The sequence below is a fragment of the Hemiscyllium ocellatum genome, chromosome 20 (assembly GCF_020745735.1).
Source record: "Hemiscyllium ocellatum isolate sHemOce1 chromosome 20, sHemOce1.pat.X.cur, whole genome shotgun sequence".
Lineage (NCBI taxonomy): Eukaryota > Metazoa > Chordata > Chondrichthyes > Orectolobiformes > Hemiscylliidae > Hemiscyllium > Hemiscyllium ocellatum.
Genome location: NC_083420.1, coordinates 71,161,686 through 71,233,774, shown reverse-complemented (window position 1 = coordinate 71,233,774; position 72,089 = coordinate 71,161,686).

The following is a 72,089-nucleotide window of genomic DNA, read 5'->3' as shown; positions in this document are numbered from 1 at the left end:
CTAGAGGTCACGAATTCAAGTTGAGAGGATATCATTTTAGGGGAGGTATGCAAACGATCTTTGTGCAGACGATGCTGGGTGCCGAGAACACATTGCCAACGGGGGTGGTGGAAACGAATATGATAGCATCGTTTAATATGCATATAGGCAGATATATGAATAAGCACACAGCAGAGTGATACAGATTGTATAAAAATAGGCAACAAATTTAGATAGAGGACCTGGATCCTCTCAAGCTTGGAAGGCCGAAGGGCCCATTCCTTGCTGTAATTTTCTTCGTCCTTTTTTCTTTGTTGACACACACTGTGAAATTTCTTTATGTCTGGAGTCATTATCAAAGAATTCACCTCACACATTTTCTTTTCGTTTTTATAATGTCCACTAGACCATGCTTTTTAGGATTCACTGATCACTTGAAGTAACACGAATTATGACTTGTTTTTGAAATTGCATGTTTTTGATCTTTTGTCTACTTCCAATCTTTCCAAGCTAGGACTATCAAATGGACACTTCCACTCAGGCACTGGCATGGGTTTGCCAGTAATAATTTCATGCGGTGCCAAGTTTATCATGGGGTTAGTCTGCACATGGTAGCCCATTAATTACAGTGGTAGCACATCAACCCAGCTACGACAGGAACTTGCACAAATTATCGTCAATTCAGCTTGCAAAGAACTAACAATCCGTTCAAACATATCCTGCGACTGGGGATAATATGCACCACCAAAACTTTGCTTAATCCTCAATGTCTGCAGAACCAACTAAACCATCTTCTGGATAAAGGCAGAGCTATTATCCAGACTGATTGCAGATGGTATGCTGAACCACTGAATAATTTCAGTTGGTAAAATCTTTACCACAGCGCCAGAAGCTTCTAACGATGTACTTCACCACTCAATGCTGCTTTCTCACCGTCCTTCCCATGTCCACACAAACAACCACCAAAAATCCATCCTTCAATATCTTCTTCAGCACTTCGTCTCGAGCACAGTGATCCAACACATGTGACTTGAGATAAGAATGGTCATCAAAGAAGTAGTTGCCACACACAAACCTTCTTCTGTGCACCACATGGTTTCCTGGTTATGCCTGGACCTCTTTTGTCCCCACAACAGCTATTCAGTTTATATCGCCTTATCTTGTATCACAATGATGTCGGCAATGGATAGATCTGGAATTAAACGCACCTGGGGCACAATGACACTTGAAGCGCACCTGGAAGAAAACCCAGCCAATTCATCTGCTGCCTGATTGTCCTTTACCACCAAATGGCCACTTACCTCGTGTGCCTGACATTTTATAATTGCTAACGCTTAAGGCATCACTAATGCGGCCATCAGCTCAACAATCTGCTGACAATCAACTAGGCAAAAGCGAGGTCTGCAGATGCTGGAGATTAGAGTCAAGATTAGAGAGCCGCTGGAGAAGCACAGCAGGTCAGGCAGCATTAGATGAGCAGGAAAATCGAAATTTAGACAGGAATGAGGTCGGATGTCTTGGGGTTGGAGAGATAAATGGGATGGGCCGGGGCTGGGGAGAAGGTAGTTGAGAGTACAATAGGTAGATGAGAAACGGGTAAAGGTGATAGGTCGGAGAGGAGGGTAGAGTGGATCAGTGGGAAAGAAGATTGACATATGGGAATGGTCATGAGTGTGGTGCTGAGCAGTAAGTTTGGAACTGAATTAAGGTGGGGGGAGGGGAATGGAGGAAACTGGTGAAGTCTGAAATAGTGCTGTGGGGGTTGAATTGTCCCGAGGAAGAATGTGAGGCATTCTTTCTCCAGGTTTTGGATGGTGAGGGAGTGACGTTGGAGGAGGCCCAGGACCCGTATGTCCTCGGCAGAATGGGAAGGGTGTTGACATGCTCGGCCACGGAGCAGTGGGGATGATGTTTGCTGGTTTTCTGGAGAAGTTCATTGAAGCGCTCTGCGAGAAGGAGTCCGGTTTCCCTAATGTAAAGGAGACCGCATGGGGATCAATGGATGCAATGAGTGATATTTGTGGAGTGCAGGTAAAACTTTGATGGATGTGGAAGTGTCGCATGGGATCACCATTGCTCTTCCGGAAGCCCCTTTGCTTTCAGACCGAACCAAACAAATGGCAGACTCCATGGATATAGACAGAATCAGGATCTGTTTCTACTTTTTCGTCTTCCAACAATGCACAGGCTGCAGTGAGGGCCTTAAGCTCTGCGAGTTGTGTCGAACAGGTCTCCAATATAATCGTCACATACTGTGACCCCTCCTGCCAGACAAATGCAAACCCCCATGATTCCCATCTTAGTATATGTAACATGCACCATCTACAAATATGTCATCATCATTCCAACTGTCGCAGGCCTGAGAGATCGAGTTATAGCCTCAATCTGATCAGATGCTATCCACGCGTAGCCCTAAGATATCAGCCTACCCAAATACTTAATCTGCTGATCAGAGCTTTACAGCTTCTGCCCAACACGTTATGACCACGATATGCTAAGAGAAAAGGGAGAGATATCGAGTCACGCTCAGATTGTTCTTGACAGTCAGAGCAAAGTAACAGATCATCAGCATACTGGGTTAGTGTACTATCAAACGGAAAACTGCCAGATCCAACTTCAACACTCGATTAAACACATGCAGTGAATACTTAAACACCTGCAGTGTTCGGTTACATGTATACTGCCTTCCCCTGCACATAAAAGCAAACATATATTGACAGATCTTCATCAAAGGAACACTGAAGAAGGCAGAACACAAGTCAATCACTGAAAACCAATCTGTTACCAACAGTACATTAGTCAGGAGTGTATGCATATTTGGAACCACTGCTGGATAATCCTCCACCATCCCATTCACTGCCCTCAAATCGTGTGCAAGTCTTCATTTTGACTTATCTGCGTTTAAAATAGGCATCAATGGTGTCTTACAGGCGCTACATGTCTCCCTAAACACCCCGGCTGCCAGCTGTCCATGCAATTTTGCAGCTATTCCCTCCTCTGCTTCTCACTTCAAAGGATCTGGTGATCTCCTGTCTAAATACTCCCCCAGCTGTAATCTTAATACAACTGAATTTGCTGACTACATTCTCCCCACATCTGTGTGACGTAGTGGCCATAAGTTAACTGGCAATGCATCCAACCAATCGATCACTGGCATACTTCATCTAGAAACTATACATATGTATACCGCAATTTGAACTGAGTTACAATTGCCAGATTTCTAGACCCTGGTGTCATCATGTGCCAATAACTAATTATTTCTACATGCTTCATCATAAGTCCCATATCCTTGGACAGATGACGTTCATTTACTAACTGCGTCAAAAACGGCAAAGCCTCTAGCACACTGTAGCATTTCCGCAGAAAATCATCTTTTCTTATCTGCAATGCTGCTCCCTGCTTCCCTATCACAACACTTAAATGCTGTAAATACAGCGGGGTGACAACGTCACAGTGCCACGGCTCCTCCAATACTTTACTCAGATTCTCTGCAAACATCACTGTACAATGGAGCTCAGGCTTCGGTGGTGCAGCCAACGGCAGTACAACAAAATCACCTGTCCTCCATTTCTCCCAAGTTACTCAAATATAACCACTTATAATTCCTATCCAACATGCATTATCAATCCTGGCTCCCTGCAACGCCAAACGACAGCTCACTCTTTCTACACTCAACTGGTTTGAGTACATTCAATAATAATTCTAATTTCAAAGTTTGTGCGAAGATTTGTAGCTCGGGTGCTTGTTGTAGTGGTTCTGTTCGCCGAGGTGGAAGTTTTTGTTGCAAACGTTTCGTCCCCTGGCTAGGAGACATCATCAGTGCTGTGGAGCCTCCTGCGAAGCGCTTCTTTGATGTTTCTTCCGGCATTTATAGTGGTCTGTCCTTGCCGCTTCCACGTGTCAGTTTCAGCTGTACGCTGTAGTGGCGGAAGCGGCAAGGACAGACCACTATAAATGCCGGAAGAAACATCAAAGAAGCGCTTTGCAGGAGGCTCCACAGCACTGATGATGTCTCCTAGCCAGGGGACGAAACGTTTGTAACAAAAACTTCCAGCTCGGCGAACAGAACCACTACAATAATTCTAATTTCAAGAACACATCCCTGCCGAGCAAATTAACTGGTGTCCGCTCAGCGACTAGAAAGGCAAAACGGCTGTTTTAATGCTTATTCGTAAACTTACTAGAGCTGTAAATCTTCTCAACTGCTGTTCATTGGAGATCCGTAAAGTTCTAATAAATTTACCTGGCATGGGAAGGTGAGTGGCACTTTGCGGTAGGTGTCAAATGTCCTCCTACACTAACCTGTAAAATAGGTTACTGCTCGGCCTCCTTTGTCATCAAAGGGCATAGTCACTTCCTGCTTTGGTTCTCCAAGCACCCCTAACGCATCCTAAATGGATTGTCACCTCCGTCGGCCAGTAGGAAGTTGATGTGGGACAGCCGGACATTTCTGACACATAGGTCATTGCTGGGACCAGGAAGGCTGAGGCCTGTATGCATAATCTCTCTTCACAGGGCTTAGTCGATTATACACCGACACACTGCCCAGGAATTTGACTCCCCACCATACACGTTGCCCCCAACCTCTCTATCCCTATCTTTGGTGACCCCAGTTCTGTCTCGGATGTTAGTTAAGTTCATATGGTCCTTGGTATGGTATCTGCAGAAAACGTATCCAAACACTGTTATCTTTGGCATGGGGTTGTCTGGCCCTTGCTAATTGATGGTAGAGCGTTCTTCCAGTACTGACAGGTCAGTCATTTCATTAGTGCCAATCAATCCAATAATCACTGGCAGCATTAACTTGGTTTTCGCTTCTTCTGACGCTTTAATTGTCCTGATCTGCACTTGTGTCATCTGTCTTTGTACCTGCTCCTGCTGTTCAGCATCTTTTGTTCTTTCTGCTATATTACAACTGCATGGACTACAAACCTCTGAATGCCTGCAGGGCCACGGATGTTAAACACACTACCTCCTCTAGTTTACATTTGACTTCAGGGACATTGTCTCGACAGCAGCAGTGCAGAACATTGCGGTTAACAGTTGAATACCTTCCACAACGTGTTTTATTTCAAGTCTCCACCCTTTTAAATGGTTTCCCAAATAGTCTGCTGGCATTTCAATGCCTCGCACAGCACCCCTTCCCAAGGTTTGTGGTTCGATCTTCGGCGGGTAACAGTCGAGAGCCTTCCATACACTTTGCCTTATTCAGTCAAGCCCAACTGTATCAATCATTGGATTGTCGACAAAAAAAAACAGACTGTCTCAGTCTCTTAATTTCTGAGTGTTACTACCTGTATTAGTAATTTTTAAAAAGCCCTCATAGTCAACAACTCTCCGGTGGCTTCGTATTCAAAGGGTCTAATCCACTTTGCTGCTTCATCATGTAAACTCGGCAACACATTTCTCAGCCTTTCCTGATACTTGGTTCCCCAAATAATGTACAGAGGCTGTCTCCCCCTACTGAAAACAATGGTAGCATCTTCGCTTGTGGGAGCTTCTTTCCTTTTATAAAACTGCTACGTTGAGATTCCTCATCAGATTCCAATTCTAACGTCTCTTATATTTCCTCCTTGCCTGTGTTACTGACTCCTGTGCCACCCCCCACCACCACCACAACTCTCTCTACCTTAATCTGCCCAACATTCCAGGATTAACCTAGATGTGCCACAAAGTTTCTTCATTCTCTTAACATACGCAATGTCTGAATATCACCTCACAATCACTCATTTCTCCAGTTGTAAAGCTTTTGATTCTGTTTACTACCTCACCTGTCCTGCCTCTCGTTTTATTTTTATCACTTTCCCTTCTGTTTGAGTTTCATCTAAAGCTAATTCCCCACCTATCTCCATTGTCCCCCTTATTATATGACAATGGGTTATGTGCTCTTCACCCAAATTGGTGGGGTTGGAGTTTGCCCCCAGCGTTCTACCGCAGGAAATAGATGTAGACCTCTGTTGGGTCCAGAAACTGGAGGGGTCTTTGTTCTGCATCGAGCACATGGAGATTTTCCATTACAAAGTCATTGTATCCAAAACCTGCTCGTTCTGTTCTCTGACACACAAACGCCCCACTCCCGACTTAACTGGTGCCATACATGTCTTTCTCAATCCTCTCCTACGATTCCAAACAGCCATAACATACATAACTTCTATTCAATCTTCAATATTCTCTTTTATGATTCATCCTTAGGTCTGTAATCTTTAAATAATCCTCTAATTTGATCATACATATCTGTATCAAACGAACCCGCTTTCAATGATTTATTCAATAAATCCTTAGTTCATCTTTCACAATTTTCAGAAATTTTAATAAAATCGTATGCTACTGAAATACCCAATATTTCAATTGAGTCCCTTCACCCATCCTGACATGTACTTCAGTTCAACTAATGTATATTATCTTCTCTCGCGAATCATTCCCTGCTGCCATGCAAGTCTACTAGCGCCAATGGTAAATATGCCCGAACTCTAGGACTCGCATTGATCCCCTACCAATCTACCAGTCCCTAAACTTCCTTACTTTCGAATAATTAACAAAAACTCACCCGTTGTTCTCAAAACATTGGAAGACAGCATTTGCAGAATACATAATCACTTATCGATCGTTGAAAAACCGGTTGAAAAAACTATCTTAAATTCTTACAGTGCAAAATAAAATCAAAGCAACCCCGCGTCTCGAGCTCTGGAGAAACGAGGCACAATCATTTCAACACCAATAAGCAATTTTGCATCCAAACCAGACCACAATGATTATGTGATGAAGTCTCTTATGAAATAGACACATACAACTTTTCTGCAAGACGCCAGGATCTCAGAACTGAGCCAAAGTTTCTATTTCTCGCTCTCTGAGCCTTGCCTAAACAGACCCTTTGTTCATTTCTGAAAATACAAACTAATTATCATGTAGGTCTTGTCTTAAACATTTAATGGTCATGTAATACTTTAACACCGTGACTATTCTCTATTACTTTACATTTAATCATCAACTACCAATTCTCTATTATTTTTATTTTAATCGTCAACTACCAATCTGCTGGTTTTCAATTTCATATCCACATAAAACTTAATAAATCCATATAGAGCTGGCAGGATACGTGGTCATGCAGTGAAACCCACACATGACTCGTGAGGTGATAACCACAGGCATTACTACCACTACGTGGAATTTTTACTAATATCGTTATTCTATACAATTCACCCCTGCTCAGTTTTCCTGAACAATCCTCTGCCTCTCCTCTAATTTTAATTGACCATCCATCTTCTGGCTGTTTGAATCAGAGAGACCTGCAAGCGACTTTCTTTGCACTTCTGCATTCCTGAGATCCTGCCGTATTAGACAGGATATCGCCCAAATTTGCAGCAAAACGCTTAACCTTTCTTTTGTGTGTGGCCACTGCTTTTATTCTGTGTATCCCAGGAGAGCCCTCGACTCACCTGGGAAGTACACTGCAGCTGCAGCCTCTTTCCAGAGGAAAATGTTTCTTTCCAGTCTCATCTGAATGTCAAATTTGTTGTGGAAGAATCACTCAACGTTCTATAAAAAATTACCAGGAGACGCAGAAAATCCTACACGGAATTAAACTTTAATGTTGCAAAATCAAAGCTGTGAGTCCCCATCCAGTTTTCTTTACTGGCACCCCACAATTTCTTTGTTCTCCTCCAGTTTATACAATATGTTGATCCCACGCTTCTCGTATGACATGAACATCGCAAATCATGCTGGATTGCTTTGTCTTTCTGAACTACTCATCCACTGCAATATTGGTTCCTTCAATCATGCTTAACCTTTTACATTACAGCACCAACATTTTAGTATAAGCTCATCTCCAAGTGATTTTGCTACCTATCACAATGCACTCGCATTATCTGTTACTGGAGCCCTGTAACATGATCCCGGGAATGCATTGCAACACCAAGTTAACTACATGACTGACAAATAACATACACAATCCCAGATTAGTGTTCCATGTTTTAGACAGTTTAGGAAATATAGTAAGACAGAGGAAGAGAGGAAGCGAAATGGCGCTTTTTCATGAAGGAAAACATTATTGCTATAACTAGAGAAGTCTTTCTGAATTAAAACCGGTTGGATGTACATGAATTGAAATTACAAATGTACAATGAATGATCACCTTGATGGGTGTGTCCTATTTGATGCTGATAGGCCGAGAGAGATTTGAGGAACAAACATGTCGAAAATTCACATAAATTTAAGAATAGTAATGTTGCAGGAGAAGCGCATTTTAATTTTCTAAATATTGGAAAAGTTCCTACCGGAAAAGGGGCATCAGTTGACATTGTCTTGAATAATTAAGCATGGAAAGTGATTGAAAGGGAACATTATGAGGTCCACTGATCATAATTCTATTCGGTTTGAAATAGTTATGCAAGATGATAGGCCTTCCAAAAAGTTAGATTGTAACTGAAGTAGGGAAATATTAATTTATGAAACGAGATCTTTGAAAAGTTGACTGGAGTACACTGTTCACAGGTAAGGGGACGTCTGGGAAGTGTGAGTCTTTCAATAGTGTGATAACGAGAGTTCAGAAATATCATGTTGCTGCCAGATTTAAATTTAAGGCTGTTAGGACTAGAGAACATTGCATGAATAAAGATATTCATAGTCGAGTCAAGAATTGGAATAAACAAACATATAACAGACGACTGGGTTCAAATGAATCTCTTCAACGGAATAACGAGCGCAGAGGTTGTATTAAGAGGGATAGGAGGAAGGCAAAGAGGGGACATGAAATATCCTTGACAGATAAAGGAAAGGATAATCCAAATAGGTTCTACAAGTGTATGAAGAAAAAGAGAGCAACGTGAGAGATTAGGTCCCCTTAAGGATCAGAGAGGTCATGTTTATATTAAATCCAAGAAGATGGAGAAATTTTGAATGAATACTTCACGTTAGCATTCACTGTGAATTAAAAGATTAGAGATCACAGGGAAACAAACATTGATGGTTTACAAGCAGGGGACGTCACGGTCACTCATTAATTATCACTTTCGCCTCATAGCATCAGGGACCAAGGTTCGATTCCAGCATTGGGCTACTGTCTGCATTGAGATTGCACATTCGCCTGTGTTTGCGTGAATTTCCTCCGGTTCCTCCAGATTTCTCCCACAATCCAAGAATGTGCAGGTCAGGTGAACTGGTCATGCTAAATTGCCCATAGTGTTATTTGCATTAGTCAGAGCGAAATAGCTCTGCGTGAGTTAGTCTTCAGAGGGTCAGTGAGACTTGTTGGGCCAAATGGCGTGTTTCCACCATGTAAGGAATCTAATCGACTCAGTGCACATTACAAAAGAGGAGGATCTACAAAATATAAATGTAGATAAATTCCCAGAATCTGATCTAATCTAAGCTAGGACGTTGTGGCGAGTTATGCAGGTGATTGCCAGCCCCGTGCAGACATATTTGTGATATTTTCAACTACAGCTGAGGTACTGGATGACTGGAGAGAGGCTCATGTTACGCCTTCGCTTAAAAATGTATGTCAAGAGAATCCAGGGAATGATAGATCTCTGAATGTGCCTTCCGTGTTAGGCAATTTGTTAGAGGTATTTCTAAAGGGTAGGATTTATTTGCATTTGGAAAGGTCATGATTAGGAACTGTAAACATGGTTTTATGTGAGGGAAATCGTGTGTCACGAGCTTGATTACAGTTTTCTGAGCACATAACTAAAGATATTGATGAGAGGAGAGCGGTAGATGTTGTTTAGAACATGAGCAATTATAGCACTCGGCCCTCGAAATGCTGTGGCCGACCTTTCTACCCTACTCAAAGAACAGACTAACCAATATACATGTGCCTATCCAAGAGTCATTTAAAAGTCGAGAATGTATCTGACAATACGACAACAGCTGCAGTGCTTTCCACGCACCCAACTCTCTTTGTGTAATGAAACTACCTGTGAAATTTCGTTAGAGCTTGCATAATCTTAAAACTACACTCCCTCGTAATAGCCATTTCCACCAAAGAAAGTTTCTCTGGCCATCCACTCTGTCTATGCCTCTCATAATCGTGTACAATTCCAACATGTTATCTCTCAAATTTCTTCGTTCCAATGAGAAAATCCCGAGCTCCCCCAAGCTTTCTTCAAAAGGCATGACCTCCTATCATAGAGTCATCGAGATGTTACAGCACAGAAAGAGACCATTCCGTCCAACTCGTCCATGCTGACTAGATAGTCTAATCCAATCCGGACCCACTTGCCAGCACCCGCCCCATATCCTCCAAACCCTTCATATTCATATACTTATCCAGATACCTTTCTAATTATTGCAATTGTACCAGCCTCCACGACTTCCTCTGGCAGCCCATTCCATGCACGTACCACCCATTGCGGGAAAAGCTTTACCTTTCATCTGTTTGATATCCTTCCCCTCTCATCGTAAACCCATGCATTCTTTTTCTGGAGTCCCCCTCCCCACGGAAGAGACTTTGTCTGTTTATCCTATCCATGCCGATCATGATCTTATAAACCTCTATGAGGTCATCCCTCAGCTCCCGATGCTCCAGGGCTATTCAATCACTCCCAATAGCTCAAATCCTGCAATCCTGGCATCTTCCTTGTAAATCTTTTGGAAACCATTTCAAGTTTCACAACATCCTTCCGATAGTAATGAGACCAGAATAGCACGTAATATTCCAACATTGGCCGAATCAATGTTCTGAGCATCCGCAATATGACATCTCAACTTCTGTATTCAATACTTTGACGAAAGAAGAAAAGCATATCAAACGCCTTCTTCACTGTCTTCTCTGTCTGCAACTCAACTTTCAAGGAGCTATGAACCTTCATACCAAGGTCTCTTTGTTCAACTTCACTCCACTGGATCTCAACATTAAGTGTATAAGTCCTGCTAAGATTTGATTTCCCAAAATGCAGCACCTCGCATTTATCTAAATTAAACTTTATCTGCCAGTTCGCAGGCCATTGGCCCATCTTGTCAATATCCCGTTTCAATATGATATAATCATCTTCTCTGTAAAGTAATCCTCGAATAATGTAGTCATTCGTAAAATTAGTTACTATACCTCTTATGCTCACAACAGCATCTGGCATATCTGCTCTGCACCCTCTTGAAAGCTTCTGTATCCTTCATATAATGAGACGATCAGAACTGAACACAATTTTCCAAGTGTGGCCTAACCAGAGCTGCAGCATAACCTTGTGGTTTATAAACTTATTCCCATTGCTCATGAAAACCAACACACCATAAGCCTTCTTGACACACGATCAATTTGGATGGCAATTTTGAAGGATCTATATGATTGGACCCCCAAGATCCCTCTGTTAGTCCAATCTGCCACGAATATTGCCTTTAACCCTGTATGCTGCATTCAAATTCGACAGTGAAAAGTTAGTCATTTCATAATTTTCCAGGTTGAATACCATCTGCCACTTATGAGCCCAGTTCTGCATTCTGTCAATGTCCCGCTCTAACTTACAACAGGCTTCCACACTATTCACAATTCCACCAATCTTTGTGTCAGTGGCAAACTTACTAACCTCTCTTCCACTTCTTTTTTCAAGTCATTGACAGAAATCAATAACAGCAAAGGTCCCAGAAACAATCCCTATGGAACATCATGATCACCCAGCTTCAGGATGAATACTTTTCATCTACAAACATCCTATGGCTTTTTATTTGACAGCCGATTGTGTATCCGGATAACCACGTTTCCCTGTATGCCATGCCTCCCTACTTGCTCAATGGACTGACCATGGGTAACGTTATCAGCGCTTTGTTAAAATCAATGTACAAATTTCGTCAATGTAGTTTGTCACATTTTCAATGAATTCAATCAGGATGTTGAATTTCAACCTCACCCACACAACGCCATACTGACTATTTCTAATCAATCTATGGTTTTTCAAGTAATCATCGATCTTGCCTCTCAGAAAGCTGTCCAATATCTTACCCATGAACGACGTGAGACTGACTGGATGGGACTTCCCAGGTTTATTCCTATGCCTTTACTTGAAGTATGGAATAATATTTTCCATCATCCAATCATCGAGAATTTAACTTTAGTAAAGCCTTTGACAAGGTTACACATGGTAGACTGGTTAGTAAAGTTTGATTAAATGGATGAACTTGCCAGTTGAATAAAAATAAAATATGTAACTGTAGGAGACAGAGATTGATGGGGGAAGGTTGATTTTTCTGACTGTTACCAAAGGTGCTCCACAGGAGTCCACACTCGATCCACATTTGTTTCTCATTTATATGAATGATTCAGTTGAGGATATTGAAGCCATGGTTTGTACCCGTGTGGATGGCAATGAAACTGCTTATATAATGGACAATGGAAAACTCCATTTAAGAATTAAAAGAGTTCTTGATCAAATGGGCCAATGAACTGAGGAGTGGCAGATGCAGTTCAATTGGCGGGATATGAAGGGCTGCCTTTTGGTCAAACAAATGAGGGAAGGGCTTGTTCAATTAATAATATCCCCTTAGGTAGTATTGTAGAACAGTGGGACCTAGTGTTTCAGGTATGTAATCCTTTGATGTTTGAGTCACATGTATACAGAATGGTTTACAAGACCTTTAACGCTCTTGCCATCAGACATTTGAGAATATAAGCTGGGACGTCACATTGATTCTGAACTGGACGTTGGCGAATCCTCTTCTGGGGAATTATGTCCTGTTTTGGTAGCTCTGTTAAAGGGAGGATATGATTTAGCCGGAGAGGGTTCAGGAAGGATTTGCCAGGATGCTTTTGAGACTTGCAAAGTTACCTTATAAGGAGAGTTTGGAAGAGCTGGAATGTTTTTCATTGGAATTGAGAGATGACCGTTTAGAGGTCGATAAAGTCATGAGAGGTAAAGGTAATGTGAATGGCACATACCTTTACTTGTGGATTGGGGATTTCTGGACTAATTGGTTATATTTTTAAGGGGAGCGGAGAGACTTTTAAAAAGGACGTGAGGAACACATTTTTTAACATAGGTTAACATGGATTGACCTTTCCAAAGGAAGTGACTATTGTGGCAACAGGAACAATATTTAAACGAGGTTTGGATAACATAAATTGAAAGGTTTGAGGGATCTTGGCAGGTAGAGAAAGGTTGAATGAGTTTTTTGTTAAACACTCAAAGCCATCTTCTATTGCCCAATTATGCCTCAACCACATTGCTGTAGGTCTGCAGCCACATTTAATCCAGACAAGGTAAGGATATTTGCTTCCTTCTCTCAAGAACATGTGTAGTCCAGTTGGGTTTTGTCACCACAATTGACAAAGGACTCAAAGCCATACTTGGCTTATAATTCCAGATAATTGTTGAAGTTAAATTCCGCCATTATGATCAGCATATGTCTGTTACAATTCCTGCTTCTTTTGTCAGGGTCGAATTACTTAAATTTACTTTCAAGCAGGAACAAATCCGCTAAACTAGTTGTTTCTGTATCTTTGGTAACGGATCATTTCCATGATACCACTGGAGAGATAAGGACCTGGGAACACACACAACAATAAATTCTATTCCAAAAAAAGATATAACTAGCAGCTCACTGTGTAAACTTTACGTGAGTTTTGCTTTGTTTTAAGTAAGCTAATGCAGATTGTCTAAATCAAGTCCTTCTTATTTTCAGGATGCCTTGAAGCATTTTACCGAATATCATCTTCATGGCAGGAAAGGATACTCACATCCGAACTGAAATGAAAAAGAACATAAGCATGGTATTTGGTCTGCCTAGTTTCATGTTGTCTGAATGAGAGACTGTGTGTAAATTAAAGATTCTTTCCACACTATGGTCAATTTTGATAAGAGGTGGTTCGGTTGTGGTTCATGATGGCGATGCAGAAAGATGTCTGACCCAGTAAGATGGGACATAAAACCAACCAAGGGGCCAAATTGTGGGAAACACACACCATTATTCAGTTTATTGGACAGCCATCATTTTGATTCAATATTCACTGACGTCTAACAGGAACAGAAATCTGCAGTTTGAAAAATGATGTCTTCCGAAGCATAAAGTCCAGAGAGTACAAGTGGCAGTGCGATTGGATGGCGTGTTATTGGAACGTCAGAAGAGGCTGAAGCAAGGGAATGTAACTATGTTAATTGATTTGGAACAGTGTCTAGAAGAATTAGTGGAGTGGCAAGCGAGAGGGGATTGACATTGGAATAAGGACGCAGAGGAAAATTAAAGTGGAACAACCAAAGGGAGCGATAGCAGGAGGCAAGTGGAGAGTCAGGGAAGAATTGGCATGAAAGGAAGAAGTGAAATGGGAAATACAAAAGTAGAAAATAGGAATGTTAGAGCATGGCGGAGTAGAAGACATGCACATGTTACAGGCAAGTTCTAATTTTAACTTGACGTGGCCTTCCTGGGAATGTCTGTATTCGTAGCCCATCTGGAAGTGCTCTTGAAAAAAAAGTCTTCCTGGTGCTTTTTCAGAGGACAACTAGAAATATCCCTCAAGTGGCTTCGAAGGGATCTAAACACAAATCTCTGGAATATAAACATGTACATCTACTTTACTCGGCAGGCAGATTATCACTAGAAAAGAGAGGGGAATGTTGGAGTTGATTATCACGATTAAGGAAAGTGATCATGTGATTAATATTCTTAAATTCGAGAACATTTCTTCAATCTCCTAACATGTGTTTTGTGTTCACTTTGGACAGAAAAACAAGAAAAAAGAAATGTTATATCGGACATGAAATTTTAAGTCTGTTTTCCTCTCAACCAATGCTGCAAGACTGGCTAAGTTCAGCGACGAATAGGGGAAATAATTGGGCGAGCTATGTATTTTCATGTACTCTCTCACTTCTCCTAACGTCATTAATTTCTGGGCTAGAAGGTGCATATCTGTCACTTTGGCAGGCACCAACTCAGGCACTAAATATCAATTAATGGCCATTGCAGGACACGAGCAGTCAAGTACTCACTCACTTTCCTTCCTAGTGAGGGAGGAAGGAGTGTTGTTTCGTGACTGTTAAATCAGGATTATCTGCATAAAGGAACTGGGTATGTGTGCGGTTCCTATATGACATAATCATCCGCAAAAAGATTGATATATCATCAGCAATAATCAGAAAAGTACCATGATGTTCACGTGTCGGGCTCCTTGAACTCATGTAAATATTTTGATGACCATAGACTTTTGCACTTGATAGCAAAACAGTGAGTTATCTCTAGGAACTGTCGCCTTGGCTCATTTTTCCCCACCGCTAAACAATAGGCATTGTAAGTAAGTGGAGTTCATCAGCCCAATGCAAACTCGGGATATAGAGCTAGAGGATTATCCGGTGTTTTATCAAACTCACACCACATCATGTGCACCAAAAATACCTTTTTAGAGTAAGTGCAATTAGCACAGGCAAAGGATGGGCATCCATTCACTCCAGATAATATGTTCATTGTTATTCCATCATTATTTAAAAGAAAGTAAATGACTCATGCGTCAGGACGTGTATAAAGTGGACAATATTTCTGCCAATTCAGTGCAGACCAATCTCCGAATGTTCAGGCTTGAAAAGGTTTGTATCTGCTGAGGAACGCATTCCCGTTTGACTTTCCAAATTGAAATAAAGAAGTCAGCCCTTCCGATTTCAACCAGGAACTGGGTGAACATTTCTCACTTCTCCACCTTCAATGTCGAAAACTATTACTGAAGGTAGTGCTGTAACCAAGAGGCATTCCTCATATACATTTCAATCAGCATTATTAATCTGGACTTCAAATCAATCATCCAGTCACCTTGAAAATGCTGGCTCTTTATACATGATTAGAAGAGTAACATTCTCTTCAGATCACTGAATGATACTCGGCGATTTTGGACTACACAATTCGAGACCTGACAAATCCATTTCCCACAAGCAGCCTTTCAAGTTTGTGTACAGCCACTGTATATCTTGGTGGTGAGACAGGACATATCAAGGAATGTAATAGTGGTGCCTTGGACATTTCAAACCATTATTCCCCATATCATTACGTCACTCTGCTACTTAACAAGTCTGCGAGGCTCTGAACTGTTTGTGCCTGCCTCAAAAGGACTGCTTTAAATATAACATTAATGCTTTCTCAAGCTGGGCAAAATGAAACTCGGCACCATCGGTTCAAAAGACAGTGTCCTCTAATTGGACCAGAAGCAGTTCTTATAAATAAAGTTTCTATTTACGCTGCTCAAGCTTTATGGGAACACCTTATGTTCACTTTATTATTTCACCTCATGAGGTTATTGCTGGTAAGCAGCATTTATTGCCCATTCTGCATTAAGAGTCAACCATACTGTTGAGGGCTTGGAGTCACATTTAGGCAAAACAAAGTAAGGATGGTAGTTCATTCGCTAACAGGCATTAGTTAATCAAATGTGTTTTCTTGCCCAATCATCAACTCATGATCATCATGATTGGACGGCACGGTGGCACACAGGTAGCACTGCTGCCTCACAATTCAGAGACCCGAGTTCAATTCCCGCCTCAGGCAACTGTTTGTGTGGAGTTTGCACATTCTCTCTGCGTCTGCGTGCGTTTCATCCGGGTGCACTGGTTTCTTCCCACACTCCCAAAAAAAATGTGCAGGTTAGGTGAATTGGCCATGCTAAATTGCCCGTAGTGTGAGGTGAAGGGGTACGTCAAGGGAAATGAGCCTGTGTGGGTTGCTGTTCAGAGGTTCGGTGTAGACTTGTTGGGCCGAAGGGCCTCTTTCCACACTGTAAGTAATCTAATCTCATAACGCTGAATTGGTATTAAATTAAGATTGCACCATTTAGCATGGCAAGATTCGTATCTGGCTTCTAAAGGTAGTATTGGGTTAGTGCTGAACAATAATATCAAAGGCGACCTGCATCTCCTACACAATGACAGCAAGCCATTTTGATCTCTATATGTATTGGATAACAATAATAATAACAGATTATGTCAATGTGCACTGTTTATGAAAAGTGCCATCTATGGCATGAGAGCACAGTCACAGTTCGAGGAAACCAGCTATGTACATTTTTTTTGTCGAAACTGAGGGTGATGCCCATTCCAATAAGGAATAGAAAAATACTCAGAATGGAGAAAGCTCAGTTTTATCTAATTATTCCTGACCAAATGCAGTCATTACTTATGATGTTTGCTAATTTAACAGAGAAGAAAATATAAAATGATACTAATGCAGGAAATTTAATGAGTTAAAACATTCAATGATTGTTCGTATTTCCATAGGTGTACGGAAGTTTTAACGAGACAGCTTTGAGGCATGTAACCTGAAGTCGACCGGAAAATTTTGGAATTAGAGATCATTTCCACAGATTTAAGAAATGATAGGTAAGCATAGAGCTACAAATGGAAATGTAATGAAAATCGCGAATGTTGAACAACAAGGAAGAGATAGAGATAGCATAGCTTTTCTGCGAACTAGAGAAGTTCAGAAAAATATGTTTACCAGATGTTTTAAAGAAACGGGGCACTGGAATCCTGTTCATCGACATTGAAGACATTGAGCAAGTAATGATAGACTTCCCTTTCTACTATAACATCACGTTTAAAACAACAATTTTATTTGTTGAGTGCATGTCGAGTCACAGAATCATGGAGTCCCCCAGCATTGAGTCAGATCCTTCAAGCCAAGCTGATCCATGACGAACAAAATGTCCGTCCAAGCTACAACCCCCTCCCACTCCCGCCGCCACATACATGTGGCCCATATGCTATTAAACATGTTCTATAAATGCATTTGTTAAATGCCTTTTAAATACTCTCAACGTACCGACATCAATGAATTCTGTTGACAGCTAATTCCATATGTTAAACACACTTTGTGTAAAAAAACAAATCTGCCCCTCAGGTTATTTTTCTATTCTTTCCCCTCAAACCTTAAACTGACAACCTCTTTTCCTCGATTCCCCAATCCTCAGAAAGTGACAGTGCACTCACCTTAACCATGCCTCTCATAATCTTAACCATTTCTAGAAGACTTCCCCACACTTCAGTCCCCATATTTCAAATGAAAAAAGTCTTAGGTTTTACAACCTCTCCTTAGAACTCAGTTCCTTGAGTCCTAAAAACATTCGTGTAAATTTCTTCAGCACTCTTTCCACTTTGGTAAACTCCTTCCCATAGCTGGGTGACCAAAACTGCACCTCCTGCCTCAACAACGTCTTCTGCAACTGCAGCATAACTTCCAAATTTCTATAATTAATGCCCTGTCTGATCAAGGTCAGTGTGCCATTGCCCTGTTTACCTTTGATTCCACTTTCAAAGACATTTTTGCCTGAATGCCAAGGCGCCTCTGTTACACTACATTCCCTAAGCAACAACCAAACACCATGAAGCTCCTAGATGTATTTGACATTCCAAAATGCAAGACCTCACATTTATCTATGTTAAACGTCTTTGGCCATTTCCCAGTCCACTTCCCTGCTGCAATTTCGGGTAACCATCCTAACTGTTCCCGAAACGGTCAATTTTAATGTAATCTGCAAACTGAAAAATAATATCTTACTCGTCTATCGTTCCCAGAATTTTCATTGCAGATCTTCTTGAACAAAGACACAACATTTGCTACCCTCTACTTTTTTCGGATCTCACCATTGGCTAATAATGATGCAAAAATATCACCTCGGGCCTCCACAGTTATTTCTCTAACATGTTGTCAGATTTTTCGATATGTCTGGTCGCGACCAAGCGATTCATCCACATTAATGCTTTCTAATATGCCTAAACGCTCGCTTTACCTTGATATTGACTGTCCCCAAGATATCAGAACTATCATCCTCAAGTTCACAAGTCTTCATGTCGGCCATCTTTTACGTTTTAACACATGCATTTTCAGTTTGGACTTTGAAGGGTACTATTATGTTTGATTACTTTTAGTGCAGATGAATTCGAATTGATTTCCTGGATGTTTATTCCATAATCAAACAGATCTTCCTTTCTGTTGGCTGAACAGTGTGCCCGTTAGTTTTAAAGTTAGCTTCTCTCAGAGCAAGTGGGCATTTCTGCTAAGCTGCTGTCGAGAAAGATTTATGACGCAATTCTCCCAGTTGCTGCTCCTCCATCTGAGTCAATGTAAACAAAGCTCTTTATAATACAACAAGGAGTTACAGAAAATAATTAAGCAAGGTTATGGAATGTTGGCCTATATATTGAGTAGACTGGAGTATGAGGAGATCGAAGTTATGCTGCAGTTATATAAAAAGAAATCCTGGCTCATTCCTACTTGGAATATTGCGAACAGAGCTGGGTGTTACAAATTAGAAATATTTATTTGCCTGGTAGGGATGTCAATGTAGTTTTAGAAGAATGACGCTTCTTCTCAGGAGTTATGTTGGAGGAGATGCTTAACAAACTAAAACTATCTTCTCTAGAATTTAGAAGGTTAAGTGGTGATCGGCTCGAAGTTAAATCTGTACACTGCAGGTTTTGGAGGAGAAACTAAGGACTGCAGATGCTGGAGATAAAAGTCGAGAGTGCAGTGCTGCAAAAGCACAGCAGGTCAGACATCTTCTAATGAGCAGAAGAATCGATGTTTCGGGTATCAGCACTTCATGAGAGTTTTGGTAAAGATAAACTATTTCCACTTCTGGGGTATTATAAAACAAGAGGGAATAGTTTGAGAGTTGGGCTCAGATTATTTAGAAGAGATGTGTGGAAGCACAGCGAAGCACAAGCTTGGCAGATTTTTGAAACTCTCTGCAACAAATGGTAATGGGTGCTGGCTAAGTGTAACGTTTAAATCTGCACTTTTTTTGTTGAGCAAAGATATTAAGAGATATGATTCATAGAACATAGAACATAGAACATAGAAAGATACAGCGCAGTACAGGCCCTTCGGCCCTCGATGTTGCGCCGACCGAATCCTACCTAACCTACACTAGCCCAATAACTTCCAAATGCCTATCCAATGCCCGCTTAAATGACCATAAAGAAGGAGAGTTCACCACTGCTACTGGCAGGGCATTCCATGAACTCACAACCCGCTGTGTAAAGAATCTACACCTAACATCTGTCCTATACCTACCACCCCTTAATTTAAAGCTGTGTCCCCTAGTAACACCTGACTCCATTAGCGGTAAAAGGTTCTCAGTCTCGACCCTATCTAAACCCCTAATCATCTTATACACCTCTATCAAATCTGCCCTAAACCTTCTCTTCTCCAATGAGAACAGCCCCAAGTGCCTCAGCCTTTCCTCATAAGATTTTCCTACCATTCCAGGCAACATCCTGGTAAACCTCCTCTGCACTCGTTCCAATGCCTCCACATCCTTCCTATAGTATGGCGACCAAAACTGCACACAATACTCCAGATGAGGCCGCACCAGAGTCTTATACAGTTGCAACATGACCTCAGGACTCCAGAACTCAATTCCTCTACCAATAAAGCCCAGTACACCATATGCCTTCCTCACAGCACTATTTACCTGGGTGGCAACTTTCAGAGATCTGTGTACATGGACACCAAGATCCCTCTGCTCATCCACACTACCAAGTAGCCTACCATTAGCCCAGTAATCCATCTTCTTGTTACTCCTACCAAAGTGAATGACTTCACACTTAGCTACATTGAATTCCATTTGCCACATTTCTGCCCAGCTCTGCAACTTATCTATATCCCGCTGTAACCTACCACTTCCTTCCTCACTACCCACAACTCCACCGACTTTTGTGTCATCCGCAAACTTGCTTACCCAGCTTTCAAGCCCTTCCTCTAGATCATTTATAAAGATAACAAAAAGCAATGGTCCCAAAACAGATCCTTGTGGTACACCGCTAGTAACTGCACTCCACGATGAACATAGTCCATCAACTACTACCCTCTGTCTCCTTCCAGCCAGCCAATTCCTAATCCAAACCTCTAATGTATCCTCAATGCCATACCTCCGTAGTTTTAGCACTAGCCTACCATGGGGAACCTTATCGAACGCCTTACTAAAATCCATATACACAACACCTACTGCTTTACCCTCGTCCACTTCCTTAGTCACCTTCTCAAAGAACTCAATAAGGTTTGTGAGGCACGACCTGCCCTTCACAAAACCATGTTGGCTATCCTTGATCACGTTATTCCTATCCAGATGTTCATAAATCTTATCCCTTACCATTCTCTCTAAGACTTTGCCCACCACTGAAGTCAGACTCACTGGCCTATAGTTACTAGGGCTATCCCTACTCCCTTTCTTGAACAAGGGGACCACATTCGCTATCCTCCAGTCATGGGAAGTTTGTGCAGTTTGGACAAAAGTTAAGCTAAGTTGAATAAGTGAACAAGGTTGAGGAAAACATTGGCTACTTTTGTTCTTAAATTCCACAGTAAAGATTCACTTCAGTGTCCGCAAGAAATTGCATCACACAAATCAGCCTTCCACTCACTGACTCTATTCGGCGCATAGGAAAAGCAGCCAACATAACGAAACACTCTTCCTACTCTCTTACAAGATTTTCTAGTGGGTGGAAAATATAAATACTTGCATACAAGAACCAAGAGGTTCAAGAACAACTTCTTCACTGCTGTTGGCACACTTCCGAATGGATCTCTCAAATTTCAAAGTTGGCCTCTCTCTGCACATTTTCTGCATCTTTACAACTGCATTCAGCAGTCTGTTATTTACTCTGGCGCATTTTGCACGGTTGCGTTTGGCCGTGTGGTACGAAAAGCAACGTTTTTCACTGTATCTCCATACATGTGACAAAATCATAATCCAACTTCTGTTTAATCTTCATTTTCCTGTCTGTCGATTTTAGCCAGACTCTGTCTGTCTTTCTCTACCCTCCAACTCTCACCTCTCTCTCTCTCTCTGTTTGCCTCCCTGCTGCTCTCAGTGTTGCCCATGTTACTAATTCCGGCAGTATGCCAACTCCATATTACAACATTATCAAGAAAGAGTCTCTGCAGAGTCTTTCAGGGTGGAGGTTTGCCTCTGGACTGAAATTATGATCGTTACAAGCTTCGTGAACTGGTACTGATGTGGTGCAAGAAGAGTCACTTCTAAAGTCGAAATAATTCACAGCCAATATCAATGATGTAGTTGAAGAGAACAAGTGTAATGTCTTCATGTTCGCTGACAATAGTACCGTAGATGGTTGAGAAAAACTGGGGACATCCAAAGAAGTCATGGAGAGTCATGGACATATCCAACGTGTGGGCCAGAAGTTAGCAATTGGAATGGAATGTGAAGAAATGTCCCTTTGGAATTAAGATTTATCTGGTCGGTATGGACGGGTTGAACCGAAGGGTCTGTTTCCATGCGGTACATCTCCATCGCTCGATGATTCTATGACAGGAATACAGACATGTAGACAGGAATGTAGCTATAGATTTTAAAAAGTGTCATTCAATCACACAAGCATGGTCTCACCTAGCCACTGTGATCACAGACATGCGTGAGCACTCTAACGAACTCACCATTGCTTGCAGTAACACTATCTTACATAGATCCTCTCACGCACTCTCTCAATACGCACTTAAGTGAACACAACCATTATCTCACTCTGTCTGTCTCTCTCTGTCTCTCTTTCTCTCACCCACAGCACACACACGCACACATACGCACACACACACTGTCCCCACCATTCCAAGTAAGGTGAGGCATTCCACAGAGGACCTTTTTCTTTTGCAGATTGCTTTTTGATTTGAACAACTCACAACTTGAAACAATGGTGGGGCAGTGGGGTACTTCAGGAACTCTTAGATTCGGAATGAATCACGTTTAATACTCTGTGACAGATTCTTCACAAAACCTTAAACTGATAATCCCGTGGCGAATCTGATATCTCATTTTTATACATTCTTATTCATCGATGCGCATGAAGTTTGCAAAGTTAGCCAGGCACTGCTGAAACATTTAATTAACTCAGGACAGTGACTTTAATCCGAATTTGGAATTTACATCTTTACACGAATCTTAAAACAGATTTCATCATATCTGAATGCAGCAAATATTTCTATAATGCAGGAATATTTAACAAAATATTCCCCTCTTGTTCTGGTAGAAATCCAGACCAAAACTGAAGCATTCTCAATTTCTGCACCAATTTTAATTTGTGCCACCATCAGTTTTTTTTTGTTGCACAAATATAAAAAAGGAGTATTATTGATTCCATGCACGTTTGGTATAGAAGCATGCAATCAGTCCTTGGCAAACGTTCAGGTGCAACAGGTGGTAAAGATTACAGCCAGCATGTTCGCGTTCATAGTGAGAGAATTTGCGTACAGGAGCAGGGACATCTTTTGGTGATAGGAAAGGGCAAATATGAGGCCACACATGGGCTAGTTTATGCGGTTTGAAGAAAGGATGTTATGTTTAGCGAGGGAGTGCGGCAAAGATTTTATCAAAATGATTCCTAGGTATATAGGACTGATATATGAGGAGAGATTGAATCAGTCAGGACTATATACACTGGTGCTTAGAAAAATGACTAGGACCTTATAGAAATCAATGAAATTCAAACAAGATGAGACAGGTTAGATGCAGGAGGGACATTCCCGCCGTTATGGGACTCTAGGAATAGGAATCATAAATTAACAATAAGGCATAAACAATTTAAGCCCAAAATAATTTTAAATTCTTTCATACTGTTAGGGGAGCCGGTGAAATTCAGTTACACAAACATGCGTAAAGGCAAAACAGTTCATTTTGGAGGACGATGTGGATATAGTTTGGATAAGGGCTGGATTAAGATAATGAAGTCATTAATAAGCCATCATCACAATTAATGTTGGAACAAGCTCAGTATTCGAATAGCCAAGGATAATGAGGCCTGTAATCATCCATCATCACAATGAATGTTAGAGCGAGCTTAAGTGTTCTAATAACCTACTCCTGTTTTATCTTCTCTGTTTCAGAGACAAACACAGTAATCCTGTCTGTTAAAGGCCCTTATCTTGCAAGAAAACGTCCCCTAACTGGTCTGTCAAAGCCTTACATCTAGCTAGCAAGATTACATCTGGATCACCAAATGCCTCTTGTCTGTTTGCAAAAGTCTAGGTCCATCCGACCAATGTCTCCTATCTGATTCGCCAAAAGTTATTATTCTGTCTGTAAGAGTGTGTAAAAGGCTTCTGTTCGACTCAACTGTGGAATAGTATATCCCATTGTTCACTATGTATAGTCAGGGTGGGGGGTTGTAGGGTATAACTGTCTGAGCCATTTCTTCAGGCAGATGAAATTCAAGGCAGGAGCCTGCTCCTCTGGAAGTACACAATCGAGTTGGCAGAGTTCTATTCAAAACACACAGGACTGAGGGAGAGAGAGGGGAAGCACGAGGATGAGTGATTGATAGGGACATAAAGAGAGATAAGAAATAGAAAAAAAAGAAAGTGAGTATTGATAGAAGGGATAGAAGAGTAGAGAGAAAAACTGAGATCAGGGCATAGGGAAGGGCGAGAGCTTGAGAGAAATGACGTCTGTGAGAAAACGTTAAAAATGGGAATTTAAAGAAGAGAGGAGGGCGAGGTTTGGAGAAGTGAGTTGAGAGAGTTTGAGGAAATCAGATGAGAGAGAGTGGTATGTTATACAGAGTGAGCAGGTAGTGAGAGTGCAACAGGTAGTGAGAGTGAAGAAGAACGGGACTGCAAGAGAGAATGAAAGATAGTACGAAATTTAAAAGGACATCGCAGCAGGAGAGGGAAAGAAAAAAGAGTAAGATCATCAGAGTAGGAAGCGGAATAGGTGGTAGCGAGAGATGCTGGGAGAGCTTGGCAGTTATGTCACAGAGGCTAAAGTGAGAAAATAATTATTACTCTCAACCCTAGAACTCAGCTGCAGTGTCCTCTATCCTGAGAAACAGAACTTGGGCTGAGTCTGTTATGGTCTAGCTCAGCTTATTCAACAAGAAGGCGAACAAAAACAGCTACTTTTCACTTTAAAATGAATATTTTCGGTGTTTACATGTTAGATTAAAAAATAGAGTTTTCGGAATGATACGTATTGTCACTTGCCACTGAGTCAAACAAACAAAAACATGCGTACTGTAACCAGTGTGATAAGCTTGGCAAGCCAGCATTTTACCCAGTCTTTTACCAAAGCAAGAGGCGGCATTATTGTTCAAAATATGAGTAACTATGAGATATTCCTGAGTTGATTGATAAATTCGTGAATTTGATTCATTGATGAATTTGGCTAAAGGGATATTTGAGAACATCCTTCAACTGCTGTCATAAATTAGACTGGGTCACAGTATAAATCACAGTATTTTATGCAGCAACAGAGAAGTTGCACCACGAAGTTCAATTCTTGCGCAAATTAAGCTAGTTACACGGACTGATAGCCAAAGCGATATATCCAGTTCCATACAGAATAAGCTATTAAGATAGTCCAGTAATGGATTTTGTTCGACTCTGCATTCCGTGTCACTGTGTTCTTCCCCATCTGTTGTGACCCCGAAGTCTCCTGCGTGTTCTGCTCGTCATTAAAATGTATCTGATGATGAAATCATTGAGCAGTAGAATCAGGAGAAATATGAGTATTGGTGTTAGAATGTTATGGAACAAATCAAATGCAGTCCAAACGCTTGAGGAATAGAACAAAGAACAAAAAATATATAACCTGTGAACTAATGTAAGCCCATCGCCGACTGACTCACATCATTATCATCCATGTGTTTATCCAAGGATTGTTTAAATCTCCCTAATGTGGCTGGGTAAAATACATTCTCTTCCTCCCTCTATTCCTGATGAAGGGCTTATGCTCGAAACGTCGAATTCTCTATTCCTGAGATGCTGCCTGGCCTGCTGTGCTTTGACCAGCAACACATCTGCAGCTGTGATCTCCAGCATCTGCAGACTTCATTTTTTACTCGAAGATTTTAACCTATTGCGAATCCTCTTACAAGGATGCCTTCCTTGAAGAAGCTCTCTTCCTCCCTCTATTCCTGATGAAGGGCTTATGCTCGAAACGTCGAATTCTCTATTCCTGAGATGCTGCCTGGCCTGCTGTGCTTTGACCAGCAACACATTTGCAGCTGTGATCTCCAGCATCTGCAGACCTCATTTTTTACTCGAAGATGTTAACCTACTGCGAATCCTCTTACAAGGATGCCTTCCTTGAAGAAGCTCTCTTCCTCCCTCTATTCCTGATGAAGTGCTTATGCTCGAAACGTCGAATTCTCTATTCCTGAGATGCTGCCTGGCCTGCTGTGCTTTGACCAGCAACACATTTGCGGCTGTGATCTCCACCATCTGCAGACCTCATTTTTTACTCGAAGATTTTAACCTACTGCGAATCCTCTTACAAGGATGCCTTCCTTGAAGAAGCTCTCTTCCTCCCTCTATTCCTGATGAAGGGCTTATGCTCGAAACGTCGAATTCTCTATTCCTGAGATGCTGCCTGGCCTGCTGTGCTTTGACCAGCAACACATTTGCAGGGGTAAAATACATTAGCAAGCAGGGCATTCCAATGCCCTTACCACTCTGAATAAAGAAACTGCTTCTGACAACTTTTCTAAACCTATTTGTAGCCAAGCTCCTCGTACCAGCTGTCGTCATCATTCTAGGAAAAAAGACTTCGACTGTCTCACATATCTAATCCTTTTATCATCTTGGTTGTCTATATCAAATCCCTTCTTAGCCTTCTTGTTTCAAATTAGAACAGGCCCAAGTCTGTCTGCCTTTCCTCAGAAGAAGTTCCCTCCAGACCAGGCAGCATCCTGGTAAATATCCTCAGCACCTTTTCCAATGCTTCTACATCCTTCCTGTAATTTGGCGACCAGAACTGTACAAAATATTCGAAGTGCAACAGCGTTAGCTTTTTGTATATTATCAGAATGACATTACGACTCCGAAACACAATTCCCCTACAATAAAATCGAACAGCAGCGTATATCTTCTTAACAGAACTGTCAACCTGGATGGCAACTTTCGGTATAAACACTAGTTTCTACAAAACAAAACGATGGGAAATATGAAATCAAATGGCGACCTGAGAACACAAAATAGCAGAAAATGTTCTTCAAACAGCTCAGCAAAGTCACTGTTCCCAGAACCACAGTAGCCATTTTGTCACTGCAATATTTACTTCTCAGCAACTGGCGACAAATCACCACAAATCAATCAAAGGTGAAAGTGGCGCTGAACCATACAGAGCAGTCATGGACTGCATAAAGCAGGACAGCGTGTATATGTACATGCAAAGACGATCTTCAGGAAATCAAACTGCTCGCAGTCAACTTTCGGAATGTATCTCAATATCAGGTCGAGGATAATGACCAGTAGTCTCGCCGCTGCCATGGCCACCGGGTATCGACTGATATATGGAGACAATCCATAATCTTTGTAAAGCAGGACGTAGATCGTCACTACCTTAAGAGTGAGGAAAACAAACACATAAATTTTACATCAGTCTGGAGGCAAAGTTACCAGTTTGATTGTGGACAGCGTGAAATGTTCATGTGTCCCTGTATTCAGAAATGTATTGAAATAGCTGAGGCTTAACTACAAAAGGGCAATATCTAAAGTGTTTCAGAAAATGTGAAAGAGGACAGAATATATGTCCCCTTCATAATCAAACCGACACCCAGTCATTAGAACAGATGATATCCAGAACATTCCCAGTCACACACTTGATCACTGGAGTGCAAATGAAATTCCCTTCTATTTGTCTTGTAATACGAAGCGAAAACATTGCTGAGCAGAAGGAGTTTCTCCTAGCTCCTTTAAAGTAAAAAAGGTGGCATTTGGATTTTCTGGATTTTGATTGAAATTGTGTTTGATCTTCTGTCATGAAGATAAGTAAATGCAGGGAAAAATATGTGTGACTTTAACTGCATAAGCGGACTTTGAAGACAGTTTCTCCTTCTGCCCGGATTTAAATCCCTTCCCACGAGATCTCATCTTCTGTTCAATGAATTTACGTCTGACTAATCAAACGTATTAATATCAAACGTATAAATAAAATATTCCAGGAAATGTCAGTTAGACAATGATCCCGGGAATACTGATTCTCGAACGACCATGGCAATATCAGCCATAGAATGTTCCTGGTGATGTCAGTTATTGAATGTTCCAGCGAATGTATCTTTTCAAATAACTGGGGAATGTTGTGCATTGAATATCGTCGAGTCACAGAGAACGACATGACAGGGAAAATCTGTTCTGCTCATCAAGTTGCATCTCTCCAAAACAAGTAACTATCCATTTTCTAAACATAATCCAGCATCAAATAAATCGCTCAGCAGGTAGCATGTGGGGGGGGAGTAGACTCGGTTTTTTCGATAAAAGGTAACATACGATTCATGTGCATCTGGATTTCATTTAACCCTTTAAACTGTCCCATTGTTGAACATAGTTATGGCTGATCTCCTTGTGCCCTGAAATCCACATTCCCACTTACACACCTACAGCCATTGACTCAATTATTATCCATGGATCTACCTATTTGTACCACAGAGTAATTCAATGACTCTGCCTCCTCTGCTCTTTTGGCAAAATACTTCCAACGATTCACAATACTCTGAGAAAAGCGACAGATCTTCATTTCTGTGTAACAAAGAGAAAATAGTTGAGCCCTGTAGTCTCACTAATTTTTGAGCTTCGTTTATGATTGGGTACATTCTTTAATCGTCTTGCTGGTTGATTCCCCTTTTGAGTGATACATTCATTTGGATCACAGTAGAGATTTGCTGAGAACAATGAAACGTAAACGTCTGTTCATAAAATCATAAGATACGGGAGCATAATTAGTCATATCGGCCAATCAATTCAGTTCTGTGAATCAATCATCTGTGACATGTATGTCAACTACATTCTCCTGCCTTCTCTCTGGTTATCGATTGATCTTTCTCCATTGTGATTCACATCCTGCTTGAGGCAAGATATTAATCAATAGATGGTGTTTAGTTGACGGCTACTTTCAATCCTCTTTGAAAATATGATCATGAGAAAATGAGGACAGTCAATGCTGGAGGTAGCAGTAAAAAACTATGGTGCTGGAAAAGCATTCGAGCAGCAGCAGACTCTAACTTACAGGCAAAGGAACTGCAAGACGAATGTGATGAAAACGTGCTCAGTTTAGAGTGACAGCATTCTTCCAATTTCTACAGAATGATGCCTCTAACATGATGTCATTTTACCACAAAAGAGAAGTCCTCCCCCAACCAACATATCGATCTACTACCCCCTCGTCCCCCAACGCAAAACCCACCACTCTGGGGGGAAGGGCCTTCACCTGTGAAGACAAAATCTCCTGCACGTCTACCCTTGCTGTTCCTCCTCCTTTGTGGTACAAGATGTTCATTAGTTCTGCAGGATGAGTCGTGCTTGTTCATCTGAATTAAGGCCAGTCAATTTGTATACAAGGCAACAGAAAGAAAATCTGTTCTGATGAACGGTTAACAATCTTGGCTTACTGCTATTTCTTCCCACTGATGCTACTAGATCTGCAGCGTTTCACAAGCTATTTCACTCTTTGAATGTCTAATTTCCTATTTGTAACATGGGCCTTTACGCCAAGCTTTGACTTTGATATATAGCTCTCACCAACATTTGATTCTTGTTGTTGTTTCTAAGCACCATCCAACGAAATTCAGTGCAATCGTAGTCCTGTGGACAGTAGCGAATTAATGTTAGATTCAGCAAGATATTTCATGAGGCTGATTTTGATTTAAAGATCATCTCGTTGTCTTTTGTTCGTTCTTTGCAGGACGTTGGTGAGATTCGCAATCGGTATCTCTTTTGCTGGTGGAGTGGAAAAGGATAATTATTTCCTGAATATGTTATGCATTCCCCCAGATGGTTAAGGTTGCGCTAACCTGGGAGCGTTATCTGTCGGACCGGGTAGGTGTGGTGAGTTGTCGGGGCCAGCAAGTCTAGCCTTGTGGCAAGAAGAAGTCTTAAATGTGCACATACCCATTGAAAACGTAGTCCATGACCATGCCCACACCGCGAGTTGAAGGTTGCAAGGGACCGGGTAAGAATTTCCCTTTGTCTGCCACACACAGTATAAATATGAAGAAATATATGAAGGGTGACTCCATACTACTAGTGTTTTAGTAGGCGTTCAATGGACTTTCAAAAACGGCATTAGTCGAGATTCCAGTTAATTCCAGGAGCTTCCATCAAGTGGCAATTTGTTCTGGAAATGGTGTGCAATAACAAACGGTGGAAACCCAGCGTGATTCTGGTAGCGACGATGGGAGAGCCTATCAATGTGTTTGTTGAAATCCAGCCAGACCCATGGTGAAAATCACTCTCCAAATTTGACTCAAATGACACTATGTATACAAATAAAGTTAGACAATACCTCATGACGATATTGTCACTTCAGCAATGTTATTTTCTCCTTGTTCTTTTTAAATAAGTGTTGTCCAGTCGAAGTCATGTTGCTTGTCAGCTGCGTGTGGGGTTCCAAGGATAGCTGGTTGTGTCGTTTTGTGGCTAGTTTGTGTTCATGGATACGGATCGGTAATTGTCTTCTTATTTGTCCAAACAGTGATTTGTGCTGTCGTTGCATGGGACTTTGTACACTACGTTGGTTTTGCTTATGCTGGTTATCGGGTCCTTTGTCCTGGTGAGTTGTTGTCGGAGAGTGGCTGTTGGTTTGTGTGCTGTTTTGAGTCTTAGTGGTCGTAGTTGTCTGTCAGTTCAGAAATGTCTTGATGTATGGTAACGTGGCTAGTCCTTTGGGTTGTGGCACGTCCTCATTCCGTTATCTTTCCCTTAGGCATCTGTTGATGAAATTGCTGGAGTATCCGTTTTTGGCGAATACATTTTCGAGGAGTTCTTCTTCCTCTTTTTGCAGTTTTGGTGTGCTGCATTGTGTTGTGGCCATCATGAAAAGTGTCTTGATGCAACTCTTTTGCGTGTGTAGGGGTGGTTGCTTTCGTAGTTCAGGACTTGGTCTCTGTGCGTGGCTTTCCTGTACACCTTTGTGGTGAATTCTCCATTCGGTGTACCTTGTACCATTATGCCTAGGACTGGGAGTTGGTTGACCTTTTCTTCCTCTCTCGTGAATCTGATTCCTGTGAGTGTGGCATTGACGGTCCGTTGTGTGTTTTCTATTTCTGTGTTTTTAATGATTACAAAGGTGTCATCTACATATCTGACCCAGAGTTTGGGTTGAAACAGAGAACATTCAGGGATTTTCTAGAGGCATGGCACTCGTCCACAGATTCTATCTACATAAACATCAAACTGGACCCAATATATCGGCCACTGCAGTGGACAGCTGGAACTGACAACCGGAAGCGGCAGAGACAAATCACTATAAATGCTGAGAAAACATCACAGAAGCTCTTCATAGGAGGCTCCCAAGCACTGAGGATGTCACTTAGATAGGGGATAAAACGTCAGCAACACAAATTCCTAGCTCAGCGAGCCGAACCACAACATTGAAAGATGAGGAGATATGTAATTTAGAAGGAATATTGCCAGAATATAAAAGTGATTATATGTGGAATTTTTGACGAGACACGACGTGCTTCATTATAGACACTGAGTGTCCAGTCAAAAGTGTAGAAGAAGTGGTAGCAGCACCGGAAATATTCTCAGCACCAGGAATATAAGTGTTTGTTAAAATTGGTATAGCTGGGTCACAGATAAAAGTGGTTGAAATGCGTGTGGAAAATCTGAGGTATTAGAGGAAATATAGTCTGATTTTCTTTTACTGACTGCTTGATTGCATGTCACCACGCCACCCGTTGCAACAGGAGGGGTAGATAAAATTACAGAAAAGGAAGTTGTAGCAAAATTACCAGAAACGATGTTTGATCGAGTGGTTGAGTGAAAACATGAACAGGTGAAGTGCAAAGTAGATGATCACAACTCAGAACAATTAACAGAGTCACAAACAGAAACATGGAAAACAGGAGCGATTGCTCAAAAAAGTATACGCAGAAGGAGAAACTTCTTGTAACTTGATTACTACTATTTTAAAAGTGATGTCTTGGTGAGGACTTGGACACCATCACATTTTCAGGCAGATGAGAAATGGGCAGAAGTTCATCAAGTTGTATTTCCAGCGATTTACAGAAAGGAGATATTGTCATTCACGCATGAATGACCACTATGTCGTCATTGAGAGGAAAGAAACATTTCAGCACAATGCAAAATCTGGACAACAAAAGGATGCAGTTGTATTTTCCAAGCGATGTCATCCATTCAAGAATTTGGAAAACTGCAGGAAGTAATAAAACCCAGCACTGCAATGCCAAATGTTGCATTTGAGCAACCTTTTACAAGTCTTAATTGGTTGCATAGGATACCCTATTTAAAATCAAAAAAGTGTGAATCTGTATTTGCTCACAATAATCGATGTATCCACTTGATTTCCAGAGGCAATTCCATTATGAAATATCATAAAGAAAAGCATTGCTTAATAGTGATTCAATTTTTTTCACGAGATACGGGCTACTGACAGAGATACAATTAGATCAATGATCATTTTTTGCATCAAAGTTATTTAGCAAAGTTGTGGACAGCTTAGGAAGAAATCAAATCAAATCCATTAGATCCCATCCAGAATGGCACTGAGCGTTAGAAATGTGATATCAGACTTTAAAGAGAAGGTTAGAGGCTTACAGTCAAGATTATCCAAATTATTTGGGTTTTGTCATTGCAGATGCGTCAAATGAATCAACTCCTACTATTTGAGTTAATTTTTGGACGTGCAGTGACAGGACCACTAACATTAATTAAGGAGAAATGAATGAGATAGAAATCAATGACAACATATTTAGATGCCATTGTCAAATTTTAGGCAACGGTTAAAAAGAGCAGGGGAGATGGCGAGACAACATTTAAAAATATCACAGTATTTCATGAAAGAGGAAGCGCACGAAAAACAAAAACTCGCAATTTTGCTAACAGAGATAAAGTGTTCATGTCACTTCCACTGATAGGTGAACCTTTAAAATCAGGTTTCGTGCACCTAATCAAGTGCAAAAGAGTTTGAGTGAAGTGAAGTATTTGGTACAGACTTCAGATCGAAAGCAGTCTCACAGTGCATGGCAACTGAATATGATCAAATGGTATTGTGATAGAGAAGGAGGAGCAAAAGGAGGATGTGCTACTGGTTACAACTCTTATGGAACGGGCCAGAAACCAACAAAACATTTCAGGAAAGCAGCCCAGGCCCTAACTTTGCTAGATTTTGTTTTCTGAGCAGGTGCAACGCAGCTATTGCAGGAGGTATGCAATTGGTCATCCCACTTAATTCTAAACAAAACATTATCTATTCACATGATTAACGAAATAAACACACACGAAAAAGTGCAGAATACCAAATAATGTAACTGATCCGAAAACTCAACAGATCATACCAAATTAATGATGCTATATCCAATACTTATGAATTGTCGCAAATACACACCTTGGCACAATAGCTGAAATCAAATACTGGTTCTTACAGGAGAGAAGTCAGCCAGAGAGTAACAACTAGGAAATGTTTTTCTTGGTCGAGCAGCTTTTCGCCTTCTACTGTTAAAAAACAAACCAAACAAAAGAGGTGCTGATCTGGACTGACTGCTCACTCCTCTTTCATTGTAGAAGTGTTCCTGTTTAGAACTTGAAATGAATACTGCCTGAGAAAGCACCTGTTAGCTATTATCAAATTGGGCCTAACATCCGTCACCGCACACATTGCAGAGACTGTATAATTTACGAACTCTCTGAAAACAAAAAAAACAAGGATAGCATAACCTTCTTAATGGAGCAGCGTCGTGACACCTCTCCCCGAAAAAAATGATGACCAATATCAGAAAATGTCTTAATTGTAAAACTCCTTAAACCTAAATTGTGAGGTCTCGAAAACGCTCTTTGTCATTGCATTGACTATGCACGTACAAACATGGAAAATTGCATTTCGTTTCAGTCAGATATTCGTGCAATTGAACGTCACATTTTCTCATTCGAGGCTCAACAGTGTGTCCGCAGTCCATTTTTTGTCCTGCCACATACACAATTGTCAAATTCAATGGCTGCGACAAAAGCTCCACCTAAACAGTATGACATTTTTGTTCTTAGATTAATCCACAAACTTCAGTGCTGATATGCATATGTTAGTCTCAGACACTTTACTGGTAACATAAACACTGAAATGTTCTCACGCTAACACTAAGGTTAAAATCTCCTTCTCATTCGTCGAATATTTCTGCTTGTTAATATTCAACTGGTAGGCCTTTCGATCTTTTCATCGTCTTCTTGCAAGAACACAGCACCGAAATTCACATCACTTGCAGTGACAGCCACCGTAAATGGCTTTGCAAAATTAGGCGTGGCTACTGCCAGGGCAGCGGTTAACACAGATTTCAGGCTATCAAATGCCTTCGTACAATTCAGCATTCAAATAAACTTCTTGCCTTTCTTCTGCATATCAGAGTGTAGAGCAGCCACGCTTCTAAACTTTGGTAAGAAGTTTCAATAAAATTCATTCAATCCGAGGAACCATAGTACTGCTTTTTCGTCGATGGTATGGGGAAACTCTCCAATTATATTTATTTCTGCAACCATTGGGGCCATTTTTCCGTGTCTAATAACATGGTCCAGGATGGTGATTTGAGCTTTGCCAAATTCACTTTGAGCCATGTTTATCAACAAGCCTGCCTTCCTAAGTCCATTGATTTACTCTGATAATTGTTGGAAATGTCATGCGCATGTATCACTAAAAATTACTGGGTCAGGAATATATGTGACACGGTTGGATACTCCAGCAGTGACGTCATTAATTCGTCTCTGAAATGTGACTGGCTCATATTTTCATACCAAATGGAGTGACTTTAAACCGATACAATTCTTTCACGCTTACAAATGCCGAAATGTCCTTTGCTCATTCTGACAAAACTACCTGCTAGCATCCTCTGAGCAGTTCGAACTTTAGAAATTCAAGTTGCTTGCTCCAACTCCTCAACAGTCTTCCAAACGGTTAATGAGATCTGCATAAGTCTTGGTAACCGCATTGATTTTGTGGTCGTCCACATCCGTTGGGTGCCATCTAATTTTGGCCATATTACTATGGGTAAGTTGTAGTCCTGCAGCTAACTTGAATAATGTTGCCTTGGAGCATGCCTTCAATCTCCTTTTGAACCTGTGCCAACTTCGAGTGTTATGTCTAGAAGGATATTGCACTATCGGCACAATATCTACATCATGCATAGTTAGGTGAGTACTTACCAATGTACTTCCATTTATCTCGACATTTGATAATATTAACTGTTTCAGGTCACTTCTATTTTCCTCCAGAAGGTAACTCGATAATTTATCCCCATTTTGGACAACTTACTCATGGACTATTTCATTTGACTAATGTCCATTTCAGAATCTGCCGAACTTAGTCCTTCCCCCTGTTTTGTAATCTCCCACCCTCCTGCCTTGAGCAGCACGGTAGCACAGTGGTTAGCACTGCTACCTCACAGTGCTGGAGACCCGGGTTCAATACCCGACTCAGGTGACTGACTGTGTGGAGTTTGCACGTCCTCCCACAGTCCAACGATGTATGGGTCAGGTGCATTGGCCATGCTAAATTGCCCGTTGTGTTGGTGGCGGGTCGGTGTGGACTTGTTGGGCCGAAGGGCCTGTTTCCACACTGTAAGTAATCTAATCTAACACATTGCCCTTTTGTTTTCCTTGCCAGCCAAAATAACATTTGAGCTTATTCGCATGACACACTGTGCGATTTCTTTCTGTCTAGAATCCCTATCAAACAGTTCGCCTCACTCATTTTCATTTTGACTTAATGAGGTTCGCTTTTAAAGGTTCACCTATCACTGGAATTAACATCAATACCTTCTGCCTGAGAGTAAAACTGTGAAAATTTGATTTTTTTTGTCTGTTTACTGTTTCATTTTATGCAGTACTTTTAAATGCTTTTATTGTCTGTGGTTGTCCAATTACCTGACATGTATGACACATCTGGCAAAATCCTGGTGTTTCCAGGCCAAAAAAAATGTTATTATATTTTAGCTTGTGTTTTTCCCACTCGTAAATGTCCCCCGCGAGTTAGCTCTTGCAAAACTTGCAACACCTCCTTTCTATAACCAACTTACATGACGATTTGGCAAACCTCCCCCCCCCATTTCTCATCTCCCTGAACATGGGATGTTCTTCCTCACCTCATTAAATAATCATGTTGAAGAAATTAATATTCAGGATTACATTCGGATTTTTTTCCTATGTATGCTTTTCGATACAATTGCTTTAAAAGTATATCTTTCTGCTGTAACTCAGTTAATGTTTCTGAGCTAAAGATATCTGCTTTGTCATTTATCTCCGCCTGATTTGTGTCAAAAAGCTGATCAAACAGAGTATCTGCTACTTCTTCATCTTTCTTATCTGTACTGTTTTATCTCTCCTGATTCATCTGCCGGTTTCATGATCTCATTAGGAAATATCCTTGTATATGTGTCCTGCAATAGTTCATTTGCCTAAGATTGCACTGCCTTTTCAACCACAGTAGACATCACTCCTACCGGTGAATCAGGTATATTGATAGCAAGGAGAAATTGTATTCCTTGAATTGAGGGTTTTCTCGGTACTCCTACCACAACTTCTGCACTCTTTACTAGACACACAAACAGCACTTTACATAACAGTGCTTTTTGTATCACCAGGAATTGCCGTTTCTTGGATCTTTCCTGGCAATAGTCCTTCAGATGCCTACATCTCCTCAAATCTAAGCATCACTAGTTGAGAGGAATCCGTGTCTCTAAATATTGTAACCACTTTACGTGCTGTTTCAGGTCGATGTGAGTAAATTTTACCCTCACGGGTATATGGTTCCAAAAGCATCTGACAGTTCCTCCTTAAGAAATCTAGGACCTGCTTGTCTATTTTGGGACAGCTTTCTAACTTTCATTATGCTTTTTGTTACCACTCCAGCAACATTTTCTACATCTGGCTTCTCGGTGCTTTTCTGAACCCACCAGCACAGTGATTTCATGTGACCTACTTTGCCACAGTGAAAACACCAGATCTTTATTAACTTATTTGTCCCCTTCAAGGCTTTCCATTTTACCCTGTGACAAGTTATCCTTATAATCTTTACAGAATTATATATTTCCATTTCCACGCGAGGATTTCCTTTTCCCAAATTTGTAACTCTCTTGGATTATAATTGATTTTGGAATCCAAACTTTTCTTTACGGACGATCATCCACCTTTTCAGCTCCTAATCTTGCTATTCCTACTTTCTGTTGGACTCGAGTCCTCACTCTGTCAGGCAGTGAATGTTTGAACTTCTCCGAAATACATGTGAGTCTAAGATTCTTGTGGGTTTGCTCGATTTTTAATGCCGATCTCCACCTTTCGTGATTACTTTTTTGATCCTTTTAAACCAAATGTAGGTTTGACCAAGGTCCCTCTTTAAATTGGTGAAACATTTTCTGCAGTCTTCGGACACAAGCTCAATTGCACGTACGATGGCTTTTCTTCACTTTCTCTTCCTCCCCAAATAGTTAATTTGATACTGATGAGAATTCACTCACCAGCTCAACGTGCAGATTTTGTTTAGATCAACAAAATTAATCTGGTCACTGCTCACCGCATTTGTTTACTCACTTTTTTCAATTGTAATGAAAACCGATTCTAATTCCTTCTCATACAATATTGGAAGTGCTTGAACGAACATTAGACTTTCTCACCAGCCTGTTGAGTACCATGGTTTTGCTCATGCTCGCTCTCTTCGTTGGTAAGCTTACCTTCCGTCTTCATCCTTTTTTTTACGTGGACTTTGCTGTCTTAATGCCACTTTTTCAATTCAACATTCTCTTTCTTTCTTACACTCCTCTCTCTCCATTTCTCTCTCTTCACTCACTCTTTCTCTCTCTTCTCTTTTTTTCTCTCTTGTCTCTCTTTCATTTTCTCTTTTCTCTGCTTTTTTTTGTAATTCCTTATCTTTTGTCTCTAATGGAAGTTGCTTCATTTTGAATGCAGTTTTAGCCACGTCCAAAGCTTCTGATGGCCTTTACAGCAATTTAAATGGGGAGTTGCTTCTCTTATTATATCTCCTTTCCTGACAGAAGAAAGCAACTCCAGCTCCAGTGTGTGCTTACTTCCCACAGCATGGTCTTCATCACTTTCTGCAAAATCCCAGGGCAATTTCTTCCACCCCAACAAAAGTCTTGGCAACATAAAGAACGATTGCTATCTTAAGTGTTATTAACTGAAACCAAATTCAACACCCCGCAAAAAAGGCAATAACACCTACCACTCGCTACCTTCGAGTCCAAAAACGCCAGTTCCCATTTGGAACTACGGAACAAATATCCCGAAAAGATCCCCCCGCCCCACCAACAATCTGTTATGGACAGGACCCTCTCAAAACATTTCAACAAACTCGGCTGAACCCTAAAGTCACCAGTTGTTTTATGCAGGATATTTCAGGAGGAGTGAAGTTGGTCAAACAGGAACAACATCGGGGGGGGGGGTGACTTTGACTTGAACATTATTCAAATTAGATTCGGCAATGACGAAATTCACAAAAGTTGGGATAAATTATGGAGTATGTCGCAAAGCTTATCTTTTTTTAATCCAAAAGCTGTTAGTTGTCTCAAGGATAATCAGTCCTTGTTTGTGTTTCTATTAAGGGTAATAAACCAAGCAGGATTCCAATCAGAATGGTTTGGTACAAAGGTGTTAAAGATTTTGAGAGGCCTTTTGTTTATATGAAAACAGATGAGAATTCAGGCCAAACTGGTCACGTTTTAGAAGTGACCTGTAGAATGAAAGCGGAGTTTAGTTCAGGCAGAACTCGTTGTCTGTTCAAAAGTGAGCTGTGTGGAAACTCTCTCTTCTGCGCTTCTAACTTCAAACTGGAAGCATTTGACCCTTTTTTGTATTGTGTTTTAAAGGAGGTTTGCTTATTATGACTATTGTGTATATTCGGAACAGCATACTTAAGGAGACTTGGAAAAGTCTGAGTTCTTCAGGGGTTCTTTCGTCCGTTCTTCGTGCTTTATTGTGTAATTTTGTGTGTACATTTTTCATCTGTTTTAAATCTGTTAGTCAACCACGCTAATAAAATCTGAGTAAATTTCACTCCACTCGTACTCGAAACAAATTCTAAATGTATGACCTGAACGGCCTGATTAGGAATGGTTTGAGTTATCTGGTCCAGTCCATAATAGTTACCTTCCAGAGATAAAATAACTGAGTAGTGATGCCACATAGGGAGACATTCGGAAATCAGCCTTGAATTACTGAGGTAATTATACATGATGTAAACATACAAAGTAGTGTACCGATTAAGCAAATCCCTTATGGAATTTCCCCTCTAACGTTGGCACAAGTTCGAAAAGGGATTGAACGCTCCATGACAACATAATGAAAGTGAGTTTTAGTGATTCGAGCTCACGCATAGTAATGCTGCGATAACTAGATTTTTCCCAGCGGTGATGTGTAGATTATCACAAAGTCAATGTCGTTACAAAGTCTGATTCATATCAGATTCAATGCTCGAAAGGCTGCATTGAGAAGGTGAGAAGGTGGGTCAGACAACGTACTTTTCCAAGTTGGAGTTACCCAGAGGATACTTCAAAACAGTGAAGCAAGTTTCGCCTTACTGGAACAATTTAACATCAAGCAATTTGGTATGAAAAATGTGCCTGCCACATTTTAAATCCTAACCAATAAGCAAATTTCTGGTTCACCGTGATTTTTAGCCACGCATGAGAAAAGCATTTGCAACATTTACCAGAATGATTCGATCGGCTTCAGGAGGCAGGTCTAGTGATAAAACTTGCTAACAGTGAATTTGCCAAAAGCCAAGTTACCTTCCTGGGTCATGTTATCAGACTCGGACAAATGGACTCGGGGAATGTGAAAAATAGGTTGCTGGGGAGTGTTCCACAACATCAATGAAGAAAGCAGTCCAACGGATCCGGGCATTGATTGGCTTTTCAGCAAAATTAAATCCGAATTTTTGCAATGAATTACTGAATTTTCTCATTGAATTACTGAAGGAATGTGAGAGGTTTCATTGGATGACAAATTGCCAGAAGGAGTCTAACTGCTTAAAAGCTGTATTAACCACTGCTACAGCATTAGCCGCACCTAATTGAGCAAAATCGTTAAAAGTGGCTTTCGAAGCGAATGATGCGCGTGCCAGTGCAGCATTCTTCCAAAAAGACAACGAGAATATCGAAAGACATATCGCATTTTTCTCCAGGAATTTGAACATTCATCAGCAGGAATATTCGACAGTTGAGAAGGAGGCTTTAAGCTTGGTGTTAGCGTTGCAATATTTTAAATTTAATGGTCACAGTAATGTGTCTGAGACGGTCATCTATACTCATCGTAACTCAATAAAGATTTTCGAGAATTTTAAGGACAAACAATTCAGTCTGTTTAGGTGTAGCTTATTACTACAAATATTCAATGCGACGATTATACATGTGACAGAACGTGAAAACATGATTGCTGATATATGTGGAGACATGGATGCAAAAGATGGAGACACTCAACAAACAGATGAAAGCATAATGTAGTAAGGCAGGTTTACATGGTTATTATCAATGTATTATCTGTGTGTTTTGTGTACTGCAGAGTAGGACGAATGGTTTTTAAATGAAGTCATCTTTGTATGTTAATGCTTCATATTTTTCGTGAGGAGGTTGACAATGCTGTCACTTTTACAAGTCGATTAGATTAAATTCCCTGTAGATTGGAAAGGGGCCCTTCGCCCCAACTGAACCTCTGAAGTGTAACCCACCTGGACCCATTTTCCTCTGACTAATTGCACCTAACATTACGGGCAATTTAGCATGACCAATTAATCAGACCTGCCCATCTTTGGACTGTGGAAAGAAACCGGAGGATACGCATGCAGATACAGGGAGAATATGCAAACTCCATACAGACAGTCCTGAGGCTGGAATCGAACCCGAGTCTCTGGCGCTGTGAGACCGCAGTGCGAAACAAAAAGTCACTGTGCCGCCCCAAATTTACTTTATCCTTGTGTTTTTCTATTGGGGTAGCAATGACAGAGAAGCCAAAGTGTCTAGTTAACAATGGCGGCCCAGTGATCAGTTTTGTTTTCTCGTTTGGTTTAGCTGGACGAGTCAGTCCAGGAGAGATTCCAAGCTTCAGCAAATGATTTCTGGCTGTTTTTTTTCTCTCATCAGGATTCCTCTGTCTGATGGTACCTGCATTTCAATTCATCTTTTTCACAAGAGCAGTGTTTCGGGAATGCTACAGGATTGGATTGTTGCATCGAGTCGGTTAAGTGTTCCAATTGTTAAGTTATTCCAAATTCTGTTGTCTTTCCCTAAGATTTTAACTTTGGTGTTGAATTAAGATCTAGTTTGCTTAAAGTGGGTGGTTTAATCAGCTGTACTCCACCTCAAATATCCACTTCACATCTGCCAATACAATAAGAAAAAGTTAGTATCGAGGCTACGTTCTTATTTCTGAAGAAGGGCTCATGCCCGAAACGTCGATTCTCATGTTCCTTGGATGCTGCCTGACCTGCTGCGCTTTTCCAGCAACACATTTTCAGCTATGTTCTTAAAATGTTCTGACATGGTTTGGCCTGGTTCCTAACTACATTGATCAACTGATTGAAGATCGTCTATTATGAATTTACCACTTTCTTCCCTTTTTCGGAGAAACAAACCACCTCATTTTTATTTTAGTCAAAACCTTCCAAATGCAAAATGTTCCGTGGATTCAGTTGCAACTATTAGTCAAACCATCGCCATGCCTCTTTCATGCCATTGTACAATATCCATTTGCTTCAATGTATACATGCAAAACCCCAATTTCACTTTTATTTGAGAATACAAACCATATTTAGATCGATTACCGTTCTTCCGAGTTTAAAACCATTATTCAATTCCCCAGAGTAATCTTTATTCCTCATTTTGACTGGTCAAGAAACATTCGGACGTTGTCATTTTGATATGAACCATATCCGATCAATGATGCCCCTGCAACTTCCATCAGCACGGTTGGGTATATTCTGTCATTCTGGCAGGTCAAACTCAGCACCAGTGGAAAGGATTTTCCCTGGACTTCCTCAAAATTGTCTCCAGAGCACAGGAATTATCATGCTAACAGGGCAAGCATGCTCATGGAAATATCCTGCTGTCAGGCATCTACTGCCCTGCTCACCACCCCTCGTTGGTAAATCAGTTTTTTCTCGATTTTCAAAGGAATTGAGGAAGAACTGAGGGTTAAAACGACAGAGACTATCTTCGATATAGTACTTCAATGTCGAACACAATGACTGCCTCCATAGGATCAAAATAAACTGCGTTGGCCAAGGAATAAAAAGGAAAGCATCAAGAAAGTGGAAAGTGAGGATTGAAGGACAAACAGGGAAACATCCTAAATGACCAAGCTATCCGCAATGTATTCATCACAAATGCATAAATACTTCACAGTGTCCAGCTGTAAGTTTGCATGCTGAGCTGGAAGGTTCGTTTTTAGCCATGTTATCACCATACTAGGCAACATTATAAATGAGTCTCGGGTTCAACACTAGTGTTATGGCCTGCTTTCCATTTATGTGTTTAGGTTTCCTTGTGTTGGTGACGTCATTTCATATGGTGATGTAATGTCCTCTGTTGATGTCATTTCGTGTTCTTTTTCTCAGAGGATGGTAGATACAATCCAAATTGATGTTTTTGTTGATTACAGAAGTCTCGCTGAGATTTTACGTTACATGGTGACAAAACATCTGAAAATGAACCTTCCAGCTCAGCGAGCAAAATTTGCATCCAGAACCTCAACCTGGGCAGCAAATCTTCCCCAAACGTACCAACAGGACAATCTTTTAAAAATGGGAAAATCACTATCCAGATTGAAGGCGATTTGCGAATTGGTTTAAACATTAGCAACCGGAGCAGATTTGGGTTACAATCAGGGAGACAGAGAGGAGAGAGAGAGAGAGAGAGAGACTTAGGATAATCTCCTGGATAGATGTAACAATGAGTTGGAGAATGGTATGATGTATAATTGACAGTGTGGTCAACAGATTCTTGGCATTACAAAACTGGATGTTACACATCATAGTCTAAATAGCAGGTGGGTTTCCTTGCTGAATTATAACCTAGAGGTGAATTCAGATATTGGTCGGGAGTATGCAGGGGATACAGTCGGATTCAGCTCATGGCCAAAGGTTTCAGCACTAACTGCTTCGGCAGATATTTGTCAGGGATGAGATGGAGTCATGGAGCCATCACGTCACATGGGATGGACACTATCTCCCCTCTCAGCTTAACCGTACGTCCTTTATATTTGGACTCCAGTACTCTGAGAAAGAAACTTGGCAATTTACTCTGTTGATGTCCATAAACAAATTATAAACCTCCATAAGCTCACCTCTGCATCTCCACATTCGAGGGGGAAAAGTTCCAAAATATTCAGCCTGTCAAGTCAGAGGAAGAGGATGGAGTTTCTGACGTTAATTGACGACGATGACCTCCATTTCTCAATATTTAAACAACAATGGCAATAATACAATAAACCGTGATTTACAGCTGACATCGAGCAACTTGATATGGAGATCCAAGAGAGACACTGCCAGAAGCAGAGGGAGAGAATGAATGTACAAGTTCACTAATACAGTTACATAGTCTTTGGTACATGACTAAATGGATTCAGCGTCTGAGCAATAAAAGTAACAGCACCAAGGAGAGCAGAGTACCTGAAAACAACATTCTGAAAGAAACAAATATGTATAATATAAACAATAGCAGGACAGTGAAACTTACCAGGAACTGTAACAATAGTCTGGTCGGATAATTAAAAAAAAGAACAATGTAGAGCGATTATGTCATCCGTGTTGGTAATGACCACCATTTCAAAAATGCAAAAATGTAGAAAGCATAGAATGACAAACATCTGTCCATTGTTGTAGCATTCCAGTCTATTGCTCTCAGATTCTGATTCTTCTCTGCCTCTGTCTGGCTCCGTTAATCTCTCTTCATGCTGGAGGTAATGTTCCCCAAATACTTTGGGATAACACTTTGAAATGAGATTTTCATTCATAGTAGAGGGACAAGCTCCATTAAAACAGTTTAGAGCCACAGAGACTTACATTAAACACGGTCACTGAACAAACAGATTCAGTTAAATCCTTTCAATCCAAGGCATGATAAATATGATTCACAGCTGACATCGAAATGATAATAAATAAAAAAAAATGAAGTGCAGAGAGGTCCATCGAAGAAATGCAGGAAATAGCTGAATGTTTGAACATGATGTTTGAACCTTTTTTATGTGAGGGTCGTGTCACAGAACTGCAGGATTGCATGCGTTCCAACTTGTTTCCAAAAGAAGACAGTGATAAGGCCCGGTAAAATAGCCTTGATGCATGAAGTTCCTAGTGGGTAAATATGCGTAAATACTAGAATGTGACTAGACCCAATTTTCAACTCCTTTCAGATCCTTAATCCATCATTCAAAACATTAAGAGTGTTCCCAAGAACAGAGTAAGCCATTCTATCCCCAAATGCCGGTTCGAGTATACTAAAGTGACGCCATTCAGTTCGCACAAATCTACAACGACCGGAAGAGCTGGAGACTTGGAATGTTAGCACATTCTGTAAAGGGAATCATTGATAAACATAGGGATTTGTGGCTGCAACCTAACAGGATATAAGGGTAAATTTTGTTTCTTTATCATTACACAATTAATTTTGCATGAATAAGCTATGATCATTCCGAAACATTCATAATCCTCACGTGTTTCAATAAGGTGCGTGATGAGATAAATTAATATTTAGATTTAGACTTAAAATTAGTATTTGTTTCCATGCATAGCTAAGCACAGGAATACTGTAATGGAGTGAAAAGTGCACAATGTCGCCATTTCCAGTGTCATTTCAGTTCGAAAGGCAACGAGGTACAAAAAGATAAAGAAACAAACTTGTAAGTTAAGCACGTACTTTTTAGCACGTAGTAGAGAAATAAAGAAATAACGTTTGTGGTTCAGCAGTCTTCCTTACGTGTTTATCCATCTCTGGGACATGTGGGGTTGCATTGTGAGCGTTATGTTAGAAAATGTAATCTCTGGTCTCAGAGTAGATTGGACATGTCTGGTTTCAATGTAAGTATGTTTGGCCAAGACTGGGGCAGTCTACGTAATATTTATATGTGTTTGCAAGCTTGATATCTGTGTTTTGCAGGCCAGCGTTTGTATCTTTTTTCACGTGGCAATGCTGTGGGGGCGGAGTGGCAGATCTTTTTACAACGCTACACTCTCTTCTTTAATAGAGGTTTTAAAAGCGGGCAATGTAGCGAGATTGTCAGGTGATTGGGGTCGAAGTCAGAGAGGTCTTCATCACTGTCTGAATCAGACAGAGCATAATCTGTGTCGGGATGGGGATGACACTCCAGTGGACTTCTACTAGCTGGGCGGTGAGGGCTGCAGGGCATAACAATGCTGGACCTAACCAGGAGCAGCACATGTGGAAGGCCATGTCCAGTACTACGAAACCGCCTTGAATGGCAATAAGGGATATCAGACTCTGCAGCAGTTCTGTGCCTCATGAGCTCCAGGAAGTTGCCCAGCCTCAAAATTCCCAGTAGGACTATTGTCCATATAGGATAATAGCAGCCTGTCAGACGTGGTGCACAAGGTCTATCACGTTTTTGCTGAGTTCAGGGATGTATGTGCACAAGCACGCACAAATGAGTGTTCAAGTGTTCTGTTCTTCTGACAGCAAGTAGTCCAGGGCAATTCTGTTTTTTCGGGCGTCAGGACGAATAGTGACAGCCTCACTATTTGTTGGGCAAGCGCTTCAGCCGTGACATTCGCCATCTGCTTTAGCCTTGTGGCCAGTTGATGTGCTATTATGTCAGGTGCAAGGTTGCGTAAGTGAGCACAAAAACGTAGAGTAACTCGTCTAGGGCAGTGATGGTGTGTTTGCTGTAGGTGGTCAGCCTCTAGAATTGAGAGGAATGGGAGTGGCAAATGAGTAGTGTCGCGTACACGATGAAACAGCTCCCAGTCCATGATATAGGGAGCGGATATGCTTTGTGGCTGCAGACACAATAAGAGTCGTTGTATGTTTTCAGGTGGAGGGTTTGGTCTCCTGTCTAAATGGTAGTTAAACTGTAGACAGATTTGTTAGGGGCAAGTAAATTTAGTATGTGGCCGTCTGCTGCAGACTGGGTGCGATGCGGGTGCCAGTGGCATTGAATTGGTGCACCATCTCCAGCCAGCCAAACATGCAGATGGCTGACTTCTTGTCTGGTAGTGTCAGTGATTGTCAAGGCTAGTGGTTTGTGTGAGTGGTTATAGTCTGATTAGAAACATCCTGTGAATGTATCGAAGATATACCGTGCAGATTTCCAGTGGTCTGAACTATTGCCAATCTGGTTGACAGGCTGAACGTGGTGACCTCAGGGGACCTGATTGTGTGAAGCCACCATTCTGCCATATCACTGATTTTAAAAGGGACGTTGGCCAAGGGAATGCCCGTGAGAGTGGGCAGGGACATAGGCACAGACATAGAAGTGGTCTGCTTCACTCTCTGTGCATATTTTGCGTCATGTTAATGAAAGTGTTTGCCGAAGCTCAATGCAGATTAGGTGCACTTTCCTTTGTGTCTGTTATCAATCCGCGGTGATGTGAAGGCCAGACCAAGGATGATAATTCGATGGCTGTGGCGAGCTGCTGGATCCCTCTCTGGTGTACGGAGCTGTTCGTATCCTGCTTGGTCGTCCTTCTGTGGAGGTGGAGCCTTTTTGTACTGGGTCACGTGTGTCCATTCTGGTCTCCTTTAAACCTTGACAGCTGTCCTCGTCGTGAGAAAGATCAGGAATGGTTCTTTCCACGTATGGATGAGCGAATCCTTCGGAAGTTACTATACCATTACATATTCCCGAGTTTAAAAGGGTGAAGTGGTTCCTGCTGTGGTGTGGGCAGGGCAGCATTTACTAAGTCATGGTTTAAAGTGTTCCTGTTACTAAGAGCTTGAATATAATCTAAGAGAGAGGGGGTAGTTTTGCGGGTCAACTGGCAGTGGTCATGGGCCAGCACATTAAAACTTCAAAGGGTGTAATTCCCATCTTGCGGTTTACCTGTCCTCTTAGTGTGTACAGTACCAGTGGCAGAGCGGCTGGCCCAGTCGGTCCGGTGACTGGTGTGATTGGGGTGAGTGTGGTTTTGGCAGTGCTATTCATTCTTTCCACCATTCCTGACGACTGGGCTAGTAGTGGATGTGTTGTCTCCAAGGAATCTCAAGGGCTTCACTGACTGCAGCGACAAGCTTCTCTGTGAAATTGGTTCCCTGTCCGTTTCAATGTTGTTTGGGACCCCAGATTTTCGAATAACGTTCCGAATGAGGCACTTACCACTTTTCGGGCATGAACTTTTAATCGTTGTGAATGACTCTACTCATTTCTAAATCATGTTGACGATAACCAGGACGTATTTATATCCATGTTTCTGAGGCATGCGGGCAAAATCAATCTCTAGGTGGGTGAATGGCCCGTCAGAACCTGGTAATTGGCCATGTGTGTCCACAGGCTTCCCTGTATTGATCTGTAGAGTGCTGAAGCACTGTGACATCAGGGCTTGGGCAGCTGTAACGAATCCCAGTGCATACCAGAAACAGCTGAATGTAAGTATCATTCCTCTCTTGCCTGTGTGTCGCATGGAACAACAGCGCTATTGACTGCCTGCTGGTCTTGAACAAATCTCCATTCCTCCGACTCACCGGGAATGTTTGCCTTTTTAACTGCAAAAATGGGCGTTCTCACTGGTGAGTTTTCACATGGGATTATCACCCCAGCCTTTAGGAGCGATTCAAAGAATGGAATACTTCCTTCTGTGGCTTCGGGTTGTAATGGGTATTGTGGTACGCAAGGACGGTACTCAGACTTTGGGGTTATCCTTATAAGCTCACAACCCCGTATGAACCCCACGTCACGTTGGCCCTTTGCCCACAATTCAGTAAGGATCATTTCTATCTTAGGGAAACGCCAGGTTATCCCTCTAGACTTTTCAGGGCTAGCGGGGATTACCTGGACTGTCCTATCTGTCTGAGTTAGCCAATATAGTTTCTTTTTACATGCTCGCATATCAGCATTGAACCAGACACCCACATCGTCCCTGAAGACCTAACCTTTCGTTATTTGTGCCTTCAGCACCCATGGTCCCAAATCCTGCCATCTGTCACCAGACGCCTTTGGCAGTGACTCATGAGAAACGCAGCCTTCCACATCAAAAAGGTTGGGGCTGCCTGATGTTGCAGTTACCTTAGAAAAGTTCACACTGACTGCACATCCGTGATTAGTCCAATAAAAATCGCACAACAACAAGTGATCTGGTCTAACCAATCTCCTGAACCACTCTTTCTCATATGGTTCGTAAGGGCCGTCTTGGTGCATGTGTGCTGTGCAGTGCAGCATATCTCTAGCCAGAACGTCGGTGTTAATAGGATTAACATGGTTGCTTGCTTCCAGGTTGAGCAAATCGCTCACTGAACATATCGCTCTCTGGCCTTGTCGCCACTCACAGACAGATATCAGGGGTCATAGGTCATAGTTTACAGCCTGCACTGGTAAATCCTCCCTTTGAATTACCTGAAACCCCGTCGGAATACTGACCAAGTCCAACCCCAGTCTCACTATGAGATCCAGAGCCATCAGATTTAAAGGACTAAAGGAGGGAGGAGGTCAAAAGGACAGAAGGAGTATTGGAAAGTTTCCCCATTAGTAGTTTTGCACAATAGGGACGCGGGAAATCTCTCCAGAATCATGACTCCTGATGCACCCATTGTGTTCAGGAACCTTTAACCATCTTTATTTGTGTCGATTGTCTAAATTGGCTTAAGTAAGGACTGAATATGTTGCCCCTGTATCTACCAAAAAGGTAACTGGTGTATCTTCCACATATGACATAGAGGTGGGCATTGACCTATACGCATCATTGTGATATTGGACATATTGTCCACACTTCGAAATCTCAGTGCTCAACGTAGAGGTTTGACATGTTTTAGTGCCGGTAGGGTTAGTAGAAGAGATTAGCATAAGCGAGTCTTCGTTGCCAAGCATAAAGGAAAGAAGCTAACCTGTACCTTTTGGTCTGGCCACCTCCACCTCTGCCTTCCCCTGTCAATCACCCTGCTGTCCAGCCTCCAGAACCGTTTGTCTATGCTGGCTATGCGGGCACAGTGGTCCATTGCTCTGCAAACAAATCACTTGCCGGATCTACCTCTGCCCACGTCTCTTCTGCGACAACTTCCATGATCTCTTCCTCTTCCGCGACCTCCATCTCTGCCTCTCTCTCTTCCTGGAGCACCTCCCTCTAACGACTGGCTGACCATTTGCATCATAGTAAGCTGAGATTTATGTGCTTGCTGTTCCATCTTTGGTGTCCGCTTCTCTTGAGTAAGTAATTTTTCAGCATGGATCATATGTTGTTCTATCAGATTCAGCTTTCCTGTGTCCCAGGTAATACATGTATTCTTTTGCTTTTTCGCTATTTCATCCTTCATTCAATTGATGAAGCTGTTCCTCAGGTGTGCCTCATATGGTGTGATTTCTGCTGGCGTTATGTCATCGGGTGATCTCAGCCCACTATGGGCATTATGGACTTCAGTGAGGTATGTAAGGTACGGGGACAGGGTCTCACCTTCCCTTTGTTTGCACATAGCTATTTTGTTCATGTCCATTCACACTGTAAACGCCTCCCTACAGGCGGTTTCCGGCGCTGCAACAAAAGCTTTAAAGTCTCTGTTCTGCTCCGCTTGCAGGTTGGCTACTCTTACATGGACGTTTGCGTTGGCCAGGTATTCTTGATTTTGATGACATCAGCACCTAGTTTTCGTCCCAGGAGACGTCTCACCTCATGTGATGAGAGACGAAATTCTATACAGAACTTTGTCACTTCTTCGGCAAACTTATTACCTCCAACGTTGCTTGGGTCAGGCAACTGCTCTTAGGCACTTTCCACATCCTTCATGGTCCATGGCCGGTGGACAAACACTGGATGCCCTTCTGGACCTTCAACTTCAACCATCGTTTTTTGCAGAACTACCTGGTTAGATAATCGTGAGCTAGTATCCTCGCTGTCTGACTCATCTTCCGTCGGGGGGTGATTGCGAACAGGCCTTGGATGCCTTTGATTCTTGAAGTGGCTGTCTTTCTTTTGGGCTTCTTGATTCAATTGATTGCGGGTGTCGTGTGCTACCGGTGATCCAGCAGACCCTGACGCGGCGACTGCTGATGTGGATATCGTAGGGGGCTGCAGGTCTCGGAGGGCAGTCATCAAGGTCAGGACTTAAGATACTGTACAGCTTCGTTCTGTTGTTTGCCGCACATGTCTGCATATGTGCTGGTGTTTGTACGTGTATTTGATCTATCTTTTACTTGAGATTTCCTTTCTCTGATATCAGCCTCAGCCTTCTACATGTTATAAGCACTCCAATTCACAGGTTCTATTTTTCCCTTCCATTTCTAGTTCTCTCTCTCCTCCAACCTCGACCTCAATATTTCCAGCTGTCTCTTACTAAAACTTCCTCCCTCTGGTAAACCACATTCCTTGATCCACAATTCTAACTGCCTCACAGATTCTGGGCAATAATTATTTAGCATGTATTGCATTTTTGATTGGCCATTCCAAGTCCTGTGTGAACTCTCCCTTTGTTTGCTCTTGCCAGAGCCCATGTTTAGTGTAACTTGAAAAGTGTTCAGCTCTCTCTCTCTCGCTTGCTCTCAATGGTACCGTTATCTTTTCCCTTTGACTTGTTTTTGCCTCCGGTGGTCCCCTCTCACATTGGGCACGTCCGCCTCAATGACTTGCTTTCTGTAAACAAAAAAACACGTACCCAGTCCGTCTTAGGCGAGTTCAACTCAGCCAGTGGTGGCTCCAAGTCTAAAACCAGCCTTAACCTTGCTGTCTCCTAAGAGAGATTGACGCACTGTCTTTAAATTTCACAATAAATGGATAATTAATTACACAGTAAATGGATAATTTTCCATTACGCAGGACAGATCCTCATAGGGAACCAGGAAATGGCCGAGCAGCTGCATAATTGTTCGTGCCAGTCTTCATGCATTGAATACATATGTAACATCCAAAAAAAAATCAAGAGATTGAGGAAGCGAGCTGAGTCTGGTAGCCATTGTGAAGAAGTTGCAAGAAAAGCTGAATGGTCATAGGTGGATAAATCACGTGGAACAGGTGGACTACACTCAGGAGTTCGACGGGAGAAAAATGATGAGATAGTGGAGGGGTGAATTTTGATATTTCTGGAATCGTTAGAATGAAGAAATGCCCCAAAGACTGAAAAATCTTGAACATGACATTCCGTTTTAAATTTAAAAAAAGGCAAAATATGGGGAATTACAGCCCGATCAGCCTAACCTCTGTTGTGGGGATCATCCCGGAATACATAGTGTGGGATGACATTTCTGAATACTTCGAAGTATACTGTAAAACAAGGTGAAGTCAGCATGGTTTAATCAAGAGGAGATCATGCTTAACAAGTCTGTGAGAATTTCTCTTTGGGTAAGTAACGAGGAGGTTAAACCAAAGAGAGTCGATGGATTTAATGTATCTGGACTACAAACAAAAACATGCTTTTGGCCGAAACTGCGATTTTACAGCTCCTCGGATGCTGCCTGAACTGCTGTGTTCTTCCAGCACCACTAATCCAGATTTTAAAAAAACATGGACTATTTTCTAAATGCGGAGAAAATTCAGAAGTCTGGAGTGCAAAGAAACTTGGGAGTTCTAGTCCAAGATTCGCTCGAGGCAAACTTGTAGATGAATCAGTAGCCAGGAGGGCAAATGCAATAATAGCATTCATTTTGAGAATTATTGAATATGAAAGCAGGGATATACATATTAGGCTCGAAAAGGCTCAGACCTCATCCCCATTATTGTGCGCAGTTTTGGTCCCAATATCTCAGAAAGAATGCAGTAGTTCTCGAGTGTGTTCAGAGATGTTTCACGAGAATGGTCCGAGGCACGAAAAGCTTTACATCTGAAAAATAATTAAGAACTCTAGGTTTTACAATCACACGAGCCAAATACTGTAAACAGGACGAAGCTGAGACTTTTCGCTCTCACACATTTTGTTTTCTCCCCAAGAGATGTTAGACTGATGGTCTGAATCGCTTTCTCCTGTTCCTGTCACTCTTGGAATATGTGAACTGTATCGAGAGTGGGTGCTGGGAAAGCATCGGAGGTCATACAGGAATTGCTGATGAAGGGTTTATGCCCAAAACATCGATTTTCCTGTTTGTCAGATGCTGCTTGATCTGCTGTGCGTTTTCAGCCCCACTGTCTCGACTTCAGCGTTGCAGTCCTCACTTTCTCCATGATGGGAACTGTAAAATCACTTCTGAAAGCTCGGGGCAACGTAGTGAAGTTTATTCACATCAAATGCTTGCGTGACAGGGCTCCCTGTCGTAACACCACATGCTGATTCAGACATCAGAGCAATCCCTCTGAGTTTGAGAGGCACACAAACTGGGAGAGATTTGCTCTTTCCCAATAGCTCTGCACTTCCATGTCTGTCTCACACGGAGGTATTTGGACATGTTTGCCAACAGGATTTGAGTTTCTGTGCATGCACGATCTCCCCTTTGTAAAAGTTTCCAGACTTCCCGTACCTCGCACTCTCATCACCTTGCTTTCCTCGCCATGCAGGCCCGTGTTTGATAGGGGGCGTAAGACTGCATTCGTGCTGCTCTTCCCAAGCACTAACGGGAGAGGGGCTAAGACAGCCACCTGGGAGCAGGTAGTCAGAAGGGGAAGGAGCTGTAATTAAAACTTCGTGCGGCTTTCTCTCCAAAACAAGAGAAAGAGCCGTTGTATACAAAAACAAAGTCTGATTAATTGTTCGCCCGTCTGCTGTTGGTCAAGCGGTGTTATTTTCGCCTCAGGCAGATGACGTCGGTGCGAGATTTTCCTGCTTCTAATCCAGGATAAATTCTGAAATTTGCACACAGCTCAATTTCTTGACTTGGAATGTATGATTTGGAAATATCAAGGTCTAGAAGCTTGAAAGCACGCAACTGCAGTTTCAAGCCCAGCTTAGTCTAGAACGGTATTAGACTGATAACTGGACTCTCAAACTTCAAATAGCGCTGTTTTTTGTTAATGCTGATCTTGCCGTGCACACGTCTTGTGCAGAGTAACCCGAATGCCTTACAATGTCCAAAGTTTTCATCTCAATGTGTGATCTGCAGGTCCTTAATTACGATGATCTTCCTTCACCAATCGAAAAAAACGTTTCTCACTGTATTTAAGTACTTGTGAAAATCAATTAATCCAATAAAATCAATCAATAATTCGATACAGTTATTTCCACATTCTGTGGAGCCAGCACAACGAAGGTGGGCTGTTTGGCTTCAGTCTGCAATTTGACACATTTTGTGTTTCTGCATGAAATCATAGGTAAACCAATAGAATGTGGCAAGTTAGTTTCTATCTTTATTTTAAATATACACAATGGCCTGGCCTTACAGATTTCTGTGGCAATAATTTTCGCAAAGTTACCACTCTCTGGCCAAAAATATTTCCCCCCTGTAACACTATTGTAAAAGATTTTACATTAACTGCAACTTTTTACCCTTGAGTCCTTGTCTCTCTTACCAACGGAAACATTTTCCAACGTCCCTTCTCACCATGTCAATCAGTCTTCTGTTCCTGTTTTTATATTCTAGTCGTCTTGAGATGAATGATAACGTTGCATTTGACTTCCTTACCAATGATTCAACCGGCAAGTTTACCTTAAGAGAATCCTGGATGCGGAGTCTAAAGTCCTTTTGCAATCTAGATTTTTGAATTATTTCCATATTTAGAAAATGACCATGCTTCCATTCTTCCGACCAAAGTGCAAAATCTCACATTTTCCCACGCGGTATTTCATCTACTACTTCTTTGTCAACTCTCCTAACCTGTCTAAGACTATCTTCAATCTCCCGCCTCCTCAATAATATCTGCACCTCTACCGATCTGTGTAATATGCAAACTGAGCCGGAATGACCTCACTTCCTTCATGGAGATCGTTAATGTATAAAGTGAATCGTTGTGGTCCCAACATTGACCCTTTTGGAACATCACGGCTCACTGAATTCCATCCTAAGAAGTACCCTTTTATCCCAACTCTCTGCCTTCTGCAAGACAGTCCATCTTCTATCAATTTCAATATAATGATGACACACAATGTGCCCTTGACCAAATCAGCGGCATCCAGCGTGGCAGGTTATCAAAGGCCTTCTGGAAGTCCATTGGCTATCCATGCATCAGTTTTTGTTCATCTCCTCAAGAATTTCCCAGCGGCCCAAAGTCCACCTTTGCCTCTATTTTGAACGTTATACGTCGAAAGAAATGCTTGCAATTATTTTTAAATTAGTGACTAGTTTTCATTGCATCTCACCTTCTCCCTTCCTATTTATTTTTTCATTGCCCTCTGATAGTCATTGTAGGCTTCCCAATCCTCTAGTTTCCCACTGCCCTTTGTCACATGGTATGTTTTATTTTTGCTTTCATGCTGTCCCTGACTTCACTGATCCGCCACTGTTGCCTCGTTCTCCCTTTTGTACGTTTATTTTTCCTCAGGTTGAATTTCTGCAGTGTCATCGAATTAATCCCAGAAACTCCTGCCTTTGCCATTTTTTTTCCTGTTAGGCTCCTCTCCCAGTCAATTCTAGTCAAGCCCTTCCTTTTTAGTTGCCTTTATTCAGCAGTAATACAATTGCATTCGATTGTTGACTCTCAAACTGCGGAGTGAATTCTATAATATTATGATCATTTTGTCTGGAGTGTTCCTTCACCTGAAGCTTTCTTATCAGATCTGCCTCATTGCACAACACTAAATCCAGTATCGCCTGTTCCAGAGTGGGCTCCATCACAAACTGCTCTTAAAAACCATCTTGTAGAATTCCACAATTTCGTTTTCTTGCAATCCACTACCAACCTGATTTTCCCAGGCCCCCTGCATATTGAAATCCACTGATCACTGCTACCTTGCATTTTATGCACAAGCTTCCTATCTCCTCGTATATCTTATGCCCCAAATCCTGACTATTGTTTGGAGCTCTGTAGATAATTCTCATTGTGGTTTTCTGTTTAACTTTGCGGTTCCTCAACTCTACCCACATCGATTCTACATTATTTCACCCTACATCATTTATTGTTATTCAGTTAGTTTCATTTCTTACTAATCAGGCAACCGCACACACTCTGCCCATCTGCCTGTCTTTCATTTGGATCTATTTCCTTGATATTTAGCTCTGAGAAAACCTCAGCCTTACCTGTTGCATTGATTTGCGGCGATCTTCTATCGTAAATGATTGGGATATTTATAGATTTTCCTCTTCCACTGAGTTGTTAAATTGTCCCCCACTATTCGCGACTGAATGAGACAGGAATGCAGAGCTCAGATTTGATCTGTTGTTCACTATATCGTTTAGCTCTGTTACTTGCTGGTTCTGCAGTTTGACATGCAAGTGTGCTGTTTGCTGGCTTCACGCGGTTGTCGTTTCATCATTATGTACGCCTGGTTATTCTCCCAGTGTGACCCCGTGCACTGTCCATTCTACCAGGACTGATACTCTGGATTGATGGTGTTACAACACGGCGTAAACTCTCCTGATTAGTTTAAAACGAGCAACAGAGGTAAGATTTGTCCCATGCAGTAATTTGTGAAAACTCGACAGGGCAAGAAATACTTAAACTAAAACTTAACAACTTTATTTCTGAAAGTATATCAGAGAATACTTAACGAACTTCTATTTACAACTCCTCTCTAACCTATATTTTACTATTCCTTCTGTAATGTTGGTCTGATAAAAAAAAACGATTACGTTTTACTAAACAAAATTTCCCATCTCAATTTCCCATCCCATCTTCCATTCTTCTCTGTATTTCCTGAGAGGGCTTCAGGCAGTCTTTACATGTTGATAGCTTTGCAGTTCTCTTCTCAATTGTTCAGTTTTCCCCAGTTTTATACTCCCAAAGCATCGGAATGTGTCATTCGCTTGTAAGATTTTCAATGCACTAAATTCAAACAGGTTTGGAATTTGGCATTTTTCGGGGTGTAACTAAAACTGATTGACTTATTTCAAAATTGTTTTTTTCGTTTCCAGGAAATCAGCTATACAGGTTATTCGACTAAATGTTACATTATACTTTATTGTCATTACACTTTGTTCGGCCATGTAGTCTTCGCTTGCTTTTACCTCTCTTAAAGGTATAATACACCAACATCTTCATAACAACGGTAATTGTTGAGTCGGGGATATGCCAGTGTCCGAGTTCTCAGATTTTACTGGAGTACAGTTCTCCTGCTCTTGATGGCCCCATCGCTTCATGATTTCTCTGTCTTAAGTTGCTAAATTAGTTCAATAGCTGTCTGATTTAGCACAGTGCCGCACAAAACGATGGAGGTTTTTCTCGATGTGAAGCCAGGTCTTGTCTCCACGATGACCGTGCGGAGGTCACACTTACCTATACCGTCCTGAATAGATGCGGATAAAGCTGGAAGATTGGTAAGGTTGAGCTCAAATATGTTTTTTCCCGTTTTGGTTTCCTTACAAAGTACTGCAGACCCAGTCTCACAGCTATGCCCTTTCAGACCCGACCAATTCAATCACAAGTACTGCCACCAGGCACTCTTGGTGGTGGACATTGAAAGCCCCCATCCAGAGTACAATTTGTGCCCTTGCCATACTCCGTGCTTGCTTCAAGTGTTCCACTTTTATTCATTTGTGGGACTTAGACCTCGCCGGGTGGCCAGTATTGGTAGCACTTCCCTATTTTGCCTTGACAAGGTGGTCGTGAGCTGCCTCCTTGAATCGCTGCAGTCCAATTGCTGTGGTTTGCCCCATAATGTCTGTTGGGAAGGAATTCCAGGATTTTGACCGTGAGGGAACGGCAGTATGTTTCCAGGTCAGGGTTGTAGTTGGTTTAGAGAGGAAATTGTAGGAGGTGGTGTACTCCCCTTCTCCTTCTAGATGGAAATGGTCGTTGTTATGGAAGATGCTGAATAAGGATATTTTGTAAATCTCTGCAGTACATCTTTCAGCGCTACTGAGCGCTGGTGGTGCCCGGGTTGAATGTTTAAAGATGTGGTGCCAATCAAGCGGTTTTCTTTGTCCTGGATGGTGTCAACCCTACTTACCCGGGTAAGTGGGGAGTATTCCATCACACCACTGCCTTACTCGACGCAGTGTCCCTAGTTTCTGGCCTGCTCTTGTAGCCTCTATTCATGTGGTAATCCAGTTGAGTTCCCGTTCAATGGTAACCGCAAGCATTTAGAAAGTGGGAGATTCAGTGATGATAATATCATTGAATGTCAATGGGCGGAGATTAGACTGTTTCTTATTAATAATGGTAATTGTCTCGCATTTTTGAGGCGCGGATGTTGCTTGCCACTTGTCTGCCCAAACCTGGCAATTGTTCAGACTTTGTTGCATTTGTGCATGGATTGCTTCAGTATCTGATAAGTCGCGAATGATGCTGAACAGTGTGTAATCATTGGCGAACAAACCCATTTTTGACATTATGATAGAGGGAAGGTCATTGAAGAAGCAACTGAAGATTGTTGGGCCGAGTACACTACCCTGAGGGACTCCTGAAGAGATGTTCTGGAGCTGAGATGACTGCCCTCTACAACCACACCCACAACCACCTTCTTTTGTGCCAGGTATGACTCTAACCAGTGTAGACCTTACTGTCTGATATCCATTCATTACAGTCTTGCTAGGGCTCTTTGATGCCATACTATGTCAAATACGGACTTAATGCCAATGCCTATCACGCTTACCTCACCCGTGGAATTTAGCTATCTTTTTTTCCATGTTTGAACCAAGGCTGCAAAGAGATTAGGAGCTGAGTGGCCCTGGTGAAACCCAAACGGAGTGTAACTGAGCAGGTTGTTGCTGAGCAAGTGCTGCTTGATCGCACTGTTGATGACATCCTCCATCACTTTACTGATGATGGAGAGTAGACGATTGGGTGGTAATTGACTAATTTGGAATTGTCCTGCTCTTTTTTGTACAGAACATACCTGGACAATTTTCCACATTTTTGGATATATGCCAGCGTTGTAATTGGAGGAGCTTGGCTGTCACAGCAGAGATTTCTGGAGCACACGTCTTCAGTACTAATGCTCGAATACTATCAGGGCCCATTGCGTTTGCAGTATCTTGTGCTTCCAGCCGTTTCTCGATATCACGTGGAGTGAATCGAATTGCTGAAGACTGTTATCTGTGATGATAGGAACCACTGGGGGAGCCCAAGAGGAATCATCCACTGTGCACTGCTGACCGAAGATTGTTGCGAATGCTTCAGTCTTATCTTTTGCGCTAATCTGCTTGACTCCTCCATCATTGTGGATGGAGATATTTGTGGAGCCTTCTCCTTCAGTGAGCTGTTTATTTATCCACCATCGTTCATGACTGGATATGGAAGAACGGCAGAGCTCAGTGCGAATGCTTAGCTCCGCCTATCACTTGCTGCTTATGCCGATTGGCACGCAAATAATTCTGTTTGATAGCTTCACCAGGTTGACTCCGCATTTTATGGCACACCTAATGTTCTCCAAGCATGCCATGTTGTACTCTTCTTTGAACCAGGGTTGATCTCCTGGCTTAGTCGCATTGGTAGAGTGGAGGATATGCCAGGACATGAAATAGCAGATTGCGCTGGAGTACAATTTAGCTGCTTTTGAAATCCCACAGTGCCTCATGAATGCTTGGCGTTGAGCTGTGAGATCGGTTAGAAGTCTGTCTCATTTAGCACCGTGATTTCGTCACACAACACGATGCAGTATATTCTCAATGTCAAGGCGGTCATGTTTATTGATACTGTCATGGCCAGATGCTTCAGCAACTGTTAGATTAGGAAGAACGAGGGCAATTGTGATTTTTCCTTTCAGTTGTTCTTTTCTTCACCACCTGCCGCAGACACAGTCTAATAGTTATATCCTTTCTGTCCCCACCAACTCGATCAGTAATCCTGCTGCCGAGCCAATAGTGATGATGTACATTGACATTCCCTTACCCTGAGTACAATGTGCACCTTTGTCATGCTTAGTGCTTCCTCCAATTCGACATCAGCCGAAATAGGTCAGTATGTGATAACCAGAAAGAGGTTTCTGTGCCCATGTTTAACCTGAAGCCATAAAGGTTCAGAGTCGATCTAATGGACAGTTAGGGCAACTCCTTCCTGACTGTATGCCATTGTGCCTCCAGCTCTGCTGTGTCTGTCCTGGCAGTGGGAAAGGAAATATCCAGGGAGAGTTATAGCGGTGTCTGGTGTGTTATGTGTAAGTTGTGATTGTGTTAAGAATGAGCATGTCAGGCTCTTGCTGACTCGTCTCTGAGAAAGGTCTCCCAATTTCGGCACGAGTTCCCGGAATTTGGTCAGGAGGATTTTGCCTGGTCGACAGGACTGATTGTGTTTTTGCTGTTGTCTTTTCCGCTTCCAAGGCCATTGCCTTGGAGCCCGTCGAGATTCATTTCTGTATTGTGACTTTCTAGCGATTGATACGACTGATTGGCTTGTCAAGCCATTTCAAGGGCAGGTGAGATTCAACCGCATTGCTGTGGCTGTGGAGTCACATGTAGGCTAGACTAGACAAGGATGGCAGATGTCCTTCCCTTAAAGATAGTCGTGAAGCAGATGAGGTTTTCCAGCAATTGACAATGGTTTCATAGTCATCAATTCAGTCTTAATTCCAGAAATTTGGTACTGTATTCAGGTTCGACTATCTGCTGTGGCAGGATTCAAGCCAATGTTTGCAGGAGGTTCTGGATGGTTGGAGGGTGAGTATTGACTTTACAGAGGTTTATAAAATCGCGAGGAGCATGGATATGATAAACCAACAAGGTCTTTTCCCTGGGGTGTGCAAATTCAAAATTAGAGGTCATCAGTTTAGGATGAGAGGGTAAAGATTTAATAGATACGTTCGAGACAGCATTTCCACACAGTGGGTGGTGCATGTATGTAACGAGCTGCCAGATGAAGTGGTAGAGGCTGGTACAATTACAGCATTTAAAAGGCATCTTGATCGGTATATGAATAGGAAGGAATTGGGGTCTTTAGCCCATGTGCAGAGAAAATAGGGCTAGATTTGGTTAGGGTATCATGAATAAGTTGTACTGAAGGGTTTGTTGCCATGTTGTACATCTCTATGACTCTATAGTTGATATACAGAATAATAGATATCTGGGAGTGAGTTGAGTTGTAATGGGGAAATGGGAGCAGTTTGTGATTGAACGGGAGAAAAATAGAATGGTGTGCAATGAAAAGAATGGTGTCACAAGATATAAATCGGGTGTAAATTAGGAGCCAGCTTAAAACTGCAGGAGAGACAGTATTTGGGGTAAGTCAAACCTTGAGGGTGGGTGCGCTGTAAATTTGTGGTGGGTCAGCACAAAATTGCTGGGGTCGATGGAACAATTGAGGTGGGGGGACAGCATTAGGCAGGTGCAAAATTGGGGGGTACAAAAATCTGTTGAAGTTGTGTCTTGAAAAATATTTGGCGCAGTTGCAAATATCATGAGGCACAAACTGGGGGTAGCATAATACGGGCAGATGCAAAATTTAAAGCTACCTAATTTTTGGAGCGTGTGCATAAAATGGAGGATTCAAATTTTGGGTCATGAAATCGGTGGGGGAGCTTGGGATGCTGCAGTGGGCTGTATAAACTAGTCGGGGGTCTGCAAATGAATGAGTGCAATATGTTCGTGAGGTTCAATTTTGGAATGCAGAATTTAGCAGGAGGACCACATTTATACCATGCAACATGTTTGAGGGACAATTGAAGGCATGGTGGGGGAAAATGAGGCACTACACAATAGTGGGAGAAACGTTGTGGGGCTACAGGAAGGAACAATGCCAAGGTGTAAAACTGAAGGCCTAGACACAAGATTAGGGCACAACTGGGGAGGAGTGTAAATTGGCGCTGTGATAAATCAATGGGGGATGCACATGGTTGGTGGGTCACAGAGTATGGTGGGAGTAAAATATTTGAGAAGAGATAACATTTGGGGTTGCAATATCTGGATGGGCCCGAAGTTTGGGATGGAAAAAGGTGTCTGAATACCAACAGAACAATGTGCCCGTTTTACCGTTGGAGGAGTACAGCAAACAAAACTGCTCATCATAAACAATGTGAATGTGCTTCAGTATCACGTCGACGAAAGTACCCAGTGGTTTTTCCACTGACATGGCCCACAGGTAACATCTGACACATGGAATCAATCCATAATCTTTATAAAGTAAGACATTAACTGTCACTAAATTAACTGTGTGGTAGAAAACAAAAAAATTATACATCCCCGGAGGCAAAATTATAGATTTGATTGAGGATGCAGTGAGATTTCCAAATGTGTCACTGTATTCATGGATTTGTTGAAGCAGTTGGAGCTGAAATAACATTTGGTAGATTTGAATAATTGATATCAATGTAACGTTAAACACAAGAACCACTTCCTCCCCAATCACATAGACATAAATTCATAAGAATAGCTAGGATCTGGAACATTTCCACACACTCGATCAAGATCACTTGGAAGCAGGCACAGTCTTGCTGTCCTGTAGGATTTACTCCCAGTTCCTTGAAGACAAATGAAGGGTGGAAATTTCTGTATTTCCGTTTACATTGTGATCTACCCTCTGTTGTAGAGAAATGTAAATGAAGGGGAAAAAAAATCACCTTTTTAAGTGTTTGCGAGGAATTCGAAACAGTGACTCCTTCTACATAGAAAGAGATCTCTTTCCTTGGGATGTTATTTATTGTTCAATTCACTGCCATCCGGCCTTACACAAATAATGTCAAGGATAGAATGTTCACGGGAATGTTGGATATAGAATGTTCCAGGGAATGTCGGTTATACAATGTTCAGGGGAATGGCCCTTATGAACATTAGGCTTGGTGCGACCATTCAGCCTCATTATGAGAATCTCTCCTGAAACTCGAGTCAACTGGTACTTTGCAACAAAATCAATAAGGTTAAGACAACAACTCGATGATTTGATGTACCACTTACAATCATGTCATCCTTTCTTCGCAGATCTCGCCCACCTCCTTTCCGTTTTTGCATCACGCTCTATAATGCAAAATGTTTTGGTTATTCAATTCCCGGTATTGGTCACCTTGCAGGTATGTCCTTCTAATGCTATTACAGTATGTCCATTTCCCATAATGTATTCGTTGAATTCCCCAGTCTCAATTGATAACAAAGCACACATTCTGATAGACTGCCTTTCATTCAGCTATGTATGCCATTATTCCCTGCCCAAATGCCAACTCATCCAGTCAGCTCCCAGCCCTCTGTACGTGGAGCATATCAAGAGGCATCTTTGTGAGATTAGAACAGGGTGGGAGGAGGTGAGAGAAAAAATAGCTGCTGACAAGGTTAATCCAGAGTGTCTCTTTGTTCGTCTCTTTCCCCACCTCCTCACCTCTCACACAATGGCCACAGACTTAAAACATACACAGAGACAAAGATAAAGTTTCAAGTTCAGAGCAGCCACAACGCAGGTTTATTTTGACAACAGAACACAGGTTTCTAAACCCAATAAACACAGATTCATTCCACAAAAGAAGTCGGGAATTTCAACATTGAGCAACACAGAAAGATTAAAAATGTTGAAGAATGGTCAGACATACTCAATGTTGTCACTGTTGTCAAATTGACGTTCTCCTAAAGAGACTGCACTTGGATAGATACAATAAGTAAATGAGTTGGAAAAAAAAATTCAGTCGAAGAAATCCCCAAGGAGCAGGTGATAAAACTTTACTACTGTCGTTACATGACATCTCACACAGGGACACAGAGCACCTGGATCTCTATAAGCCAGAGATCACCCACTCATTGGGAAGGATTGCAGGATCGCTGAGAGGGGGCAGATCACCCAAACATTTGCAAGGATAGCAGGGTCCCTGAGAGGAAGTAGATAGCCAACACAATGATTATAATAGCAGTGTCCCTGAGAGTTGGCAGATCACCCATACATTGTGAAGGAAGCCAGGGTCCCTGAGACAGGTAGATCACCCACACATTGGAATGGATAGGCGTTTCCCTGCGAGGGGAGAGATTGCGAAGGATAGCAGGGTCCCTGAGAGGGGGCAGATCGCGCACACATATTAGAAAGAATGGCCAGCTCCCTGACAGGGGATAGATCAGTCACACATTGGGAAATATTGTAGGGACTCTGAGACGGGTAAGATAACACACTCATTGGAAGGATTACAGGGACCCTGTGAGAGGACAAAATGTCACATATATTTGGCAGGATGACAGGGTCGCTGTGGCGGAGCCGACTGGTTCCTGTTTCAGAATAGTTCAATGTTGAGAAATTTATTCTGTGATGCATTAATTGAAGTTGAACGGAGGTGTCATAGAACTGCACAGTTTACTGTTGGTTTCAAAAATGTAGACAAAATCAAGTTCACATTAACTGAAACGAAATTGATCATGGAATACAGATGTCAGCTTTAGGTGCAGATTGACAGGGATAACATGATGGAGAAGTGACTGGTAATGAAAGGTACACAATAATTATACTCAAGGCCAATGTTATGCAATTTCTGATTAATTGATCAATCCTCTCAGATGTCAATTTAAAGTTTGCTTGTAGTGCCTGCCTGTGAATCCTTTCAAATATTCGATAAAAGTAGCTCAGAAAGGATATGTCAGTCTGGATGAGAAATCAGACATCCAAGTTGTTGCCCATCCCTGTTTTTTTTTCTGTATATATCCATCCTTCCAAGCCTCAGAGAAAGACGCCTCAAAAACGCTTCTCTATCTGTGCAGTGAGAAAAGAGTAATAATTGGCTCCATACATAAGCATTATTCAACTCTCCAAAAGGCTGCCGGTCCTAATTGGATTCATCCAGCACACTCTTTTATTTCAAAAGTTCAATAAAGACAAGACGTTCACATTAACTGACGGAAAATGGAACATGAAATGCTATTTTAAGGTTTTGAACAAAATCAATTGAGAAGATGTGATGAAGAAATTATTTTTACACGGTACATTATAATGATAGATAGATTGACTGGACGATTTGAAGTGCTCCAGCCTCTATCGAATTGGAATTCTCCTGGTAGCAGAAACATGGGTGACGTATCTCAGTCAGTCACCACGAAGGAGCGGAGTAACTTGCAGTTTGTGATGATTCATTTCCCTGTGGGTGTTCCTCGCACTTCACGCCTCTGACACTCTCGATGATAAAACAAGAAAAATTGTGATATACTCTTGAAATAGCGAGAGCTCCAGCTGAGCAATGGCCCGTAACATCCTCGCTAACACCGTGCTTTTGGCGATTCTGCACGGCTTGCTCGTGACAGATTCTGTGGCTCAACTGGTCACCGTCCAATGCCATCCAGGTGCGGAGCTTTAATTATTTCAGATAAAGCTTAGAGAATATTTTCTTACATTCAATCTGGAAAATCCATGACAAGATTGGAATACAATAGTGCTGTGTTCCCCAGCTCCACAGGGAGTCAGGCAAGGGCAAGCAGAGGATTTGATTCCGATCTGTCCAATCCCCCGCTGTCACCAGAAAGCAAGCAGTGTAGCTTCAATCAGTGGCTTCCTGACTGACCCGAAGGCACAGCTTACATAAACCCGTTCCACATGACTGGCTCTTTCCGTGAGAAAGAGGCCCTTTTTGTTAGTTTTGTAACGGCTGCTGCAGATTATCCCTGTCTTTAGAACCTTGCAAAACAAATCCCTGCGCCAACCTGAGAATCAGCAATATTTTGTGACAAGAACAGCAATATAAAAACAAGTAATCAAATTCCTGCTGGTGCTGAAATCTGGACTGAAAACAACAAATTACAGCGTGTCAGGCAGCATTTCTGGAGAGAGACGAAGCTAATGTTCCCGTCTAGGTGACCATCAGAGCTGAAACCGTGTGGAGGGTACAGCAATTCAGGTAACTCCAACATGACAAGCCCACAAAACACTGCTTCACTTCACATCCTATACTACGTGAGTCATTCCTCGGCGGCACTGCATTGGACTCCACAAACACCAACACCACCCCACACCCCCTTCAGACAACACTTTTCCACGTAAGTGCAGAAGGTGCAACACTTGCCACTTTATTTACACCCTGTTAATCATCCTTTGCCAAAGCAATCTTTCCAGTTGAAACAACATGTCACATCTACTTCCTTCGAATTTATAAATTGTTTTCATTGTACTCAACGCGGTCGACTCTACATTGGAGAAACCAAACACAGCCTGGATACAATTTGGGCAGATAACCTCCGGTTTGCATGCAAATATGACGCACTTTCCCACAACCGGTCATTTTAACACAACTTCCTACTCACTTGCCCACTTTTCTGTCCTCGACATGCTGCCGTGTTCCAGTGAATCACAGTTTAAACTTGAAGAACAAAATCTCATACTTAGACTCGGCACGCTCTAGCCATCTGGTCTCAATACAGTACAGAGTTCAAAACCTGTAAATTTGAATCATTTCTTTTCTTTTGTTTAATTTGTTATCATCTCCACCCCTCCCCCATTTCATTAACTGTCCCTTCTAGTCTGGCAGGAGATACGCCATTTTTCTGCCATTCTGAACATCCAATCACTTTATGCAAATGGCGAACATCTTCTTCTCTACCCGCACCGCTCACTCATTAACCCACCACCTAACGTGGTGCCAATGTTTATGAACGGTGGTAAGGGCAAGTCAGGGAACTATAGGCCAGTGACCCTGACGTCAGTGTAAGGCAAGTTGTCGGAGGGAATCCTGAGGGACAGTATATACACGCATTTGGATAGTCAAGGACTAATTAGGGATAGTCAACATGGTTTTGTATGTAGAAGATCATGTCTCACAAACTTGTTTGAGGTTTTTGAGCAAGTAACAAAAATGATTGATGAGGGCAGAGCGGTAGATGTGATGTATATGGACATCAGCTAGGCTAGACAAGGTTCCCTATGGGAGTCTGATTAGCAAGGTTAGATCTCACGGGATACAGGGAGAGCTAGCCATTTGGATACAGAACTGACTCAAAGGTAGCAGATAGAGGGTGGTGGTGGAGGGTTCTGTTCAGACTGGATGCCTATTACCAGTGGTGTGCCACAAGGTCCGGTGCTGGTTCCTCTACTTTTTGTCATTTACATAAATGATTTTGAAGAGAGCATAAGAGACACAGTTAGTAATTTTGCGGATGACACCAAAATTGGGGGTGTAGTGGACAGGGGAAAAGGTTACCTCAGATTACAACAGGATCTTGACTAGATGAGCCAATGGACCGATAAGTGGCAGATGGAGTTTGACTCAGGTAAGTGAGAGGTGCTGCATTTTGGGAAAGCGAATCTTAGCAGGATTTATGCAGTCGATGGTAAGATCCCCGGGAATGTTGCTGAACAAAGAGAACTTGGAGTGCAGGTTCACAGCTCCATTAAAGTGGAGTCGCAGGTAAATATGGTAGTGAAGAAGGCATTTGCTATGCTTTCCTTTGTTGGTCAGAGTATTGAGTACAGGAGTTCGGAGGTGATGTTGCGGTTGTACAGGACATTGGTTAGGCCACTGTTGGAATATTGCATGCCATTCTGGTCTCCTTCGTATCAGAAAGATATTGTTAAACTTAAAAGAATTCAGAAAAGATTTACAAGGATGTTGTCAGGGTTGGAGAATTTGAGCTATTAGGAGAGGCTGAACAGGCTGGGGATGTTTTCCCTAGAGTGGGAGAGGATGCGGGGTGACCTTGTAGAGGCTTACCAAATTATATGGGGCACGGATAGGGTAAATAGGCAAAGTCATTTCCCTGGGGTCAGGGAGTCCAGAACTGTAGGGCATAGGTTTAGGGTGAAAAGAGAAAGATAAAGAAGAGAACTAATCGGCAACTTCTTCACACAGAGGGTGGCATGTGTATGGAATGAGCTGCTGTTGCCCAACTTCGAGCCAGTTAACTTTCCTGTACAAGGCAAATATGATAACCACTCCCCCAAAGGAACACACAGGGTCATTATGCCGATCGAGCTGTACTCTGGCAGGGATTGCTATATTCAGAACAGATCGTATTTGCCGTGCATGACTGAAGCAGATCTCAGTCAGACACAGAGACAGTGTAACAAGCTGCCAGCACAGGTGGAGTGGGCCAGATTCAGACCCTCGCTGGGAAAGAGACTGGATGCTAAACCAAAGGGGGAATCAGATATTACAGGGAAAATGCTGGAGAATGGGTTGGTGAATCATATCAGTGATGATCGAATGGTGGGCCAGGCTAGAGGGGCCGAAGGGCCTAACGATGCTCCTATACCTTCCAGTCTCTGGTCACATTGCATCAAAAGAGACAGAAACAGAGTTAATTGTTCAGTTCGGTGATCTCCTGTCAGTATTGGACTAAAGTGAGAAATGGGACAGGTTTGAAACAAATGTAGAGACTGTGAATAGGGTGGACAGGGTAAAAGAAAAGAGAACTTTAGCATGAAGATGGACGTCAGGAGAGATGCAGTAAAAGTGGTGTGTGTGCTGAAAGGCAGGGGGAAACATACACGAAAAAAGAAGCGCCGTTGGTGCCAAAATGTTAATTCTGCTTTCCTTGACCAGAGGCTGCGAGATCAGCTGAGTTTTTCCAACAATTTCAGGTTTTGTTACCTAAACTAAAGATGGGAGAACAATCCTGGATCAGTCAGTTCTCTCTGCTCTGGGAATGTCTGACTTCTCCAATTCCCCAGATCACTTCTGTCCCACAGTAAAACCTCACAAACCTGCCCCTCCGTTACTAAGAAGTAACTGTTCATTGAGTAAACCCATATAGTAACACAGGAAGATTATTTTTCGTGTGAATTGGGTAACGTTCGTAGAAAGTTGCCTGAGGTTTCCCTGGGAGTGTTCATAATCCGTTAATTCTGATTCAGCTAGATGTCAGGTGGAGTGGACACTATCAGTCCCCGCAGAAAGTGGTCTTTCTTATTTTGTTAGAGACAATTAAATTTTAAAAAAAACTGCTGATGCGGAATACAAAATAGATTAGATAATTTACAGTGTGGAAACAGGCCATTCGGCCCAACAAGTCAAATGGCCTCCTCCCATCTCCTGGTAACGATATTGTCTGGCTGAACTGTTACTTCTGTAACAGTCTCGAAATCGATAGAGGGAACAGAACATGGTGTACGGGCAGCATTATATCTCGGTAACAACCTTGAGGCATGGATTAAGGGAACAACGCAAGGGGTAGGGCAGCAGTTAGCCATTCTATTGGAATATTCAAAATGTTCATTGTTGATCCAATTGTGTCTGACCATCCGGTTGTGTCTGACCATCCGGATGTGCCTGACCTTTGAGTGTGTCTGACCATTAAAATGTGCGTGACCCTCCTCGTGTGTGTGATCATCCGACTATGTGTGACCATCCCGGCTGTGTCTGACGATCCAATTGTGTCTGACCCACTAAACGTTGACTCTCCTGTCCAGCAATAATCAGTCGAGCTCAGTCTTGACTAACTTCAGGAAACGAATCGTCACTGGTCACTAAGGATGAGAGCGCAATGATGAGATAACACAATCCTAAAGGCTCAGAATTTGTCATCATAAAACTGTGGTAACCCAACAATAAATCGCCAGATCTTTTGAAACGTAAGGACCCAATAATCAGGAATAGATATATAACATTCAGCCCTGAAATAAACTTGTCCCGCCTTACCACTGACTCTTTCCAATCAAATATGTATCAAACTCGGTTTCCTTTCCTGTCTTGGGAAGCGAATACCAGAGACCATCACGTGAGCATTAAAGATTGTGAAGAATGAGGTCATTCAGCCCATCGAATCTGATATGCCATTTAATAATGGCTTAGAAGTTTCTCAATATCATTCTCCTGATTTCTCCCTTAACCGTTGATCACCTTATTAATTAAAAAAATACGTATCTCTATTTAAAGACACTAGCGTCCTCGTCTCTGTGTACTTATGTGTGTGTGTGCATTTGCACATTTTTCACGTGTTTGCGTTTCCACGTCTATCCATCTATGTATTATCCTGTGCGTTTTATCTGTGTTTATGTCGATTTGCTTATGACTGCATACGTCTCTCTATGCTCCACATGTGCCCAGGTGTTACTCCGTGAATGCATTGTGAGGGTTAGCATATTTTGGTGCTTACATATGTCTCTGAGTCTTTCTGTGTCTGCATCTCTCGACAATTAGGTATTTGTTGCTTTGGGAGTAAAAGAAGTATTGGAACAGACAGTGCGGTTAAAGTGAGAATTGCCCTCTTTGAACGATGTTTCTTACTCAGCTGACAGGGCGTAGATGTTTTGAAATATCCCCACGATTCACTCCATTCATCTCTGAATAGTGCAAGAGTACACCCCATGTAGCGGGGAGGAGGGAGGTGGAATGGATGTCAGACACTCCATCTCCCGGCCTCTACTGCTCTGTCTGTTTTAAGGCTGTGTATCCTGGAATGGGATAATGGAAGGGAGGGACTGTGGGTCGGAGTGTGTGACCCTGTTGTTCGTGCTGCTTTAGGTTTGGGGGAAGGGGCGCGTTGGCTGAGAATGGATGAGGTGTCCGGAGTGAGTCAGTCTACAGTGCTGTATCCATGCGGTGTTAATAACATGAGGGTTTAATGAGGCAGGGAGTATCAAGTTGCTGCATGAAGTGTTGGAGCATACGCCTTTTTCAGGGACGGAGTTATAAAAGATATAAAGTGAGTGTGATGTAGCAGACAGACAGAACACTGTGACACTTATCCTGGCAGAGTGGAGAAGAGTATTGTTGCTTGTTCTGTATTGCTCATCATTTCCTCAAGTCATGTGACCGTCGAGGTGACCATCCCTGAACGTCTTGTCTAAATTTACCGCTAATAACGTTAGAGACAACGGCCCTCAGGTTCCACAACATCAGTTTGAGTGGAGCTTACAAATGGCATGGAGAAGCAAATATTGATATGATTTGCACCTAAACGAAAACTGTCGTGTTAATTTTGTGCACATCATTCTCTGGAAATTAGATATATAGGTAACGAGGGTGCTGCAGCAATAATGAATGATCTCAAATTGCATTTAAACTGCAGTAACTCAGTGATTGCTCATCCTGTGAAAAACAAATTCCATAAGTTTATTTGAAGTAGATAGAAGCGTATGTTGTGAACCAAACTAGAGTCCAGATTATTTCATATTTGTGTGGTCAAAAGAGCTGATGAATAACCGTGCACTGAAGGAGCTTTTGAGGAATACTGATAACAGTACACTGCATTTTACACAGTATCTGCATGCAACATCGAATTTTTTAACATTATGGTCAATCTTCGCGGAAGCCCTGCGGACAAATGGTCAAGTTGTCTGCATTATGTGGGAAAATGCAACATGAAATTTAGTGTTAGACAAGAAATGTTTGTTACTTCTGGATATACTGCAATGTCTGAAATCTATGCATATTTGTCTCGAGTACAAACAGCAGAGAAAGAGAAGGTGACTCAATGAACATTAACATAAGAAATTAAAGGTTGGAATAAATCAATGGAAATGGCTTCAGAATAATTCCAGATGTTGCAGAAGCATTAGAATTCTGGGAAATCTACAATACAGTTAAGTAGGGCCAAGAAAATGTTAATAAAATCATGAAGAGAACGCAACATGCTAGGAAACACAAAGACTGCCAGATGTATTATCTATTTTTCAGCGAAAAAAAGAGAAAAACAAGGTCAAATGTGTACGATGGGCTCCTGGGACAGGGTAATTTTATTGTTGAGAACGAGAAAATGGCAAAAATATTAACCAGTTAATTTGCATCTGTCTTCACGGTGGAAGATCCAGAAAATATCTCCCAGAAATACCAAGTGATCATATTGGACTTTTGGCAGTAAAGGCATAAAGTCAATTCATGTAAGTAACAAGGGAAGACTTAAAAATGCAGGTGGATAGCATATTAGTAAGTCGGAAGGATCAGATGTAATGAAATATAGAAAAAAAAGTAATAATTCCATGTTCAAGGCAATTCATGACGCAATAATGGAAAGACCATTTAGGAATGCAGTAATTTGGAAATTCTTCACTCCTTTGGAATTAACGAACACAGCAGCTTTGAAATCTACTGTCAGGCAACACCACGATGAAAATCCAGACATTCTACAGGAATTTCAAGTAGAAAACAATAACTAGGATCCAGATAGGGCCCATCAGTGTCTTTCCAAGCTGCATGTAAACTCAAATTAGTGGCAGGTGACAGAGGCTGGTGGTAGAAGGCTGTGTGACTGGAGATCAGTCTTCGGTGGTGTACCACAGGGATCTATTCTGTTACCCTTATTACTTGTGCTATTTAGAAATAGTGTCGATTTGAATGACGAGGGTGGGGCGAGTGTGATAAGTAAACTTGTGTTTGACACAAGAATTAGCTGTGTCACTTGCGGTGTGGAGGCAAGTCTTATGTTACTGGAACATATAGCTTGAATGGTCAGGTGGGCAGATGGAATGTAACAATATGACGTGATGCCCTTTGGAAGAAGGAACCAGGCAGGATAGCAATCAATGAATGATAGCACATTAGGAAGCTGAGAGGGTACTTCTGTGCAGATCGCTGAATGTGACTGGACAGGTTAATAAGTTAATGCAGAAGTATCACACTCATAGCCTTTATTCAATGAGGTATAGATTGTAAGAATTATAAGATTATTACAATTATAAGATGGTGTACGGTGTGCAGTTCTGTGTGTTACATGACAGGAAAGATATTCTTGCACTGGAGGGGGATGGGCAGCTTGAACAGAGAGCAGCTGTTCCTTTTAGTCAAAGGATCAGGAACAACGGAGCACAATTTTAAAATAAAGAGATTGAGGTTTAGAGTGTATTGGGGCGTTGCTTAGCAGCCAAAGAATGTTGGGGCCTAGAATCAACTTCCTGAGAGCAGTGCTGTCATTACTAACCTCAAAGTCGTTAAAAATTAGTTGGACGAGCACATGACATGTCATTGCATTCACGGCTAGGGGCGTAATGTAGGAAAGAGGGAATAATGTAACCGTGCTATATTTCTGATGGCACAGGGTCTATGGTCTTCTCATTGTATGGCTGTGCAATTTGACTAACTGACCAGTTTTAAGACAGGAATTATTGAGTTTCTGGAAAGTGAAGTAACAAGTGTTAAGGGAGTTAACAGTATTAGCATCTAAAAATATGTCAATAGGAAAGGTAAGAGCACAAGTGCATCTTCCTCGTTGTCTGAAACCAAAGAATGGAGAATGGAAAGCAGGGAAATGGCACAGCCAAGAAAGAATTACTTCAGCTCTCTTCACGGAGAGCATTCCAGCAATAGGAGAAAACCTAACTTTGTTTAAAAAAGGAA